General features: G+C 38.2%; 2 protein-coding genes and 2 long non-coding RNA genes across 6 annotated transcripts; 3 read left to right on the top strand and 1 right to left on the bottom strand.

Annotated features, from left to right (window-relative positions):
• Nucleotides 1–29,572: 29,572 nt before the first annotated feature.
• LOC129777410 (short coiled-coil protein B) lies at nt 29,573–31,167 on the top strand. Its single transcript, XM_055783659.1, has 2 exons — nt 29,573–29,794; nt 30,045–31,167. Exons 1-2 carry the CDS (start codon nt 29,728–29,730, stop codon nt 30,392–30,394), a joined length of 417 nt encoding a protein of 138 aa, XP_055639634.1. The 5' UTR covers nt 29,573–29,727; the 3' UTR covers nt 30,395–31,167.
• A 492-nt stretch (nt 31,168–31,659) lies between these two features.
• Nucleotides 31,660–64,084, top strand: LOC129775109 (zinc finger MYM-type protein 4). 2 transcript variants are annotated; one of them, XM_055779387.1, is made up of 8 exons: nt 31,660–31,792; nt 37,097–38,245; nt 44,871–48,524; nt 48,590–48,715; nt 48,777–48,898; nt 48,953–49,088; nt 49,156–49,255; nt 62,453–64,084. In XM_055779387.1, exons 2-8 carry the CDS (start codon nt 37,219–37,221, stop codon nt 62,625–62,627), a joined length of 5,340 nt encoding a protein of 1,779 aa, XP_055635362.1. In that variant the 5' UTR covers nt 31,660–31,792; nt 37,097–37,218; the 3' UTR covers nt 62,628–64,084. The 2 variants fall into 2 exon arrangements, with proteins under 2 accessions (XP_055635362.1, XP_055635361.1); XM_055779386.1 differs by lacking the exon at nt 31,660–31,792 and adding an exon at nt 36,377–36,601.
• Nucleotides 54,611–55,590, bottom strand: LOC129775112 (uncharacterized). Of its 2 annotated transcripts, none has more exons than XR_008742854.1 (3): nt 55,533–55,564; nt 55,067–55,494; nt 54,611–55,010 (listed from the first exon to the last, which is right to left on the bottom strand). It is a non-coding gene; the product is annotated as an uncharacterized LOC129775112 (long non-coding RNA). The 2 variants fall into 2 exon arrangements; XR_008742855.1 differs by having other exon boundaries at nt 54,612–55,010; nt 55,067–55,452; nt 55,533–55,590.
• A 3,985-nt stretch (nt 64,085–68,069) lies between the features above and the next one.
• Nucleotides 68,070–70,320, top strand: LOC129775111 (uncharacterized). The gene is made up of 3 exons (XR_008742853.1): nt 68,070–68,183; nt 68,249–68,329; nt 68,409–70,320. It is a non-coding gene; the product is annotated as an uncharacterized LOC129775111 (long non-coding RNA).
• The last annotated feature ends 1,769 nt before the right edge of the window (nt 70,321–72,089 follow it).

Genomic DNA, 72,089 nt, shown 5'->3' with positions numbered 1-72,089 from the left:
AATTGATTTTGTGTGAAAGAATTGAAACCTCATTATGAGCGTTTCGCATGTTCATGCACAGGTACACAAACTCAAAGCTCAAGTGAGAAATCCTCGTTCATTGTAATGCAATGAATTCTTCGTAGCAGCCCGAAGAAAAAGTATTTAGCAAGCATCCAAAGTTACAGATACTAACGATAATAATCACTACATTTGGTACTATTTTCTTACACGGATTTTACTGGTGAATTAAATAAAGAAAACATTTATCATTGTTGTATTTCATTAATAATCGATTGATTTAATTTTCTTTTCAATTATGTCTTAATCAATCTATAAACAACTTCAATTGGATTTTAAAATGGTAGTTCGAAATTAGTAAGTCGACAAGAGAGAAATTAATCCCAAAGAGCGCTACTGAATGATATTCGCATTAAAATAAATATGAGCACCGTTCACACTGAAGATTGAAAAACCTGGAGATGATCATGATCATTATCATTGAAAAGAACAATTTTTCGTAATAGGGCCCTCTGTTTCAAAATTTTCTACTATTCTATTCTCAATGTCTGGCAGAATTCTAAACATTAACTTCTGTTCTATAATTCCGTATCCTTGGTTGTGCTTGATATTTCTGTAAATAGTTTTATTCATCAACAAATTTTCCAATGTTCACTTGGCGTATCTGAAAAGCTCTCCTAAAAGTCAATTCCATATGCATGCATTATTTCATAAATTGACGATGAGATGATTGAAACTCCAAAGAATCAAAATTTCACGAAAATGTTCACAAAGTAATAAGCAAAGATTTGTCATTCTTGACACATTTATCTGTCATCGACAAACGCGACTATTTTTACGACCGTTTGAAATGCGACTGTTTCTAACCGTCGTGTCCAGTTAGGGAATAGACGCACAATACAATGCGAAAAATGTTTTTTGGAAATATGTAATTAGTTTCTGTACATCCTCTTTCAACGTTGTTCGTTGACACATTCAATTTTGTACCATTTGAGTAACTGAATGTTATGCCTGATATGTGAACTTCCCATCTTTCTGGCTACTAATACAATCAAAGTTTCACACAACCAAAACCCGTGAATCTTCCCACCTTCTATTCTTCCTATCTCGCGCATATACCGTTTGTCCAAAGCAAGGCGCCTCTATATATACCAGGTGAAACAATTATATGAAATGCACTTTCAGCCATACTGGAATTGCTGTCGGTATTGTTTACAAACAGCATCAGAACGCTGCCAGCTCTACGAACGCTTATTCGAACGATGCCTACTATGTTCGGCTTTCGCGAATTTATGTGAAAAAGAAGGGAAGATTTTGTAGAATTTCATTCTCATTTCCACTACTCTCGCATGTGAAAATGCAAAAATGGCGTATTCTAGCAATAACAAAACAAACTACCCCCGTTTCACAAACCGTAATCCCCTTCCTATTGAAGTGATGATGTTGCTTCACCTGTTATACATTGATATAAGCGCCTTGGTCCAGAGCGATTTATTTGAACGCACTATTTTCAGTCATAAGTACACACAGAAAAAGAAAAAGCACGATTTTAGACACCCCCTCTTCCTCCGTGGACAATATCTACACTCTCCTCCCTGTTGTCCACGTGAACATTTACCCATTTTTCGACAAAAAAATGTGAAAATAATTGAATTGTGCATAAATTCTATTTTAATTTTTTTCTTTTCTCTATTCTAGGGCTTGATATTGAAAGCCTTTACCTTTATAAATAGTAGAGGTTTGTTCTCAATTTGTTACTCAACATTCACCGTGAAATTATTTTTATCACTGTTTAGTTTCTCCCAATTCAATTAACATTATTTTTACGTTATGTTACGTTTTTTTATTCTTGATTCATTGAGACTTTCATCTATCCTCTCCTCTTCTGAGACTTCTAAGGCGGCTCGCACACCGGAGCAATGAGCAACTAGCAACTGTCAACATGCAATAAGCAATATTATCACCAATGGATTTTTCCATTTAATCTTTGTTGATCTCGCACACCGACGCAATACGATATCGCTGTCGCCTTTACAGAGCAACACATGTCGCTAGCAACACGGCGTGTCGGTTGAATAGCAACTTATCGCTCATATTTTGACAAGTTTCGTACATTAAGGCGATTGTTTGCATAATGTCAGGGGTTTTTATTGCTCTGGTATGCGAAGAACAACAAAATATGTTTCCTGTTGCATATTGTGTACTGCAGTTTGCTAGTTGCTTATTGCTGCGGTGTGCGAGCCGCCTAAGCTGGTTCGTGCCAGCAAAAACGGCCTAATAAGTGCCGCGAGGTGTGTTTAGAATGAACTTATTACCAACATTATTGATTTTACATACATTTACGGATCAACCATTTAAAATTTTTATATCACGAGAATTTCAACATATTAACACATGTCCGATTACCGAGACCCAAGGCCAATGGTGGCGAATTGCGGGGATGAAGAAACAAGCATCTTTGGATCCTTATTTTCAAATTATTAAAATACATGTTGACATCTTACAGAAAAGAAAGCAATGTAGCAGTTTATGAAGGGTTATCTTTAAGAATGACCACAAATGCTTCCCGCTGATCCCGTAAAAGTTCTGGAGGTTCCCGTATTTCAAGAAAACACAAACGATGTATTCTGCCAAATTGGGGATTTCGCACAGATCGCAAAGTGGATGAAAGAATATTCTGTTGAAGTTATGTGATATTTTACAGTGGTTGGTTCTTAGTCTGGACAGTATTCGCTGCTCCATCATCGCTTTCACGTCTTCGATCCTGGTTATGGAGCCAGTTCCTCCTCTGGTTGTCGTCCGCATAGGTGAAACACTAAGATGGAATCTTGAGGTACACCAGATTCTTCGTGGAGGCGAACTATTAGTTCGAAGGTACGCGAGATTTTTCACAAAGTGCAGCAGATTGCCATCTATCCCCCAGTCTGTCAATGTCCTCAAAACTAGTGGAATCCTGGTTCGGTTGTAGGTCTTCTCAATATTCAGGGCTACCATCTTCATCGGCTATCAATTCTTTCTAAATTCTTAAAACAAAATTCCCAATGCCACCAGACTCAAAGAATATCTTCCTCCAGGTGAAAATAGGCTTTGGGGAAAGCTAATAGAGGTTCATTCCGCATGCCCCAAATGATAATACTTTTCATCGCCCATCACGATTTGCTTAAAAACTGCGAGTTTTCGCTGCGTTTATAAAGCGAGTCGCTGATGGAGAGATGATCCATTCATTGAATTTTTCGGTCGAATACTGTAGAACCATACGTTGCTACGTTTTGCGCAACCAAAATAATATTTGTAATAAATCTGCTATTTCATGTATCATGCACTGAGGATTATTCTTGATCTGCGTCTCGATTTGATTATTTGATTCCACCAGCACCGTCACGTCAAATGCCAAACGAATGATTTATTTAATTTTATTCATGGTGTCGCCACCTACAACAATTTTAAATTGCAATGCCCTCTTTCAAATCAGCATGCCTAGAATCAGTTCTAAATTTTGAAAAATTCAATTAGAATCATTGAATTCAATTATTTAAATGCTTAAACCCCGTAGTCCGACCCTTATGCAACAATAATAATAAATAGAATAATTCTTTCAACTAGTCGCGAATGATTTCCACTCCGAAATTTGGAGCTAAGAGATATGTTGGCATAAAAGGTACAGTAAGTTACTTATAAAGCGATATGCTGAGGCACCACTCAGTGTAGCATTGGAGTCGGTTTTGGCCGGTAATTGGACATTTGCAACTGGTGGCGACTTTCAATGTGGGGCCATAATTTGGGCCCCGAACTCAATGTTTACAAAAATGTCCAACTAGAGGTAAAAATGTCTAATTAAATGTGTTGCATCACAGATCTGTTCAATTACCTTAATGTCGATGTAGATGTAAATTATTGTACAACCAAATCAAAACAAAAGCCGAGACACAAAGCCCAGACAAAAACCAAACGAGCCGTCCGTCTCCGTCAATTATTCTTTTCTACAAACCCTGCCGGTCGTTTTCGTTGAACGTATGCTGACGGGGCGTTACGTTGCTGGTGTATGTGAATGTTTTCATGAGAATTGCATTGTAGAATCATTGACGTATCGTGACGTGACGGGACGTGAACGTGACGTGTATGTTGTATGTGAATCGCACTTATATCGTCTGTGCACCCATGAAAAAAATGTTGTTCGTGCTCCATTTTCACAAAACTTGGGAGTTTTTACCTTGGTGATGTCTTCATTTTTTATTTTTCTCTCTCTCTCTCTCTGACTCATAACAAGTTTTTTTTTGTTACTAATATTACGTGTTTTGCTACTTTTTTTTTTAAAATACGTCAATAATACGTGAGATAGAGGAGTTAGTTAGTGAACCATTAACGTTAAAGGCTTTTCGGAATTGGCACCATGGATGTGTTATTTCTGTATTCATTTTTGAAACTGGTCTTTATACGGCGGCTCGACTAAGGCGGCTCGCACACCGGAGCAATGAGCAACTAGCAATTGTCAACATGCAATAAGCAATATTATCACCAATGGATTTTTCCATTTAATCTTTGTTGATCTCGCACACCGACGCAATACGATATCGCTGTCGCCTTTACAGAGCAACACATGTCGCTAGCAACACGGCGTGTCGGTTGAATAGCAACTTATCGCTCATATTTTGACAAGTTTCGTACATTAAGGCGATTGTTTGCATAATGTCAGGGGTTTTTATTGCTCTGGTATGCGAAGAACAACAAAATATGTTTCCTGTTGCATATTGTGTACTGCAGTTTGCTAGTTGCTTATTGCTGCGGTGTGCGAGCCGCCTAAGAAGGAATATATATATATATATATATATATATATATATATATATATATATATATATATATATATATATATATATATATATATATATATATATATATATATATATATATATATATATATATATATATATATATATATATATATATATATATATATATATATATGTATATTAGGGTGCCAATGAAAATGGTCATTTCAAATTTAAAAAAGTTAACCTATAAAAAAATGTTCACCAACTCGAAAAAAACACCATATGCAAAATGTCAGCTCAACCGGTTTTAAGGGAGAGTGGCGCAAAGCGGTCCAAGTTTGAGTTTTCTGAAAATCGGAAAATCACCCAAGAGGGGAGTACAGCAAATCGGGGTTTTGATTTTTTTTATGTCAAATGCCAAAATTGCATGAAACTTCGATTTTTTTTTGTCAAAAATCGGCACTCTGGGATAAGTTGCCAGATGATTTTTAAAAAAAGGCTATAAAAATATGAGAAAGTCTGTTAAAAATGTGGAAATGTCTATAAAAGCGTGCGGATCTGTAGAAATCTCTTTTAATGTTAATTTTTCCAGATTCATTGATACTTTGTACATCGCGATGCACGTGAGATTGTCTTTTGTATATTATTGTATATTTTGTATATGTACATCTTTTATATATACAGCCATTCCATGCCAAACCGATATAGTGGTTCTCAAATTTCAATGAAAAGTGGTAGTTTTGTTCTTTATCGCAAAACATTAAACCCTTTTTTTCGTTAGGGTGACCATTTCCATTGTAGGGTGGTCCAAAAAATAATTTTTCCCCAGTTTTTCCCAAAACTGACTTTTTTCAAAAAATCATAACTTTTGAATCACTGAACCGATTTAGATTATCGACATATCTAATTGAAGCCAATGACCTAGCTTTTCATTAAAATATAATATATTGAAATTGTAAGGAAAAAAAAGGATTTTGTTTTTGTAATTATCGATTGTATTTTTTTTATTATTTTGAATTAGAGGGCGCTATATATTTTTTATACTTTTCTTGAAGGCTGCGGATGTTATACATAACATATCTCGATTTCAGAGATGCTATTTTTTTCGTTATTGAGATATGATTTTTTAAAGTTAACCGGTGGTCCGAAAAATCATTTTTCCTCTTGAGAACCACTTTATTGGCATGAAACGGCTGACAGACCTGTAATGCGACACGTTTAATTGGACATTTTTATCTCTAATTGGACGTTTTTGTAAACATCAAGTTCGGGGCCTAAATTATGGTCCCAAATTGAAAGTCGCAACCAGGCGTCGACACTGTATCACTCTCATCGCCAATGTCTAATTACAAGTCAAAATCGCCTCCAATGCGACACTGAGTGGTGCCTCGGCATGTCGCATTAAATGTGAATAACTGTATATACACATACTAGCTCACCCGGCGAACTTCGTCCCGGGTCAGCTAGTAAAGGTAGTATATGTCATATCATTATTGTTTTGATATGAATTCTATAGAACGAATTTCGAAATTTTTCCTCATCATAACATTGTTCTGTGGGAAGAATACCACAAATACAATAAAATGAAGACAGCTCAAAAGGGACCTTTCCTTCATCGGATTTGCGGATAAGCAACACATTTAGCCTTCCATTTTTATTTGTATAGATAGATAAAAGATATAGGAATGCGTTGTATTGCCTGAAAATCCAGTTCCACTAACAGTGCGAGGTAGAAGGGATGCTCAAGGACTGGGATAAAACGGTCTCCGTTTTCGCTCGGATGTAGTAAATCTTAATATTACTCAAAGATGTGTGCTCCGCCGCAGTGCTACCCCTGTACGGAGTACTGCGCCGAAAAGTATGCACATCGCGCTGGTGTGATCGAAGAGCAGTATAAATTTCATGTCGTCTAAAGACGACGCTCGTACAAACAGCTCGTCACGCGGATGTCGTCAATAGACGACGCTCGTAACGAAAGGGTTAAGGCTTTGAGAATCAACTCATTGTCGTTTGCTCAAAGGATACCCCTCTAGGAGAGTAATTTTTAAGGAAATTAGCGACGCATATGTTGCACCGTACGTTTGCTAAAAAATGATTCGCTTGGCGGCGGCAGCGCTAATTCGGTTTACTTGGTTTGTCGTCGGCTGTTCTTGATATTCTCGGTAAATTGCAATCTGTTAAGTTTTACCAATCTCATCGATAGTTCTCATAAGTTCTCGACTCTGTTCCCTCACTGTCATGAAATTTTGAAGTATAGTATAGATACATTTAATTCAATTTTTCATTTATCGTGAAGAATCGTATTGTCTGTCTCGCCTGCAATGATTTCAGGGCAAATGAAATCATGAAAAACACTGACGTATACAATTTATTGTTACCAAACAAAACACCAACAGAATGCAAAAGATACTGAAGTACTGTCATCGGCCACTGAGCGATACTATGCTCACGACATCACTGCAATGCGACCTATTTTGCGCACGTAATCACTGTGGTGACACCGGCAGTTAGGCTCTAGTTTGCGCACATAACGACTGTGGTTACGCCGGACGACAAAGTGTTTATGAATTACTCAAAAAATAGGTCTAACGTCATGTGTATTCATATAAACTAAATATAAAAACTTTTTATGTATTAAAACTATGGGTAAATGTAATACGATGAGTCAAATATCTTTGATGTGATAAATAGAGTCTCTCATTTTTCAAAAACCTGTGAAATATTGTTATATCCAAAAAGTCTGCAACAAAAATAAAAAGTATTTCACAGATATGTCTGTAAATTTACTAACATATCTGTTAATCTGGCATCTCTGGTGGTCTGAGAATTTATTGCAAGAAATCGCTTGAAAAAACCCATAAATTTTCTTGAAAATGAAGTGGATTGAGTCCGCACCACTTAGGATACGATTAATCGCTCCAAATAATCGATTGATCGTCACACTGAGAGAAATAATTAGTTAGACTAATATTTCTCATTTGTTAGAAAGCCATCTGGAATCAAAAAAGTTTTCATTCCGCCTGAAAATCAATTATTATCTTTTACGCTCCTCTAAACTCGTAAACGAAGCTCATTCCGAATCGACTGCATTGAGCTTCTTTTAGGAGTTTAGGAGAGCGTCAAAGATAATGATTGATTTTTAGGATAAAACTGTAGCGGCCGTACGGTTTTTTTGATCTGGTTTTGGATCGATTAATCGACGTAAATTATTCGTTCGCTTAGATTATTGGTTGTGCAGTATTCGTTCGATTAATAATCGATTTCTGTAGGAAGTATTCGATTAATCGATTAATCGAACGATTATCGGGGATCACTAAATACGACACTGAGTGGTGCCTCGGCATGTCGCATTAAACGTAAATTTCTGTACACATTTGTCTCAAATTTTGACTAAATTTTGTCTGTCAAAAAGTGTCAAATATTTGACCTCCATTCAAGCAGTGTATGACCACTAGGGTGCCAATGAAAATGGTCATCTCGAGTTTCAAAATGTTACCCCCTAAAAAATGTCAAAAATCGGCACTCTGGGACTTAATTTTTTTTCTGCATGCGAAACGAAAAGTGTGGTTTAGGGTACGAATAGAAATAGTTATCCCGATTTTTCATTCGGAACTTGCTACGAAATGTTGATTTACACAATAATATACTCTATGCAAAATATTAGCTCATTCGAACTTCATTTACTGGTGTCACACACGTTAATATTTGAGTTTTTTTTTAAAACGAAAAATCAACGAAAATCGAGGTTTTGAAAAAAAAAATTGAATGCCAAATGTCTTAAAATCGCATTACTCGTCGAGATTTACAGTTATCTCGAATAAATTTTTTTGTCAAAAAAATGTTTTTTTTGCACTGGTCGTTTTTCCGGTTGAAAAATTGATTTAAAAAATTTTTTTTTATAGAACTATAAATCTTAATGTGTCACGCAATTTAAAAACATTTGGCATCAATTTTTATTTTGAAAAACCCCTATTTCCGCTGATTTTTCGGTTTTCAAAAAACTCAAATTTTAACGTCTGCTACACCAGTAAATGAAGTCCGAATGAGCTAATATTTTGCATAGAGTATATTATTGTGCAAATCAACATTTCGTAGCAAGTTCCGAATGAAAAATCGGGATAAATATTTCTATTGGTACCCTAAATGTGTAAGGTAAATATGTAAGGTAAGGCACTACAATATATTTTTTCGTTTTTAAGATATGATTTTCCAAAGTTAACCGATGGTTCGAAAAAACAAATTTTTCCATTACAAAATTTCATAACTTCTGAACTACTGGACCGATTCAGATGATCGATATATCATACTGAAGCTTATGAGTTAGTTTTCTTTGAAAAAAATATTACTTTTAGGAAAAATTTTGATTTTCGTTTTGGTAATTATTCATTGAGTCAGTTTTTCATAGTTTTCTCGGTTAAAAATAGAGGGCGCTATATGTTTTCAAAAAAATTAGTCAAAAATCGATTTTTCAGACAGAAAAAAAAACAAGTGCGAATAAAACTTTTTTTTTCTGACGGAAAAAAATTCGAGATAACTGTAAATCTCGAGCAGTAATGCAATTTAAAGACATTTGGCATCCAAATATTTTTTTGAAGCTAATATTTTGCATAGGGTATATTATCGTGCAAATCAATTTTCGCAGCAAGTTCCGAATGGAAAATGGAGAGAACTATTTTTATTGATACTCTTAACGTTTCGTATTCCGAAAAAAAAGTATCCCAGAGTGCCGATTTTTGACAAAAAAAAATCGAAGTTTCATGCAATTTTGGCATTTGACATAAAAAAAATCAAAACCCCGATTTGCTCTACTCCCCTCTTGGGTGATTTTCCGATTTTCAGAAAACTCAAACTTGGACCGCTTTGCGCCACTCTCCCTTAAAACCGGTTGAGCTGACATTTTGCATATGGTGTTTTTTTCGAGTTGGTGAACATTTTTTTATAGGTTAACTTTTTTAAATTTGAAATGACCATTTTCATTGGCACCCTAATATATATACGTGTATATATATAATATATAGTGTGACGATCAATCGATTATTTGGAGCGATTAATCGTATCCTAAGTGGTGCGGACTCAATCCACTTCATTTTCAAGAAAATTTATGGGTTTTTTCAAGCGATTTCTTGCAATACATTTTTGGATACAACAATATTTCACAGGTTTTTGAAAAATGAGAGACTCTATTTATCACATCAAAGATATTTGACTCATCGTATTACATTTACCCATAGTTTTAATACATAAAAAGTTTTTATATTTAGTTTATATGAATACACATGACGTTAGACCTATTTTTTGAGTAATTCATAAACACTTTGTCGTCCGGCGTAACCACAGTCGTTATGTGCGCAAACTAGAGCCTAACTGCCGGTGTCACCACAGTGATTACGTGCGCAAAATAGGTCGCATTGCAGTGATGTCGTGAGCATAGTATCGCTCAGTGGCCGATGACAGTACTTCAGTATCTTTTGCATTCTGTTGGTGTTTTGTTTGGTAACAATAAATTGTATACGTCAGTGTTTTTCATGATTTCATTTGCCCTGAAATCATTGCAGGCGAGACAGACAATACGATTCTTCACGATAAATGAAAAATTGAATTAAATGTATCTATACTATACTTCAAAATTTCATGACAGTGAGGGAACAGAGTCGAGAACTTATGAGAACTATCGATGAGATTGGTAAAACTTAACAGATTGTAATTTACCGAGAATATCAAGAACAGCCGACGACAAACCAAGTAAACCGAATTAGCGCTGCCGCCGCCAAGCGAATCATTTTTTAGCAAACGTACGGTGCAACATATGCGTCGCTAATTTCCTTAAAAATTACTCTCCTAGAGGGGTATCCTTTGAGCAAACGACAATGAGTTGATTCTCAAAGCCTTAACCCTTTCGTTACGAGCGTCGTCTATTGACGACATCCGCGTGACGAGCTGTGTGTACGAGCGTCGTCTTTAGACGACATGAAATTCATACTGCTCTTCGATCACACCAGCGCGATGTGCATACTTTTCGGCGCAGTACTCCGTACAGGGGTAGCACTGCGGCGGAGCACACATCTTTGAGTAATATTAAGATTGACTACATCCGAGCGAAAACGGAGACCGTTTTATCCCAGTCCTTGAGCATCCCTTCAACCTCGCACTGTTAGTGGAACTGGATTTTCAGGCAATACAACGCATTCCTATATCTTTTATCTATCTATACAAATAAAAATGGAAGGCTAAATGTGTTGCTTATCCGCAAATCCGATGAAGGAAAGGTCCCTTTTGAGCTGTCTTCATTTTATTGTATTTGTGGTATTCTTCCCACAGAACAATGTTATGATGAGGAAAAATTTCGAAATTCGTTCTATAGAATTCATATCAAAACAATAATGATATGACATATCCCAGCAAACATTAAATCGCATAACAAGCGTATATATAACATCATATGCCCTAAAATTTGGTTGGCATATAATGCGCCTAACTGGCATATGCATGCAAAAGTGGAGGCCATATACATACATGGCAAATGCTTACCGAATTTGTTTGGATGAATATGCAACTTTGACCGGCTGTAATAGCGACTTTTACCATACTCATATACGATTTATTACAGACATACAAAAAAAACAAATGGCGCAAAATACTTTCGTGAAATGTTTATTATAGCCTCACGAATCGCCATTTTTATATATGAGTATTTATGTTTGTAGAAATAATAATTGTTTGATTGACTTGTGTTGGGAGTGGAATATGAATGTTTAAAATGACACAGATTGATGTTTGGTGAAAACTGCTCCGATATGGGTTCGAACTCCGGTCGTCTGGATTATCATCCACCAGCTATCTCGCGCGGCTATCTGCAATTTAATTCAACAGCGGTTAAAACTTCCGAGTGCATCAGCATTTCATTGACATTTCAATATGATGTAATATGTCCTTTATTAGGATCTAATATGATTTACTGTTTCATGATTTTCTTCAGCATGCAACACGATTTTCTACAGTACTGAATCGATTTAAATTATACGCTTATACGACACACAAACTGCATCAGCGTAATATACGCATATGATGCGGATTAAATATATTTTACGACAATGTACATCATAAAATTGATGTTTATTATACCGATATGCGACTTAATTTGATAATGGTATATAAAATCGAGTTTTTACATTTTATGCGATTTCAAATATACACGATACATACTTTGATTGATATTATATGCGATTATGATTTATTCGGATTTCTTGTAAGACTTGGCACGTGCAAAATTATACGATTTAATGTTTGCTGGGATACTACATTTACTAGCTGACCCGGGACGAAGTTCGCCGGGTGAGCTAGTATGTGTATATACAGTTATTCACATTTAATGCGACATGCCGAGGCACCACTCAGTGTCGCATTGGAGGCGATTTTGACTTGTAATTAGACATTGGCGATGAGAGTGATACAGTGTCGACGCCTGGTTGCGACTTTCAATTTGGGACCATAATTTAGGCCCCGAACTTGATGTTTACAAAAACGTCCAATTAGAGATAAAAATGTCCAATTAAACGTGTCGCATTACAGGTCTGTCAGCCGTTTCATGCCAATAAAGTGGTTCTCAAGAGAAAAAATGATTTTTCGGACCACCGGTTAACTTTAAAAAATCATATCTCAATAACGAAAAAAATAGCATCTCTGAAATCGAGATATGTTATGTATAACATCCGCAGCCTTCAAGAAAAGTATAAAAAATATATAGCGCCCTCTAATTCAAAATAATAAAAAAAATACAATCGATAATTACAAAAACAAAATCCTTTTTTTTCCTTACAATTTCAATATATTATATTTTAATGAAAAGCTAGCTCATTGGCTTCAATTAGATATGTCGATAATCTAAATCGGTTCAGTGATTCAAAAGTTATGATTTTTTGAAAAAAGTCAGTTTTGGAAAAAACTGGGGAAAAATGATTTTTTGGACCACCCTAAAATGGAAATGGTCACCCTAACGAAAAAAAGGGTTTAATGTTTTGCGATAAAGAACAAAACTACCACTTTTCATTGAAATTTGAGAACCACTATATCGGTTTGGCATGGAATGGCTGTATATATAAAAGATGTACATATACAAAATATACAATAATATACAAAAGACAATCTCACGTGCATCGCGATGTACAAAGTATCAATGAATCTGGAAAAATTAACATTAAAAGAGATTTCTACAGATCCGCACGCTTTTATAGACATTTCCACATTTTTAACAGACTTTCTCATATTTTTACAGCCTTTTTTTAAAAATCATCTGGCAACTCTTCGTTCCACTTTTCATTGAATGTTTTCAAATCGCAGGAGTAAACATTTACGTGACTGTGACTTCGTTTGTTTTTATTTCGTTCGGAGAAATATTATTTCAGGGAAAATGGACATTAAAAATGCGTTGCTCAGTGAAAGGCTGCCCGAATACGAGTGAAAATGTTCGCGTTAGTTGTTATAGCTTCGGAAACGTATTTACAGACGCACTGGGTCGATTTTTGCGGAGACGACAAACTAGTTCCGAATAAGGATTCGCGTATCAGTGGAGTAAGTACGATGTTTGAATTATTGAAAACCAAAAGTGTAGCAAACCTTTCATACACATTTTCAGGATTATTTTGATAGCGTCTTAATGCAGTGGACTGTAAAAACTGCTACTTAATCCCGCTGCGAGATACCAAAGCAACCTTTATGCGGATTGCCCAGCGTGAGAACCCAAAATCCCCCCGTGGCCGCGATGCAGACTGCCTTCATTGCAGTGATGCAGCGGGGATTTTCCATTCGCATGGAACTTCACATCACTGTAGCAGATTGAGGGACTCGTTTCATCGGAGACAAAACACAACACACACTTAAACTACTATAACTATGTACATTGTATTTTACTTAATACTATAGAAATATACATGAAATTATACAAGCACTTAAATTTCTTCTTAAATTCTGCTTCAAATTTGCTGCTGTTGCGTACACTTTGTCTTTAATCGAACTGGTGTGCTGTCCTTGTACAGCCAAAACTATCATCCAATCCGTTGGCGGAGCATGTTCGATTCTTTTTGCAGGAGAGCTGTGGATTGCACTTTAGGGTCTGGCGTCGAGGGATTGCGTCGCATGCATCTGTTCTCACTTCAGTGCGCTTGCGACTGTACAATTTTGATAGAGACACATCGTTACATTTTAACCGGAAAAGAAACCTCGTGAGAAACCGTAATGCCTTCTCCACAATTAAGCCGGTAGTTGACTCAGAAGATTACGTCCATCATCAACAAGAAGCGCAGATTGCTTTACCGTTATATTCATAACCAGTACTAGCGGATCATAATTACGCGGATTTCATTCGGCCAGCTTCACTAGCAAAACTGTTTTCACCGACGTTAGAAAAAAAACGTCCCCAAAACATTTCACTTTTGCTATGTATGTACGTATCAAAATTCGCCAATGTCGAATTTCTTTCCCACATTTAAATCTTGGAATGAACTAAGCGTTATTTGTAGTTTGTTGATATTTGGTCAAGTTCTGATACCTTGCAATATGGGATTCTCTTTCAGAGATGCAATGGCCAATTAAACAATTGACGGAAAAATTAAGTTCGTTAATTTCATAAGTTTAATTATTTTTACATTTGATAACAATACCTTTTTATAGTGTTAATTATCATAAGAAAAATAACACTCCTGATCGTTGGATCTCTTTTGACATTTCAATTGGATCTTTTTTGACAGCCGTTTTGATTCAGTCCGCACTACCTAGATCGTATCGAATAACAAACTGCTGAAAAGTATTCGTTTAGTGGATGAATGATTAATTTCAAAATTCGGGAATCACTAGTCGTGTTGAAGGAGATCGTGACCTAGGAAATGCGGACTGAATCAAAACGGCTGTCAAAAAAGATTCAATTGAAATGTCAAGAGAGATCTAACGATCAGGAGTGTTATTTTTCTTATGATAATTAACACTATAAAAGAGGTATTGTTGTCAGGGGCAAAAATAATTCAAATAATAACATGAACGAACTACATTTTTACGTCAATTGTTTAATTAACCATTGCATCTCAGCCTTTCACTGAGCTACGCATTTTTAATGTCCTCTCTCTTTGACATAACGTTTTTCCCAACGAAATAAAAACAATCGAAGTCAGAGTCACGTAAATGTTTACTCCTGCGATTTGAAAATATTCGATAAAAAGTGGAAGGAAGAGATGCCAGATGATTTTTAAAAAAAATCTGTAAATCATGTGAATGTCTGTTAAAAATGTGGAAAAGTCTGTAAAAGTGTGCAGATCTGTAGAAATGTCTTTTAACGTTAATTTTCACATATTCATTAATACTTTGTACATCGTGATGCACGTAAGATTGTATTTTGAATATATACAGCCATTCCATGCCAAACCAATATAGTGGTTCTCAGATCTTCGTCAAAAGTGGTAATTTTGTTCTTTATCGCAAAACATTAGACTCGTATTTTTTTATTTTTTCATTGGGGTGCCCATTTCCATGTTAGCGTCATCCAAAAAATCATTTTTTTCCACTTTTTCCCAAAATGACTTTTTTCAAAAATTTATAACTTTCGAACCACTTAACCGATTTAGATGATCGACATATCAAATTGAAACCAATGAGCTTTAATTGAGAAATATTGAACTTGCAGATAATATGGATCCTATTTTCGTAATTATTGATTGTAGTAGTTTTTTAATGTTTTCATGGCATTGGACTAGGGGGTGCTATATTTTTTTATATTTTTTCTTGAAAGCTGAGAATTTTTTACATAAAATATCTCGATATCAGAGATGCTATTTTTTTAGTTTTTGAAATATGATTTTTCAAAACTAATCGATGGTTCGAAAGACAAATTTTCCCCATTTTTCCCACTACAAAAACATAACTCTTGAACTATTGGACCGATTCATATCATCGGCATATCAAATTGAAGCTTACGAGCTATTTTTCTTTGGAAAAATATTACTTTTGCGAAAAAATTGAATTCTTGTTTTTGTAATTATTGATTGAGTTATTTTTTCATAGTTTTCTCGTTTAAAGATGGGAGCGCTATATTTTTTTATATATTTTATGGAAAGCTGAGGATTATTTAACTAACATATCTCGATATCAGAGATGTTATAATTATCGTTTTTAAGTTATAAATTTGTAAATTTAAAATGTTTTAAGTCTTCGATCAATATTCATATGTGACTGAACTAGACCTATGCTACTAGAATCCTTCCCGCAAGTGTGATATTTTTTCAAATTTTGCATATTGGCTTCAATTTAATACATCGGTCATCAAAACCGGTTCAGTAGTTCAAATGTTATGATTTTTTTGCAGAAAGTTATTTTTGGACAAAGGGGGAAAAATGATCTTTCGAACCACCGGATAATTTTGAAACATCATCTAAAAAACTATCTATCTAAAAAAACAAAAAAAATAGCATCTCTGATATCGAGATATGTTCCCGGCCGATGCAAAGATTATTGCTACGTGTAATCGGTTCTCTACTTCATTAACACTAGAATTAATGAAAAATGTTTATATATACTTGTAACAATACAGATAGGAGTTTGGCTCCTTTAAACTTATGTAACCAAGCCTGTAAAAATAAACGATTTATTAAAAAAAAATCTGGATGTTATGTAAAAAATCCTCAGCTTTCAAGAAAAAACATAAAAATATAGCGCCCTCTAGTCCAAAGTCATAAAAAAATAAAAAACGATTACGATCAATAATTACTAAAATATAATTATTTATTTCGCAAGTTAAATATTTTTTAATAAAAGGCTAAGTCATTAGTTTCAATTTTGTATGTCGATCATCTAAATCGATTCAGTGATTCAAAAGTTATTCATTTTCATTTGTCATTTTTGGGAAAAAGTGGAAAAAATTGATTTTTCGGACCACTTAATAACTTATGTGTTGTAAGTGTGTTTAAATGTTTCAACGATCTACACATACATACATACACATACATACGCGTTGTTAATTTTTATCATCAGTATTTCTTCGTTGATATATTGGACATCCACCAAGGCTTGCGGTCTTGTCGTTGATGAAATTTATATGAAAATACAGTGTATATTTTCCATCCGCCATGCAAGGCTATACAAGTTTTAGATCCCCACACGGCCATGAACCATGTCTGTGGTAACAATATCGAACAGTAATCCATATTTCGTCATAAGTAGACCCGAAAGCGAATGTAAATTGTTGAGAATATAATGAACATTTTTATTCGATTTTGTTTTAATACTTAGAAGACATAGTCCTGACTTCTTCTTCTTCTTCAATGGCACTAACGTTCCTAGAGGAACTTCGCCGTCTCAACGTAGTATTACTTGCGTCATTTTTATTAGTACTTAGTTGAGATTTCTATGTCAAATAACACGCCTTGAATGCATTCTGAGTGGCAAGCTCTAGAATACGCGTGATCACAGTGCAAGTCGGAGGAAATTTCTTTGACGAAAAATTTCCCCGACCAGAACGGGAATCGAACCCGAACACCCGGCATGTTAGTTATGACGCTAACCACTCGGCCATGGGAGCATAGTCCTGACCCTACCCTTAGAAAAATCATCGGTCGAAAACTACTAAATACATTTGGTAATGCAAAATTAGTAGAATGTACAAATTTTTTGTACATATTGTCAACAAACCCGCATCCCTACCAGAGATTAGTATATTTTACTCGATAACATTAGTAAGCTTGGATATTGTCATATCTGAAAATTGGTGAGAAAAGCGCGTATTAACCATTTTCATTGTTCCCATAAGGCAATACGGAGGTATAATAAGGATATAATTCTGATACGTGCATTTTCGGCGAGAAAATGTAGCCGATATTGAGCTTCCGAATCATGGTTCTGCTTGACATATGTGTTTATTAGTACGGTCGAAAATGACTATAGATTGGTAGTATTTACCAAAAAATTCGTTATATTTACTAATTATTTCTCTCAGTGTAGCTTAACTATTTTTCAATAAATCTCCTTGCATTTCAGCAAAACAATCTTATCTAGAACAAAAAATAATTATCAGAGACAATTTTCGTTCAAGATTTTTCGTTACCAGCAGAGAATGCAATTTTTCATTAATTGTGAATAACCGTATCCTCTCTTTCGTCTGCAATGATGTTAGGGCAAAAGTCCTTATGTGTATGATTTCCAAACTTCATACACACCAGATGGGCCAACCAGAAAGACTGCCGGGCCGCAGGTTGAGTATCGCTGGTCTAACGTCATGTGTATTGATATAAACTAAATATAATAACTTTTCTGTATTAAAACTATGGAAAAATGTCATATGGTGAGTCAAATATCTTTGATGTTATGAATAGAGCCCTTTGAAAAAAACCTGTGAAATATTGTTATATCCAAAAAGTCTACAACAAAAACAAAAAGTGTTTTACAGATATGTCTGTAAATTTACAAACATAGTTGTTAATCTGGCATCTCTGGTGGTCTGAGAATTTATTGCAAGAAATCGCTTGAAAACATGCATGAATTTGCTTGAAAATGAAGTGGATTGAGTCCGCACCACTTGGATCATGACCTGTAATTGGACTTTGGCGATGAGAGTGGTACAGTGTCGACGTCTGGTGGCGACCTTCAATGTAGGGCCCCGAACTCGATGTTTATAAAAATCAAGACTAAATCAATCCTCGTTGGCGGCATTGAGCTTCGTATTACGAAATTGGAGAGTAGATATGACAATATAGGTTTGCAGAAAAAATGAACGTACTTTTAAAATTAAAATTATGAATGAATATTATTTTTACCAAACCAAATTAGTACTATATGTAAATGAAAATCACCTTTGCTTGCAAGTAGTGAAAAAATATCATACACAAATTGTGTCTAAAGATAATTATGTACTCTCACCATTGTAGAGTTTCAATTAGGGTCAGAACAACGTACTGGTAATGAGAGGGCTGACTCATTGGCAAATGTAGGTGCAATTGAAGGCGATAATTATCAGCGTCAAATCGCCTTCAATGAATTTTATTCTTTAGTCCGTAAAAATACCATCGTTAACTGGCAACGTAAGTGGAACGAAGATGAATTGGGTCGGTGGCTTCACTCGATTATCCCTAAGGTTAGCCTCAAACCATGGTTCAAAAGTCTGGACTTGAGTCGGGACTTTATTCGCACATTCTCTCGACTCATGTCCAATCACTGTTCGTTAGACGCGCTACTCTTTCGTTTTAATCTTGCCGATGGCAATATCTGTGCTGTGGCCAAGGTTACCACGACATCGAACACGTTGTTTGGTCGTGCGAGGTGTATCTTGTTGCCAGATCGAATTTAGAAAACTCTCTTCGGGCCAGAGAAAGACTGCCCAATGTGCCGGTGAGAGATGTGTTGGCTCGGTTAGACCTTGATTACATGTCCCAAATATACGTCTTCTTAAAAGTTATCGATCTTCGTGTGTGATTGTCCTTATATCCTTATATTTTCCTTTTCCTTTTCCTTCGCGAGAAATTAAATCCCTTCTTACTAACAATAGAATAAGGTGAAATGTAAATACATATTAGATATAAGATAGGCTTAAGAATTGAGTATGATGAATGTGAGTGTGAACATTGTCAACATATCCTTATATCCCTTCCTTTTCCTGAAAAAAATGGCACCCTTCTAAACTCGAGCAAACCGCGAGTAATCGGTTCTCTACTTCATTAACACTAGAATTAATGAAAAATGATTATATATACTTGTAACAATACAGATAGGAGTTTGGCTCCTTTAAACTTATGTAACTGAGCCTGTAAAAATAAACGATTTAATAAAAAAAAAGAACAACGTACTTCCTAGGTAGTGCGGACTGAATCAAAACGGCTGTCAAAAAAGATCCAATTGAAATGTCAAAAGAGATCCAACGATGAGGAGTGTTATTTTTCTTATGATAATCAACACTATAAAAGAGGTATTGTTGTCAAGGGCAAAAATAAGTAAAATTATAAAATGAACGAACTACATTTTTCCGTCAATTGTTTAATTAACCATTGCATCTATAAAAGACCATCTCAGCCTTTCACTGAGCAACGCATTTTTAATGTCCCCTCTCTTTGTCATAACGTTTTTCCGAACGTAATAAAAACAAACAAAGTCAGAGTCACGTAAATGTTTACTCCTGCGATTTGGAAATATTCGATAAAAAGTGGAAGGAAGAGCTGCCAGATGATTTTTAAAAAAAGTCTGTAAAAACATGTGAATGTCTGTTAAAAATGTGGAAAAGTCTGTAAAAGTGTGCAGATCTATAGAAATGTCTTTTAACGTTAATTTTCACTTATTCATTAATACTTTGTACATCACGATGCACGTAAGATTGTATTCTGTATATATATATATACAGCCATTCCATGCCAAACTAATATAGTGGTTCTCAGTTCTTCGTCAAAAGTGGTAATTTTGTTCTTTATCGCAAAACATTAAACTCGTATTTTTTTAATTTGTCATTAGGGTGCCCATTTCCATTTTAGGGTGATCCCAAAAATAATTTTTTCCACTTTTTCCCAAAATGACTTTTTTCAAAAATTTATAACTTTCGAACCACTCAACCGATTTAGATGATCGACATATCAAATTTAAGCCAATGAGCTTTAATTGAGAAATATTTAACTTGCATATAAAATGGATCCTATTTTTAATATGGATTGAAAGCTGAGAACTTTTGCATAAAATATCTCGATATCAGAGATGCTATTTTTTTCGTTTTTGAAATATGATTTTGCAAAACTAATCGATGGTTCGAAAAACAATTTTTCCCCATTTTTCCCACTACAAAAAGTCATAACTTTCGAACTATTGGACCGATTCATATCATCGACATATCAAATTGAAGCTTACGAGATATATTTTTTTTAAAAATATTACTTTTGCGAAAAAATTGAATTTTGTTTTTGTAATTATGGATTGAGTTAGTTTTTCATAGTTTTCTCGGTTAAAGATAGGAGCGCTATATTTTTTTATATTTTTTTATGGAAAGCTGAGGAGTATTTACATAACATATCTCGATATCAGAGATGCTATAATTATTGTTTTTAAGTTAGAATTTTGTAAATTTAACATGTTTCAAGTCTTCGATCAATATTCATATGTGACTAAACTAGACCTCCATTCGCTATCCAACTCTTGACGAGTAAAGTTCAGTGTCGGTATTGTGCGTTGCCACTTTTGCTATTGTGCTATTGGTACGAGTGAATCGTGTACGAGTGAAGGTCATTGCTGTCCGCTTTCGACCTGACCTTTTGTGAAGTGGAACGAAGGAACAAAGGAAGCAGCGCTCTTGCAGCGAGCCGGATTGCGGCTGTTGAACTGATTCGGCATAACGGGATCGCCATCGCGTGACTGTCGCAAACGGGATTCATCATCACGTGGCTGCGTAAGCTATTCTTGCGCTATTGTGTTGTCTCCGTAGCGCGTAGCCTTTGTCTCTCCCTGATTAGGGCAGTAGAGCGCATTATTGGAACAACTTATATATTAAGGTACACATATTTATTATTAATATTATTATTCAATTCATTTGTTCATTGTTTGATATTATTTTTGACAGACTTATCTCACTTCTTAACTAGGCGAACCTAGCCAGAATTTTCACCTGCCCCCGGGCTTCTGAATGCCAAAGGGGGACTAGGCTCTGCGGAATGCACGTATCTGCATTAGGATTGGGCGATCTTTATAAAAAGATCGATCTTATTGAATCGATTTTCCAAACAGCGTAGGGATCGATCCACTGATTAAATCAGTACCAAAGAATCGATCTTTGCTGAATCGATTTTTGAAAAATTAGAAGCTTGTTTCGATTTATATGCTTATCCTATATGAATACTGTCGTTTCTTTAAACAGGGAATACAAATTTCATATTTCTATTCAAATATCAAAAGCATTTCCTCTTGTTCCACAGCATGAAGGCCACAGCTACAGGGAATTCATCTTGCGCCGTCAGGTAGTTGTTTTATTTGATGAATTAATCGAAAAAGTATCATTAGAAATTGAACAACAGCCCAGAACTTAGCTAACAATGATCCCATAAAAGCCAATCGTGCCATACGATTCTCGATTTTGGCGCCAGATCTAAAAAACAACCTTTCGCCAGTAATTAATGTCAACATCAGGTTCATTGATCCTACGCGCAGCCTGTTACAGTTCATCCCCTATGTAGCTTCCATTAGTTCTGTCACTGTCAGCATTTGTACTGAAGTAAATCGTAGAAGAAGCGATCCAAATGCTGACATTATGTTTAAAAGAAATGTTAGCTGGCCTTTGGTGAGATAAAAAATCGATGAACACTGAAAAACAAATCTACAAAAAAGATCGAAAAGATCGAAAGCAGAAAATCGATTTTCTCGATTTTCTCGAGTACAAAAGATCGATCCAAAAAATCGGAAATCGGAATGGAAAAGATCGATTGTTTGAGAATCGATCCGGGATCGCCCAATCCTAATCTGCATGCTCGTGCTGTTTCAGTCCTGACCGAGAAATTGTCGGACAATCGCGCAGGTGCTAAGGATGACCGACTTTTGGATGCCGGCCAATTCCTTCTCCATGTTCAACACCTTTAGCGCTTCCAGAAGTGTCTTCGGGACAATTCCAGTTCCAGAGAGAACGACTGGAACAATTCTTGGGACCTCCCTTAGCCCCCACAGTTCCTTGAGCTCCACGGCCAATGGTCGGTACTTGCAGATTTTGCGACCGTGGGTCTCCTCCAGATTCTGGTTCAGTGGAATAGCGACATCGATGATTGTTTCCAGAGTTTATCCAGAAGATGCACCTGGAACTGGCCCTTGGGTTGTTTTCCTCCGGCCAAAACCGAAAGGAAAAAACCTTAACGTGATTCAGATCATGAAAGATCTGGCCAGATACACTTCTGTATCTGAAATTCGCAGGGTTAGACCGAACAAATTGCGAGTTGTCGTGAATGAACGGAAACACGCAAACGAGATTGTTGCTGATCAACATTTCACTCTCGAATATCGAACATTTATACCCTCCCATAACGTAGAAATTGAGGGGGTGATAACTGAAACGGGTCTGACGAGCGAACAAATAAAAGCAGAAGGAAAAGGCAAGTTCAAGAAGCTCCCCTCAATGGAAGTGAAAATCTTGGACTGTCGCCAACTCGGGAAACTTTCCCATGATGGGGACCAAACTAAATTTACGCCGTCCGACTCGTTTCGAGTCACCTTTGCTGGTGCCGCCCTCCCTGACTACGTTATGGTGGACAAATAAAGACTACCTGTGCGACTCTTCGTGCCAAAGCCCATGACTTGCAACAAATGCAAGTCAGTTGGTCACACTTCGGATTATTATGCCAACAAGGAGCGCTGTGCCACTTGCGGAGAGCAACATGAGGGGAAATCCTGCAGTGCGACTGAGCATAAATGTCCATATTGCGGGGGATCCCCACACGAGCTCTCAGTTTGTGAAAATTACAAGAGTCGCTGGGAGAAACAGAAGCGCTCTTTGAAGGAACGCTCGAAACGCACTTTTGCGGATATTTTAAAGGGCGCTTCTCCACTGGCCCAACAACAACAACCAATCAACACACAAAATGTCTTCGCCACGTTGCCCGTTGACGAAATAGAAGCGGACACAGCTAACGGGGGCACACCGTTCATTTTCCAAGGGAATCCCCGGCGCAAAAATGTGACCACTCCCAAAGTTCAAGGACAAGCCCCTCCGGTTATACCCCCTGTTAGCATGCCTAAAAAATCGAGTGCAGCGGATAAGCAAAATCAGGTTCCTCCTGGTTTCCGTGGGAACAATTCACCTTCGAATGGCCCAGCACTCGAGGGGACATCAAAAACCCCAACTTTCCCTGTTTTTCCGTCCAGTTCAACTTCCCAATCGGGATTTATAAAGTTGTCTGACCTTTTGGACCAAATCTTCAAGTGTTTTAATGTTTCCGACTCCATCAGAACCCTTGTCATCTCAATGCTTCCAGTATTAAAGACAATTTTGCAACAATTGATGCAAACATGGCCCCTCCTTGCAATGATTATCTCTCTTGATGTCTAATTCAAATAGAGAGGTCGGAGATATCACTGTTTTACAGTGGAATTGTCGTAGTCTTATCCCTAAATTGGATACATTCAAAATTTTAATTCATAACTACAATTGTGATGTTTTTGCTCTGTCCGAAACTTGGCTTTCTTCGCGAGATGATATCTCTTTCCACGATTTTAATATTATACGCTTGGACCGTGATGATAGATACGGAGGGGTGCTTTTGGGGATCAATAAGTGCCACTCATTTTTTAGAATTGACCTTCCACCTATTGGAGGGATCGAAGCTGTTGCTTGTCATGCAAACATCAGAGGCAAAGACCTCTGTATTGTCAGCTTGTATTGGCCTCCGAGAGCTGCGGTTAGCCGCAAACAACTTGATGACATGTGCTCACTCCTTCCTGAGCCACGATTGATCTTGGGAGACTTCAACTCTCACGGAACTGCCTGGGGGGAACAGTACGACGACAGTCGTTCATTGTTGATATATGACTTTTGTAACAGCTTCAATATGACCGTTTTGAACACTGGGGAAACAACACGTGTACCTAAACCTCCTGCTAACCCAAGTGCTCTTGACCTCTCGCTTTGCTCGAATTCACTATCGTTAGATTGCAAGTGGAATGTAATCCAGGACCCCAACGGTAGTGATCACTTGCCAATCAAAATTTCCATCACCATTGGGTCGAATTCTTCTGAATCTATAAACATGGCATATGACCTCACAAGACACATTGACTGGAAAAAATATGCGGACGCGATTGCTCTAGCCATCAATTCCAGAGATGGTTTACCTCCATTGGAGGAGTATAACTTCCTTTCTCGTTTGATATATGACAGCGCGGTTCGCGCTCAAACGAAACCCATCCCAGGTTCCACCATTTCCCGAAGGCGTCCCAATCTATGGTGGGATAGCCAATGTTCCAAGCTTTATGTAGAAAAATCGAATGCATTTAAAGCTTTTCGGAAACGTGGAACCCCTGAAAATTTTCAAACGTATTTAGCCCTTGAAGATCAATTTAAAAACTTAATCAAAGGGAAAAACGTGCTTATTGGCGAAATTTCGTGGGAGGTTTGTCACGAGAAAGGTCAATGAAAAAATTATGGAAAGTGGCTCGAAACATGAGAAATCGCTCTTCAACGAATGAAAGCGAAGAATATTCACATCGATGGATTTTTAATTTTGCACGGAAGGTTTGTCCTGATTCCGCTCCTGTGCAAAAAATTGTTCGAGATATACCACAAGATAGGTGCGATCTTGATTCCGAGTTTTCGATGGTAGAATTCTCTCTTGCTCTCCTTTCATGTAACAATTCTGCTCCGGGATCGGATAGAATTAAGTTCAACTTGCTGAAAAACCTCCCTGATGTGGCGAAACATCGCTTGTTGAATTTATTCAATCGGTTTCTGGAGAATAATATTGTTCCAGATGATTGGAGACAAGTACGAGTTATAGCTATTCAAAAACCCGGAAAACCCGCGTCCGACTTCAATTCGTACCGCCCAATAGCAATGATGTCTTGTATACGGAAATTGTTGGAGAAAGTGATCTTGTTTCGCCTTGATCGATGGGTTGAAACGAATGGCCTACTCTCAGATACACAATATGGGTTCCGCAGGGGCAAGGGGACGAATGATTGTCTTGCGTTGCTTTCTTCAGAAATTCAAATGGCTTACGCCGAAAAAAAACAAATGGCTTCAGTATTCTTGGACATAAAGGGGGCCTTCGATTCTGTTTCAATAGAGGTTTTGTCGGACAAATTACACTCTCGGGGTCTGCCGCCTCTATTGAATAATATGTTATATAACTTGCTTTGTGAGAAACATTTGAACTTTTCTCACGGAGATTCGGCAGTAAGTCGGGTCTCTTACATGGGCCTCCCCCAGGGCTCATGTTTAAGCCCCCTTTTGTACAACTTCTATGTAAGCGACATCGACAATTGTCTTACACAAAATTGCAGCCTAAGACAACTTGCAGATGATGGAGTGGTGTCTGTCGTAGGACCAAACGAATCCGACCTGCAAGGACCCTTACAAGATACTTTGAACAATTTTTCAACCTGGGCCATTGGGCTAGGGATCGAATTCTCCACGGAGAAAACAGAGATGGTGGTTTTTTCTAGGAAGCATAGACCAGCAAAACCAAAGCTTCAACTTTTGGGTAAACCGATCACTCATGCTATGTCATTCAAGTATCTTGGGGTCTGGTTCGACTCCAAATGTACTTGGGGGGCCCATATTAGGTATCTGAGTAAAAAATGCCAACAAAGAATAAACTTTCTCCGTACAATTACCGGCACCTGGTGGGGAGCCCACCCAGAAGATCTTATAATGTTGTATCGAACAACTATTCTCTCAGTGATGGAGTATGGCAGTTTCTGTTTTCAATCAGCTGCCAAAACACACCTCATTAAACTCGAGCGAATTCAGTATCTTTGTCTCCGTATTGCGTTGGGATGTATGCCCTCAACGCATACCATGAGTCTCGAGGTTTTGGCAGGCCTACTCCCACTAAAAGATCGCTTCAATTTATTATCTCTTCGGTTCTTCATCCGGTGTAAGGTCATGAACCCATTGGTGATCGGAAATTTTGAGCAGCTGATCGAGCTAAATTTTCACTCCGGATTCATGAGTTCATATCATGAATTCATCTCCATGCAGGTTGATCCTTCTTCGTATATTCCCAACCGTGTTTGTTTCCCTGACTACATCAATTCCTCTGTGCATTTTGATCTGTCCATGAAGCAAGATATCCATGGATATTCAGATTACCAACGATCGAGGATCGCTCCAACGATCTTCGATGAAAAGTATGGGGGTATCAATTGTGATAATATGTACTTTACTGATGGGTCCACTATAAACGAGTCCACAGGATTTGGAGTGTTCAACGAATTTTTTAGCACCTCACACAGTCTTCAGAATCCTTGCTCAGTGTATATTGCTGAATTGGCAGCAATTCATTGGGCGCTGGACAGCGTCGCCTCACGACCTGTTGAACACTATTACATTGTAACGGATAGTCTTAGCTCTGTCGAAGCTATCCGTTCAGTGAGGCCGGAAAAGCACTCGCCGTACTTCCTTGAGAGAATACGAGAAATTTTGAGTGCTTTATCCAGACGCTGTTATGTCATTACCTTTATCTGGGTCCCTTCACATTGCTCCATTCCGGGTAATGAGAGGGCTGACTCATTAGCAAAGGTAGGTGCAATTGAAGGCGATATTTATCAGCGTCAAATCGCCTTCAATGAATTTTATTCTTTAGTCCGCAAAAATACCATCGCTAACTGGCAACGCAAGTGGAATGAAGATGAATTGGGCCGGTGGTTTCACTCGATTATCCCTAAGGTTAGCCTCAAACCGTGGTTCAAAAGTCTGGACTTGAGTCGGGACTTTATTCGCACCTTCTCCCGACTCATGTCCAATCACTGTTCGTTAGATGCACTACTCTTCCGTTTCAATCTTGCCAGCAGCAATCTCTGCGTTTGTGGCCAAGGTTATCACGACATCGAGCACATTGTTTGGTCGTGCGAGGTGTATCTGGTCGCCAGATCGAATTTGAAAAACTCCCTTCGGGCCCGAGGAAGACAGCCCAATGTGCCGGTGAGAGATGTGTTGGCTCGGTTAGACCTTGATTACATGTCTCATATATATGTTTTCCTTAAAGCTGTAGATCTTCGTGTGTGATTGCCCCTACATCCTTATACCCTCCTTTCCTTCCTTTGCGGGTAATTCGTCCCCTTGCTATAAATAGTAGAATAAGTTGAAATGTAAATACACTATAGATATACGAATAGATTTATAAATTGAGTGTTCATCAACATTGTTACAATTTCCTTATATCCCATCCTTCTCCTAAAAATATGTCACCCTCCTAAACTCGAGTACACCGCGAGTAATCGGTTTTCCACCTTACTAACCATAGATGTAAGAAAATTGTTTATATATATAGTTTTAAAATTATATTTAAGAATTCGGCTCCTTCCCGCAAGTGTGAGTTTTGCTTATTGGCTTCAATTTAATATATCGATCATCTAAATCGGTTCAGTAGTTCAAATGTTATGATTTTTTGCAGAAAGTTATTTTTGGACAAATGGGGAAAAATGATTTTTTTTAAAATCATATCTAAAAAACGAAAAAATAGCAACCCTCATATCGAGATATGTTGTGTAAAAAATCCTCAGCTTTCAAGAAAAAATATAAAAATATATAGCGCCCTCTAGTCCAAAGTCATAAAAAAATAAAAAACGACTACAATCAATAATTACTAAAATATAATTATGTTTTTCGCAAGTTAAATATTTTTTTATAAAAGGCTAGGTCAATTTTATATGTCGATCATCTAAATCGATTCAGTGATTCAAATGTTATTAATTTTCATTTGTCATTTTTGAGAAAAAGTGGAAAAAAATGATTTTTCGGACCACTTAATAACTTATGTGCTGTAAGTGTGTTTAAATGTTTCAACGATCTACACATACATACACAAACATACGCGTTGTTAATTTTTATAAAACACAGTATTTCTCCGTTGATATATTGGACATCCACCAAGGCTTGCGGTCTTGTCGTTTTTATTTAAAAAAAATGCAGTGTATATTTTCCATCCGCCATGCAAGGCTATACAAGTTTTAGACCACCACACGGCCATGAACCATGTCTGTCGTAACAATATCGAACAGTAACCCATATTTCGTCATAAGCAGACCCGAAAGCAAATGTAAGTTGTTGAAAATTTTTATTCGATGTTGTTTAAATACATAGGTTGCATAGTCCTGACCCTAACTTCACTATTTTTCAATAAATCTCCTTGCATTTCAGCAAAACAATCTTGTCTAGAACAGAAAATAATTATCAGAGACAATTTTCGTTCAAGATTTTTCCTTACCTGCAGAGAATGCAATTGTTCATTATTTGTGAATAACCGTATCCTCTTTTTCGTCTGCAATGATGTCAAGGCAAAAGTACTTATGTGTATGAGTTCCAAACATCATACACACCAGATGGGCCAACAAGAAGGACTGCCGGGCCGCAGGTTGAGTATCGCTGGTCTAACGTCATGTGTATTGATATATACTAAATATAATAACTTTTCTGTATTAAAACTATGGAAAAATGTCATATGGTGAGTCAAATATTTTTGATGTGATGAATAGATGTGATGAATGTTTTACAGATATGTCTGTAAATTTACAAACATATTTGTAAATCTGGCATCTCTGGTGGTCTGAGAATTTATTGCAAGAAATCGCTTGAAAACATGCAAGAATTTGCTTGATAATGAAGTGGATTGAGTCCGCACCACTTAGCGTACTTCTAGTAGGTAAATGACGCCAAGAAAAAAAATCGTGCAAATTTTAGCAATTTAAAACTGCCTTAGGGTGGACTAATCTGATAGAGAATAGTTGGCCTCATACAAACCAATATCGTATCCAGATGTCGACACCATTCCGCCGCCAACGCGAATTAGCTAAATGTTGCGTTAAATGTAAATTACTGTACTACTTTATTTGTCACTCTTTCATTCTCCACCGTGGCGAACAATGTCAAACATCGAACATAAAATAAAAATACTGTTATATTAAATGTATGTCCGTCGTCGAGTGAAGCTTTCGACTTCTACCCATAACCCCCACCAGTAAAGGAGAATCAACCATTTTTATTCAATTTATTCGGTTCATTTTGCATTTTTAAATTATTTCTTTGCTTCAATTTTCACTAACACAAAATGATACGCTAGTAATCAATCCTGCAGCACTGCCGTTTGTTATTCTTTTATGCATCTCTGGTTAGCGCTGTCAATCGAGACTTTCAAACAGCCACACAGAGGAAAACGTCGATTTTTCAATAAATCTGTGTGCATTTTAAACTTTTCTCCGCGGAAAATCGGCTGCTGTTTGAGGGTGTGTTATTTTCTGTGCGATAACCACTAACTTCAAATGGATTCCTCGGCGATGTCCCTAAAGTCCACGGAAGATATCCCACTGGCGGACGACGATTTGGAAGGTGAGTCATGAAAACATATGTGTGAATGAAATTGATGGTTCAGGAGGAAAACTATCGATTATTTTTCGGGTTTCGCGGATTACAAAGTGTTTTATCGCTAGCCATGCGAAAATTATTTGAAACTCGTGAGGTGTCTGAATAAAAAAATGATTTTCTACATATTTATGTGAAGCTTCTCTTTGCTACACTGTCACAGACAATCACATACAGACACTGCAGAGCTTGAAACTAAAATGTTATTTCATTGCAGTGATTATCAATGACGACGAGAGCTCGAAGTATATGCAAAACGGGCGATCGCTCGATTCGATTGCGAGCTCCTACACCAACGGCAACTCGAGCCCACGGCATTTTCTCGAGAACGAATGTCCCGACGCGGACGAACAGGAGGAACGGGCGCGTCTTATAACGCAGGTTCTCGAGCTGCAGAACACGCTTGACGACCTTTCGCAGCGGGTCGATAGTGTGAAGGAGGAAAACCTGAAGCTTCGCTCGGAGAATCAGGTGCTCGGTCAGTACATCGAGAATCTGATGTCCGCTTCGTCGGTCTTTCAATCGACAACCCAAGGCCAGGCCTCCACCGCACCGAAAAAGAAGTAAAATGCTTTTCTTTTTGTGAGGATAGTTGGAACCTTCAAAAAGAAGGGGACATTTCGCAGACCAAAGAGGGAAGAATACCTTTCGCATGCAGTTTTTCTTTCGGCTTCCTCGCACCGAACAAACTAGACAAACGCTTTCCAGTTAAACCGTTTGATGAGATTTGCTTACAAACAATGAACAGAGACCGGTGCGACTCAAAGATAAAGCAGAACGGAAAGCCAACTGTACGCTACTGAGATTTGCACGTGATGAGTGTATAATGACACTACAGACATAAATAAGTCTTGATAGAATTTATTATTGATTTAGAGAGATAAAATTTATTTACTATTCATAAGTTTTGTATAAAATATGATATATAGCCATCACTGCTTTCTGGTCCGTTATATTCTCATTCTACGATTATAATTCTGTGTTTAGGAACTATTCCTCCTATGATCGAATATTGTGTATAGACATTTACGAGCACTTTGTATTTATGTATGTACTCTTAGGTTAACAGATTTCTCCGATCATAATTGTGCATTTGTTTTGTTCGTAGAACTTTGTAATATATTTTTTTAAAGTTTTATGTAACCTTGTGATCAAATTAGTATTCTCCTAATTGATATTTGTAAAAAATTCTCGCTTTTCCAAGCATGTCACTAATAATGGCATTTCCTAATAAGCTTACCTGCAGCGCACTGAAGAAAATATTTTCCTTCAGATATAGCCATATTTCTACAAATAATATCGCACATAATAAAAAAAAACGTTAAAACCATACAGTTGAAGTCTTATTGTTCTTTATTGAAAAATGATTCGTTCAAAACCACATCGCATGACAGCTTTCCCGGAAATGGTTATTCTGGAGCTATCTCAAATTACTGTAGTTTGAAATAATGACTATCAAAGATACTATTATTGCATTTTGTGGTCATTTATCAAACTCTTTAGAAAGAAGACAAACATATTTTGTAAAATAAGTAAAACTAAAAACTATTTTTTCTCACTGTGCCCATTATGAAGGGGAATGAGAGTATAAGAGACAGTATATCAAACTTTCACAAAAAATAGCCCATTCCACCAACTTTGTGTTTGTTTAAAACTCATTCAGTTGGATTATACTGCATGAAGGAATAATTTTACTCAAAGCATATAAATTTAAATATCCTCTTTAAGTCACCCTAGCGCGAAAAGCTTACCTTCCGCAGGAAAGCTTCGCCCGTGACGTTACATGGCATTTCGGCGCTCTCAACAACATCGCAGCACGATAGAGCGGCCGGCAAAGTTAGTGCAAGTGTGCAGCAGAAGAGTCGGTCCATAACTACGTCACCGGGGGCAATAAGTGCAAATTAGTGCGAACGATTTTGACAAAGTGAACCCAAAATAGTGGAGAAACATTCCGCAAAGGACCAGGTGAGTGGTGCTAGTGTTTTCCAGTGAAGTGCGGTGGTGCCTGTGAGCTAATTTGTGGCGATAAAAATCAGCTCCATTAGAAGGCGTCATTTTAGATGCAAACTTTGCTGTCGCTTCGGCTGCTCGCTGACCGGGCTAGGAGTATTTAGCTCATTGACAGCCGAGAGAAGCTTTCTCTTGATGCCGGTGTATGGGATTAAATTTTCTTGTTCGTATAGCAGAAATATGAACTGAACCGGGCTTGCCCAGAGCTGGGCTTGTTTGATAGTGAAAATGAGAACTTAATTTTGTCGAGGTTTGATTTTCGGAAATTTTGTGATTTTAGAGGTCTATATAATATATTATCTTATAGATTCGCTGAATTTGTTTCAGCTTCATTATTTCAAAACCATAATAACTCAATCCAGTGATATTCTTCGCGCCATAGTTAATAGATTTCTGAATAGTTTTCGTTGATAACAGCAAATTTTGACGCGACACTTCGATTTTGTTGAAACTTGGTACATATAATGGAAGTTACCTAAAATCACAATGTTCATTAGCATATGACCAATTTAAATTACGACAAGTTTTCGTAAACGGCGTGTTCAAAATAATTGATTATTTTTTCAAAAAGTTTTGACTCTAAATCCACATGTCTGATTAAACTAAGATGTTTGACAAAGTTGTTGGAAAAATTAATGAAATATTTGGAAAAAATAACATTTTAAATGCACTATCAAATGTTTTACTCAAAATATAGATTGAATATTAAAAACTTATATATCTCAAAACGAAACAATGTACCACCATCATCGCGAATGTCCTATTACAGGTCAAAATCACCTCTCATATGACACTGAGTGGTGCATCGGTATGTCGAATTGAAGGCAACTCTCTGTGGATAGTTTTGTAGGCTTTTGTTCGGATTTTTTACGACATGTGGCTACTTTCCAATAGTTGCGAATTGAAAGTAGAACAATCCGGGGCTCAACGTGTTAAGGAACTTCAAATAAAAAACAGCGCAAAAGGAAAGCAATGAAGATCGAATTGATACTTTGAAAAGTGATGGCTTAAGATAAGCTAGAATGAATGGAATTGACTTTTTAATGATGTTCAATTTTGTATTGTTTACATATTGCTGGTTTTTTATATTCACTGTTATCGCCATAGACGAATATTATGCCATTTTGTCTTAGGATTTAGCTGCACCATCTCAAATTGCAGTAAGATATTGTGGGTGTAGAGATTTTGTAGATTTTTTGTCGAAAAAGGAAGTGTTGTTTAAATTATAAAAACATATAAAAAAATGTAAAAAATTGCACTGATAAAAAGAACTCAAAAACTATTATTTTAAATTCTCAAGAAAAATTGTAAATAGCCCATATAATAACCGTCCTTGGAAGATGTGCACTTCTACGGGGAAAAACTCAACCAGTCATTCATATATCGGTGTCGAGGTTCACTAATTGGTTGGAATAATTTGGACGGCAACTCTCCTATTCCTTGCTGCGTACATCGGTTGGTTCTCTCAACATATAAATAAATAACACTCAATACCAAGCACTCTTCTCCATAAATATAGTACACAGTTCATGTTTTTCATATAACATCTCACAACATTTACAATTTATTTACAATACATTTATCGCACTACACTACATATATAAAAACAAACTGGGTAGGCAAAAAGATTCTGGGTACACGCTCAGCGGTTTGGGATACTTAGGTCCAACTAAACTACAATAATAGCTGCTCGTTTCAAAACATGTATGCCTCGCTCTTCGTTGACGGGAATGACGTAGTCTCTTCTTCTCTTCGCTTAGAATTTAATTTTATAGCGATCTCTTGTTTACACTCTTCTATTTTAACGGAATATCTTAATGCTTTTTCCAGACAACCGGAAGAACGGCACTTTTACAGAAAAGAGTTTTTTCAGCAACAACTTTGTTCTTTTGAAAAAAATATTGCTTATGTTTTACTCATAACATTTTTGTGTGTAAAATCTCGCGATTGACATGTTCTGCAAACTTTTTTCTATTTAGAAACATGTAAATACAAGTCGATTCCGAGAATTTACCCACAAAAATGTAAGTTTTTCAGGAGTCTTCATGCAAAAAAGCCATATAATTAAAAACCTATAACAGGCAGAAAGTGGACGTCTTTGACGAAAGGCCATATTTTAATTTTATCTTAAATTTTGCGGAACACACTATATTGCCATCTTAACTTTACACAAAATTAGGATTTGTTGTTATTTTTTCAAAGAAAACATGAAAAGTTGAAAACATTTTCTTTGTAGAAGTGCCCATCTTTTGATGTATGGATGACTTGTTGGTTACTGTATGGACTGTTCATATATATTTTTTTGAGAATTTCATGAGGTATGTTTTTGAGAAAAATGAATTTTATTTTTTTTCAGGGCAAATTTAATTTTTTTTATATTTTTAAAGAAAATATCCAAAGTTATTTTTTCCAAATGAACCTTTAAATCAATCCTCCTTCGATAAAAATTCTTATAGTTTTTTAGATATATATTTTGGAGAAAAAATAATTTAGTTTTTAATTTTTTTTTTCAATTTTAAGTATGTAAAGTTGCTTAAATGACCAATGCATTTAATTCCATAACATTGCACTGCAATCTGAGATGATGCTGCCAATTCGTAAGCGAGTGAAATTGGTCATATATAAAATACTAACTGACTCGGCGAACATTATTCTGCCATATAATATATTTCTAAAGAATATGTTGGTTGGTGAAAATAACGAATATATTTCAAGAGAGTTCGTATGTTATCGTTCCGATCTGTAAAATTGATCTAAATGATGATGCGGAATATACATTAGTGTACCTCTTATTTTCTAATTTTCATTTTTTATTTTAAACTAGCTGACCCGACGAACTTAGTCCCGCCCAAAATAGATTTTTTGATTTGAATACTTTCAAACATTCACGTTTTCTCACTAAGTGAACGCTAGTGAGTCCAATCACTGAACTCTTCATTGATTGATTACCCTTTGACCCTTTACAATTTCCTTTTACTATAAATTGTCTAGTACTTCTACAAAAAATCGTCCTTATAATATAAAATTATTTTCAGATAATTCTCGTTCAAGATTCTTCAAGCATTTGGAAATAACATGTTTCTCCGTTGCATGGAATACATGTTTGATACAGAGAATATTACAAAATAAAGACAGCTCAAATCGGACCATTCCTTCCTCGGGTTTAGGGCACACCAACACATTTGGCCTTCCATTTTTGTTTATATAGATAGTAGATATAGGAATGCGTTATTCCGTCTGAAAATCCTTTTCCATTTTCGAACAAAAATCAATTTCGTTAGCACCAACATCAAATGGACTAACAACGCTTAGCTAATTGTAGAACATATGGGAATTCAATTTTTCCGAATCTTCCGATTTTTCTCTCCGCTATGTTGATCTACGGGAAGAGACGAATACATCGAAATATAGATGTCTCAAATTGAGCCATTCCTTCCTCGGGTTTTGCGCTTACCAATAGATTTGGCCTTCCATTTTAATTTATAGAATATAAGATATGGAAACGCGTTATTTCGTCTGAAAATCCATTTCCACTTACAAACAAAGATCAATTTCGATAGCGCAAATATCGAATGGACTAACAACGCTTATTATGATGTAATTTTCGAGCATGTGGGAATTCAATTTTACGAATTTTCCTACCTTTCTTTAGGATTTTCCGATTTTTCTCTCCACTATATTGATCTACGGGAAGAGACGAATACAACAAAATACAGGAGGCTAAAATCGGACCATCCTTCTTAGGGGTTTCCGCTTACCAACAGATTTTGCCTTACATTTTTATTTATATAGATAATCTTTTTTTTTTTTGTATATAACGATATGCATAGACATTTTTTTGAAATTTTATAGCATCTCAAATATTTTCCAAAGTATTCTATCATTCTAATTTGGGCGAAGACAAATTCAATGATGTATAGACGACGCAGGTCTAATCAGACGTTCTCCTGTGATGATATTTTACACGTACGTGAGAAAATCCTTTTTTATATATAAAAATGAAGCATCTCTAATAAATATGAAGAGTATATAAAAAACAAAAGGATGGTGTTCAAGGCATGGCTGCATTTTCAACGTAGGACTACGCATTCCATTCGCCTGTATACCACGGATATTCTTTCTATCTTAGTTACTTTTACTAATCCTATCGATTCATGTTCATCCGAAGGAACGCATTTTTGCATTCGCAATCCGTTGGACTTAGACTTATTCTGATGTTTATTTTGCAAAACTCGAGTTCGATCAGATTGTGTATTCTAATCAAATTTCAAATCCGATCAGATTCCAGAATAAGACTGATTTTCTTAGAAATAAACAAAATTTTATTATTAACATCTAACATCTATTATTATTTGAACATACCAATGCCATCAACGCAAATAAAAAGCCATCAATTTTTTCTATCACTATAAGGAAATAAATATCCAAATACAGGACATAAAACATCCCCAGCCACAGGGTCGCGTGCGCTCGCATCAAGTTTCGTTTGCTCGCTTGCTCCCTCGGCTTCTTGCATCTTGCATCAGTAGACCGTCTGTCAATAGAGAGTGCCGGGCGGGCGCGGGGAAAAACAAAATGGTGTGCGCTTGTTTTTGACACAATGTTGCGCTAGAGGCTTCGCGGTACGTGAAAAGGCAAAATATTGCGGAAAAAACAATCTGCATCCGGGCCGAAGCGATCGCAGGCGCCAATTTGATTTCCCTACTGTTACCGGAATGTGAAGTCCGCCGGTGAGAAGTTGAATTTCGTGTGAAAAACGCGGAGGTAATTATGCCGATTGGAGACAATCGCGGAGTTTTTTTTCGCTTGTGTAAACCAGACTAGAAAAGAGGAAATGCAATTCGGAATGAGAATAGTGATGGCTTTTAGAGAAGGAAATTCATGTATTTTTGCAATGATTTCCGATGGGATTTGTGCAGCAAATGATGATTGTTACGCAAATATTTCAATTTTGCAGAAATGTTGTGGATTCACCAGGCGCGCTTTGCTGTATTTATTTTCCGGGTGTTGCTGTTTTGTGTTGGGTGTGCGCGCGTGAGGAGGAAAATTTGCCGCGGCTTTTTGTACAGTCGCAGTCCGACGAGTCCGCGTGTTTTTGTTGTATTGCATACCGAGGGGTCTGACTGTGTGATGTTTTGTGGTTCTGTTTATTGGGAGGCGGAATAATATGCAATGAGAATTTTTACAATTAAAGATAGAAGCAAAAAAATTTGTTTTTTTTTCTATTTCGCTCATTTTCTCTAACCTTTTTCTTTGTAGGCGCAAACGAAAACTTGTACGACGTGAAAAAATAAACTAATTGGACTACCTAAAGATAACGCAACAAATTCAAAAAAGCCCTACAACTTTAAAGGACAAACCTCACTTCGAAAGTTTTGAGGATGGATGAATTTAGCGATCAACCGCAACCGGTTGACGATGGTATTCCACAGTCCATTACCACGGGTGGCGAACCAGAGGACATCATACCGGCAGCCACAGAGGAGGAATTCCAGGAATCCACCTCCGTAGCGGAGATGGACGAAGTGGATGCACAAAGGCCTGTCTCTGTACCCACGGCTGGTGAAGAATCACTGGATGATCCAGCGGGCAGTAGTGATGTAGTGCGAGACGCGGTAGAAGAGCAATTGGAAGAACTTATGGAGGTAGATGAAAGTTCGACGGCGGTGGCCGAAGTGGAGAATAGCGAAGTGGATGAAGGGGGTGGTGATGTCCCATCTGTAGAAGAGCAGCAAGAAGAGGTCTTGGATATGCAGGAGGATTCTGCCATCGCTTCTGTGCCAGAAGAGCCCGGTAAGGATGATGGCGATAGCTTCATCCCATCATTGACAACGGTTGAAGAGAAAGGCGAAAGTCAGTGCAGCGAGCCGGAAGGTCCGGCTGATCCTGATGCCGGCGTTAAAGCTGCAATTGCTGATGTTGTTGAAGATGATGCTGTTGCTAAAGTTGTTGATGCTGAAACAGATCCAGCTGAAGTTAGTGCTGAAGCTGTCGCTGTATCTGAAAGTGCAAAGACTGTTGAATCTACGGCAGACAACGACGCTGTCGTATTGGATAAAACCAACGACAACGACTTGCTGGAAGACATCGAGATGACAAATGTGGACGAGAGTCGTCATCATGTTGATGAGGAAGAGGAGGGTGATCCTATGGATGAGACTGATAACGATAAATCGCACGATCGATCCACCACGTTGGACCCGTTTGATCAGGTAAAACACGCGGAATGTTCAAAGGATGAGTCTTTGATTCAGGCCAATATCAGCCATGCGACGGAAGGTGACATCTCTGTGGCTACCACTGCTGCTGATCTCGAAGACTCGGAACAACAAAACGAGACGGCCGCATCGGAGGAAGCAGTAATGGAGCCTGAGGGAGGAAATCAGGCTGATGAAACTGGTGCCGAAGGTAAGTATCGTGCATGAGACGAATTTCACACCAACTCGACCGGCCATTGGCATCACTATCTCAGAATACAGTGAAACTTTATGAGTGTACGATCGCGATAATCTGCACACTAAAACGTTACGAGTAGAACAGTAATAGTGATTTTTTAAAGAAAACATGAAAAAGTTGTTAGAAAGACTATTTCCCTGTAGAAGTACCCTTCTCACGATGTATAGGTGACTTGTTTGTAATTGTATGTACTACTAGCTGACCCGGCAAACTTCGTCCCGCCCAAAATTTGTTTTTATTGTTATCAATACCTTCAAACATTCACGTTTTCTTACTATGAGAAAGTTCATGGGTCCAATCGCAGAACTATTCATTGATAGATTTCCTATTCGACCCCGTTGAATTTACCTTTTACTATTAAATTCTTAGTGTTTCTACCAAAACTCATCATTATAATATCAGATTATTTTCAGACACAATTCTCGTTCAAGATTTTTCAACCACTTGCAAATAACATGTTTCTCCGTTACATGGAATAAATGTTTTATACTGAAAATATAATAGAATAAAGACAGCCCTAAATTGGACAATTCCTTCTTCGAGTTCTGCTCTTATCAACACACCCGGCGATCCTTTTTTTGGTATGGATAGAAGAAGATATAGGAGTGCGTTCCATTACATTAAAATCCATTTCCAGTTTCGAACAAAGATCAATTTCGCAAGCGCAAACATCTCATGGGCTAACAGCACTTGTCACTATGTAATTGTAGAACATATGGGAATTTAATTTTTCGAATTTTCCCTTTTTCCTTCAGAGTATTCCGAAAATTTTCAATTGTCATGTTTGGTTGAAATATGTATAATATTTTTATGGGACCCCCTCTTCATTCCAGAGGAGAGAGGGGTGTCATACCATTATAAAAACATTTCTCATACGCAAAAACCCTCACATCCCAATTTGTGCTTGATTAGTTCTCGAGTTATGCAATTGTGTTTCGTTTGTATGCCAACCCCCCTAAGGGAGGGGGAGGAGTGTATTCATTATAGAAAGGTTTCGTGCCCCGTAAAACATTCACATGGCAAATGTGGCTCCATTTGCTTGATTAGTTTTCGAGTTATGCAGAAATTTGTGTTCATTTGTATGACAGCCCACCCTTAGAGAGCGGGAGGAGTGTCTAACCACCATAGAAATATTTACTGCATCCTAAAATCTCCACATGCCAAATTTTATTTCGTTTGTTTGATTAATTCTCGAGTAATTCAGAAATTTGTGTTTCATTTGTATGGCAGCCCCCCATTAGAGAGGGGGGTGGAGTGTCTAACCACCATAGAAACATTTAATGTATTTATTGCATTTATTGCATTATTGTTTAACTACCAATTTGGTCCCTTAGAGAGGGGAGTGGAGAGTCCTACCATCATAGAAACATTTAATGTACTCTAAAACCTCCACATACCAAATTTGGTTTCATTTGCTCGAATAATTCTCTAGTAATGCAGAAATTTGTGTTTCATTTGTATGGCAACCCTCCCTTAGAAGGGGGGTGGAGAGTAACCAACATAGACACATTTATTGCACCCTTAAACCTCAATATGTCAAATTTGGTTTCATTTGCTTGATTAACTCTCGAGTAATGCAGAAATTTGTGTTTCATTTGTATGGCAGACCCCCCCCCCTAAGAAAGAGGGGAGGAGTATCTAACCATCGTAAAAAACATTTATTGCACCCAAAAACCTCCACATGCTAAATTTGGTTTCATTTGCTTTATTAATTTTTGAGTAATGCAGAAATTTGTGTTTCATTTGTATGGCAGCTCCCTCTTAGAGAGGGGGGGGGGGGGGGTGGAGAGTTTAACTACCATAGAAACATTTACTGCACCCTAGAACCTCACATGCCAAATGCCAAATTTGATTTCATTTGCTTGATTAATTCCCGAGTAATGTAGAAATTTGTGTTTCATTTGTATGGCAGCATATAAATTATATATTTCAGAGCAAAACTTAAATACCCCAAATCCCCAATACGCATTTTCGTAGCACTAAAAATTTCTGGAAATTCCAGATGATTAATGCTATCTCTAGCGTGAAACACAGTATCACAAATTCGTCGCTTGGCTGCAACCGATTCCTAACGCATATTTTAATAACGACATTCAGTGATAATGGAATGGAACCTCTCAATGCTGGCGTTTCACGCACAATGGAAAATATACAATCCCCAAGTACCTAAATCCACGAGCTTTTTTTTCCATTTTGAAAAAAAAATAAAGCTCAGAAACTATAAGACTCACAGAATTTTGATCAGAGAATGAAATATGCGGTACCACTCCGACGGAGCACACTGCCGTAGAATAAAAAATGTCAACGTAAAAGTGATACAAGATTGCCTTCATGTCATTGGACACGATCTACTGGATCTAATATATCAATCTCTACGAACTGGGCACGTGTCATAGGTCTGGAAGGAAGCCCTTGTGATTCCAATCCCCAAAGTTAATGGGACGGTGAAACCGCAGCTGATGGATTTTGTAGATAACAACAATTTGCTAATACCGGAACAGTCAGAATATCGAGAGGGATACTCTTGTGAAGCAAAATGGAAAAAGAATATCGAGGCGAAAGAGTTTGCGGTACTTCTGGATCTCAAACGCGCTTTTGAAACCATTTGTAGGCCCTCATTGTTACAAACATTGGAGCGCAATGGAATTGTACAAATGGTTCGAAAGCTATTTGTTCGACAGAACTCAAACGACTCGTTTAACTGATTCTTTTTCCGGTTCCATCGGCAACTCACTCGGTGTATCGCAGGGAAGTGTCTTAGGGCCCATTTGGTTTATTATATATACGGATGATCTGCGACGGGTTTTACGATATTGTGACATTAGTCTGTTCGGGGATGATACTGCCCTGTCCATCGCTGCTAAGGACATAAAAGAAACCGAGGAACACATACAAGAAGCATGTGTGTGAAGTTGCATTCTCTGGCTCAGTTTCTTCAGCAAACTCCAGTATTGATTATAATTTTGAAATATATGGTGAGACATTACAACGCGTAAAGATATAAATCATTGATCTCACTACATATAGACTTTTGCTCGTCGATCCTGTTACTTGCAAACAGTACACAGTTAACGAGATTGCAGCGTAAATAAGGTCATGCGTTTAATTTTAAGATGTAGTAGATACAGTTCCTCTAATTTGATGTTGGATGTGCTACAGCGGCTATCTGTGAAGCAAAGAATTTATTCCTTGACAAAGGTGTTCGTTCTCAAAATTTTAAACGGTATGCTGCCTCGATATTTGTGTGATCGAATTGAAAGTGGAAGTGATGTTTATAGATACAATGCTAGAAACGCGGATGATGCATGAACACTTAACTTTATATTCAGTAGGTCGCAGAACTCGTTGTTCTACAAAAAAAATCAATTCGATGCCCAGAGAAATAAAACGAGCGGCAACAATGGCAAAGTTTAAAAGAATGTGTATTTCCCACGTAAAATCTGTTTTGTAAACAGTTTTCGTATTTTTTTTTGTCAAATGATTTATTTATGTTTAATATTAATTGAAATTAGGAAATGTATCTACAGATATCTCAAACTCTGTTCGTACTGATGATGATGATGTTTTCTGATTGCATTGTAGATTGTTAAAAAAAAGAAACGTTGTCTACGAAAGTTTGAGCCCCGCGCGCGTTGGTTGGGCCTGGAATAATATTAATAATGAAAATGATTTTTTGTACCATCGCTAATTTTGAAAAATCATAACTCAAGAACGAGAAATAACGCCTCTCTGATTTTTGGATATGTTATGTAAAAAAAAACCTCAGATTCCAAGAAGAAATGTAAAAAATATATAGCGTCCTTGGTCCCGAGACCATGTAAACGATTACAAACAAATACAATCAATAATTCTGAAAACAAAATCCATTTGCAAGTGTCATATTTTTTCAAAGAAAATTGTCTTCTATTTTAAATGTTGATCATCGGAATCGGTCCAGTACTTCAAAAGTTATGAATTTTTGAAAAAAAGTCATTTTTGGAAAAAGGGTAAAAAATGTTGAATTTTCGTACCACCCTAAAATGGAAATGGACACCCTAATTTTTTTTTTTTTTTTATGTTTCAATGTCAAGTTTATTTGTTCGAAAATATTTACATATTTAGTTCACTTCTAAATAAAATTCTAAACTAGCAATGTCCATGGTTCCGCTATCCTCATCAATGAAATTAGCATATTGAACGAAGTTTCTCAATAATTCATTTCTTTTTGTATGATTGATATGTTGCAATGATGGTCTCAATAGGTCCTCACAAGATAGTTGTTGCCATCCCCCTAATGTTTCTGTCATTTTGCGCTGCATTCTTGCCCAAACTGCTGCAACTCGAGGGCACTCGCTCAATTTGTGCACTAACGTCTCCTCAACTGCCTGACAATGTACACAGCTGGCTCCATCTGCCCGCTGCATAGTGTGCATCAGTTTCCTGTGCTGTGTCTTCTCGTTCACTAGTAGGTATAATCCACTGCAATGTCTCGACGAGATTTTCCTGGATGCTATGTTGCGCCATATACGACGCCAATGGTGATTCGGATGTTTTCGTTCTATTCTCGGCTGTTCGGTCTGCTCGATAAAGAATCTATGGATGAGTTCATTAGAGATGTTTTGTTGGATCTGAGGTGGGAGAAGTGTGACATGTTGACGGATTTGTCTTAAACAGGGCAAATCTGCTGGGATACGAATTGTATTAGTGAGAAATGAGTTATAGAACGGCATGACATCCATCTCTCGCAGATGTCGGTTAATTAGCAGCGCTTTGCATTTGAGCGCTGGCAATTGTAATTTCAGTCCACCTTCTTCGATACTTCGCGCAAGCTGTTGCATCGGTACTCGTGCTGGAAATCCTCTCCATACGAACGACCCCATTGTTGCGGTAATTTTACCGATGTGTACAGTATACGGTGGGATTATCGATGCCACATACCACATCTTGGAAAGGATAAAATTATTCAAAAGCGTTATCTTCTGACATAGATTGAGGTTCCGTAGCGAATGAAGCCAAATTATTTGGGCTGTTTTGGAAACTAGCGCATCCCAGTTCAGTTTCACCATTTCTCTTATTGAGTTCGCAAAGACGATGCCGAGTATTTTAACCGTCTCACGTGTCTGAAGCCATGGTACTATACAACGATTCTCATCATATGCTCCAACATTAATTGAAATCGTCTTATGGCGATTCAGTTTCGCACCAGCAACTCTGAAACTAATGCAACAACAACTAATGAAAAATAGAAAAATACGGGTCTAATGTTTAGCGGTAAAGAAAAAGCTTACCACTTTGCACGGAAATCCGAGAACCACTATATCATTGTATGTTTTTTCGCAGCTTATATTCATGCTTGCACATCGTTCGTATCAGATTTATATATCTAAATCATGTAATTAATGGATCTCGATGACCTCAATTCTGATCATGGATTGTTCGATTCCCTGATGTTTGTTTGTCAACATGATTAATATGGTAACCGCTCAAGCAATGATAAATGCAACATCTACTGAAAATTCGATTTTTTTCATCCAAAAAGGTGATTTCTAAAACCGGCCAAACCTTGGTCATTTTTCGGACAAACCTGATCATAATTTCCGTTAGAAGAAAATCGCTAAGAGACTAAGAGACAGACAAAAATTTGAATAATTTGAACGCCTTATAATATTATTAGCAAACTAGAGACTTGGGGCTTTTCAACAAACCCAAACTCATGTTGATGATTACACGTGATTTTCATGAAGAAAAATCGATTTGCATTTACTAGTTGCGTGAAAACACCCTAAATCGGACAAACCAAAACAATTTACCCTACCTTGTTTATGCTCAATAAATTGAAAATAGGCGGAGCTTAAATTGCAATATTTTCTCTATCCACATTGTGTTCGTTTTATGAACAAAGCTGCATTTGCTATTTCTATTTCATAAAAATATGCCCTGTTTTCTGATTTGGCACCATTACTGAAAAACGTAGTCTTACATAAAACATAGATAATGATTTCTTAGATTTTCCCGAACTATTTTCCAAAATGGTTCAAAATAAAGTAACACCAACCGCGGACCAACCAGAAGAGTCTGACTTTTACTTCCATTTTCGGAATTTTCGGAAGAATGTCGGGAGTGAGAATTGAACAGAGAGATATTAATTTTCATTCATAATTTCTATTTGGAAGGAGTTCATGCTGTATGCAAACCCATTATTATCTTTGATGGTTCACTAACTTGTAAAACGTAGTTCGATGGCGTGCCGTTCATTTCGTTTTCACCGTGAAGTATGTACGGAAATAAGCCCCTTGTTCTTTTACGCGGTTTTTCAAACAAACGTGGCTTTTTCACGAGGTACGTATCTCTCGCGTAAAAAAAACCTGGGTGTAAAAAAAACATAGGAAAAAAAACTTTGGCCCTTTTCTCAAAATTAGTCTATTTTGTTTTGGAGATTACAAGTTTGCATTTGCAGTGGCTTAAATGAACAATGTCTTTACACCCACAACGTTTAACTGCAATCTGAGACTGTGCTGCCAACTCATAAGTTGGCATGAAACTCGTCATGAATCTTTTTTGGTGACCAAGGATAGTAATCCTCGATTCATTCTTTCAGATGGCGTCGATGAGTTGACGGAAGGTGTTGGGGTAGATGAGAACGTTTGTTTGCTGCCGGACGACGATCGGGAACCATCGGATGCCGACAAGGAGCAGGCTCGAGCCGTGCGTGATGCTGCGGAGGAAGCGGAAAAGGCGGAGAAGGCGGACAAAAGCCAAGAGGCAATGGAAACAAGCCAGGCGGAAGGTGAAGTTGTCGAAATTGATGCCGAGAATCAGCCAAACGACACGGTGAATGAGACTGATAAAGCTGAGAGTGAAACAACAACCACCGAGACAGGGTTGGAAACTGACCAGGAGAAATCGAAAGAGACACCTGCAGCAGAAGACGCTGCCACCGTTGCCACACCGGTAGAATCACAGTCGGCAGAGACACTAGCCGAAACTCGCCTGGAAGCGTCGATTGATCAAACGGAAGAGACAGAGCCGGACCAGGATCAGCGAACCGATGCTCCGCCACAGGTGAATGAAATCCGGGAAGTTCCGGAGCCGATGGAGCAAACATGTTTGAAATGCGATGCTTCGAAAGTTTGTGAATACAGTTTGATCCAGGAGGATGGGGAGGAAGCGCGATTTATCTGTTCCTTCGATTGTGTCCAGCTGATGAGGACCGAAAATCCGGGCAAGTTTACTTTGATACAGAAACGCGCCTCGATTGTGCAGATATTCGATTGCGAGGAAACCTGTATGCGATGCACGAAAAAGAAGAACTGTAAATATCGTTTCCAGTGTGGCAAAAGTGATGATAAGGAACAGTACAGGTACCTCTGTGACATGAAGTGCGTGGAGCATTTAACGACTATCAACGGCGAAAAGTATGTCCTGAAAAGGAAGCGCTATCTGATCGACGAAAAGACGGAGTCAGAGGACAAAAAATGCATCCAGTGCAATGAGGTTAAGAGCTGTAAATATGTTTTCTCCCAAGATGACGATGAACTTTTCATCTGCCACGAGGATTGTCTCAACCTGTTGATGACGGAGCACCAAGAGTTGTTCCGCTTGAAGCGCCGATCGGTTAGGGTTAGGGATCTACCGAAGAGAGTACCCAGTGAGACGGAACAGGTGCCGGAAGTGAGCAAGGTTGTGGCCCGAACCGAAGAGGAAGCTGAACACGCTCGATTGGATCGGGAGGCGAGTTTCATGAGGCGTTGTGCCCAATGCTTCCAAATAACGCCGTTGGTAGACAAGACGCTCCAGTGGGAGACGTTGGATTTTTGCAACGAGAAGTGCTTGGGCGTTTATCAGAACTCGGTGGGATCCAATTGTGCCATGTGCAGCAATCCCGTTTCGATAACAAGCTTGGGCAAATACTGCGTCCGGTTTGGTTTCGATGTGCGTCAGTTTTGTCGCTCAAGCTGTCTAGATCAGTACAAGAAAAAATTGAAAGTGTGCTCTTACTGTCAGAGAGATATTACGGTGGGAGAGCTCGGATTTCTGGCCCCCGTCGGTGATAAGGGCCTCTTTAAAGACTTCTGTACGCAAGCTTGTTTGAAGAAATACGAGGAAGTGCTGGATCCTAGAAAAAGACAGGTTCCACACACTTGCGCTGTTTGCAATCACGAGAAGATCACCAAGATAAACGTGCTGCTGGACAATCGGGAGCACTTTTTCTGCAGCACTCCGTGTTTCTCCGCGTTTAAATTCGTAAACAATGTTTGCCCCGATGAATGTGCCATGTGCAAAGTGTATTTCGAGCGAAAGTCAGCCGATTGTTACACAATCTTCGCACCGGATCGAAGTCCGGAAGGGGCGCCATTCTGCTCCAAAATATGCATGAATCTCTTCATAATCACCAACAGAAAGATTGTCTCGTGCAATTGGTGCAAAGTGAAAAAGTACAACTTCGATATGATTCAGAAGGCGACCGGAAACATGGCGATGTGTTCGCTAAACTGTTTGACGCTCTGCGAGGTGTCGGTGAATGCTCTATCGATGAAACAGATTCACTGTGACCATTGCAAGCAGCTCAAAACGCCCCAGTATCATTTGACAATGAGTGACGCCAGCGTACGTAATTTCTGTACCTATCAGTGTGTTATGTCCTTCCAAAGTCAGTTCAACAAGACTCCACTAACGATCGATTCTGAGGAGAGCAGAAACAGTCCGGTGCCGACTGGGCTGCCGAAACGGGTTAAAAAGACTGGCTCACTTCCTGCGGCTGCGATGGCGGCCGTAGCAGCTGCCTCGGCCCCACAGCCTTCGGTACAAACTATAGCTTCCCCTCAGGTGGTGCCGAAGAAGATGGGAAGACCCCCGCGAACAGCGGCAGCTGTGGCAAACGCTGTGATGTCTTCCGGTGACTTACCAGTAATTTCCTCGGTACAATCCCTCGCGCCTCCCACACCTAGCAACAGAACCACCCGATCGAAGGGTGGACGTCCGCAAAGTAGTGGAACTGCTTCGTCAACGATCTCCACGTCCACATCAACAGCCACAAGCGCGATGGGCCTGCCGGAATTGAGAGTATCCCTGGAACCGCTGAGCGTCCAGCTTGGATCTCCCATCCAAACGCGCTACGAAATACCGGAGCCACCGCCCCCGAGAGTCGAGCTGAAAACACAAATCGTAACGGTTCCCCCAATCCCACCACCAGTCGCAAACGCTGGCACCATGTGCAAACCGATCCAGCAATCGAAAGCCGTTAGCTGTAGGCCAGTCCAGTGTAACGTCGAGTGTCAGACCGAAGAGTGGCTCCAGAGGAAGATTGTCATCCCGATACCGGTGCCCATCTACGTACCAACGCCAATGCAGATGTACTCGTTGCCAGTGCCAATCCCGATTCCATTCCCGCTACCCATTCCCGTTCCGATCTTCATTCCTACCACCCGCAACTCAGCCAACGGTATCATGAAGGAAATCAAAAAGATTCAGGACAAAATGCCCACCGATCCGTACGAAGCGGAACTGCTCATGATGGCCGAGATGGTGGCCGGGGATAAGAAGAAAGACGACAGCGATTCCGACTCGGATGATGCAGGTGAGGATCAGTACACCACGACAGCGGCCACCGACGGCATAGAAAACAACACCACCTTCAACGAGGATCTTGTCCAAATGGCTCTTAAGATGGCATCAAACGACTTCGAGGACCCTCCGGTGGATTTGGAGTCCGCTATGCAGGCTAACACAATCGCTCAGCAACAGGCGGCAGCAGCGCATCACGGTTACACTCACGACGATGGTTCCCAGCAGCAGCAGCTCCACCATCACCAGCTGATGATGCTCGAGCAGCAACGACAGGCGACAGCGGCCACCACTATTGCTCAGCCCCCGGCTCAGCGCGGAGGACGCAAACGGGGCGCCGCTTCACCACGAGCGAACAACAACAATCGACAGCAAATTTCACCCAACAAGCGCATCAAGCGGGAACAGATCAACGAACCATCGCCCGAACCACCCCGGGAGCCGACCGAGAAACCGGACGCCAATATGTGTCTGAAGTACACGTTCGGGGTGAACGCCTGGAAGCAGTGGGTACTCACCAAGAATGCCGATCTCGAGAAAAGCACAATCAGGAGGAAACCGTTCAAATCGGAAATACTCCAGCTGACGGCGGATGAGCTTAACTACTCGCTGTGTTTGTTCGTGAAGGAGGTCCGGAAGCCGAACGGGACGGAGTATGCGCCCGATACAATATACTACCTGGTGTTAGGTGAGACTGTCTCGTATATTCTGTAGTTTGAATTGATGACTGATTGTATGATTTTCCGAATTCAGGTATTCAGCAGTATCTATTTGAGAACGGACGGATAGATAATATTTTCACCGATCCTTACTATGAGCGCTTTACCGACTGTCTCGACGAGGTGGCGAAGAAGTTCTCCGTTTTGTACAATGATTCACGTAAGTTGTCACATTCTTACATCCAGCTAAGGGGAAAAAACAATTCTCTCTTTTTCCTCAGAATATATCGTAACACGGGTGGAAGAGGAACATCTGTGGGAATGCAAACAGTTGGGAGCCCACTCGCCGCACGTTCTGCTCAGTACGCTGATGTTCTTCAACACGAAGCACTTCAATCTGACGGTAAGCGCAGATGAAAATGTTAATAGCCCCCGTAATCAATAATATTCGTTTCAGACGGTGGAGGAACACATGGAGCTGAGCTTCTCGCACATTATGAAACACTGGAAACGGAACCCGAATCAGGGTGGCGCCAAAATGCCCGGATCTAGGAACGTACTGCTGCGCTTCTATCCGCCACAGTCGTCACTTGGTAAGGGATAACATTTGACAAGGGCTTCGCAGATTCTAAAATTATTTTGGATTTATCATTTAAATAGCCGCTAACTCGAGGAAGAAGAAAGTCTACGAGCAACAGGAGAACGAGGAAAATCCGCTGAGGTGTCCGGTAAAGTTGTACGAGTTCTATCTGTCGAAATGGTAAGTGTTCATTTTAGATAATCTTTCGCCATTTGTAGCCGGTGATAAGCTGATTGGGGGATTTTATCAAGTCGGATTAATGCCCGGTCGCTCGACATCCTTCAAAACTTCCCTTTTTGTCGACTTCAAAGTCGCATACGATACGTTCAATCTACGAGAGCTATGGAGAATCTGGTCGAGCAAGGCTTTTTTCGACCATTGCTAAACTTATTGAGGCAACGACGAATAGTATGCGAATCTCAGACGATCTATTGAAATCGTGTGAAACTAGCAGGGGACTTCGACTAGGTGTTAAAGTTCTGCGAGTTTAAAATCGATACACTGTTTTGTCCAGTACAGCGCTCCTAGTGGTCCGTTCTGGAATCTTCGGCAGCAGTTTGCTTGTAAAGTGCAAAGTGCAATAATCATTCAAAAACTGCTGTTTCCTCATATTGCCCTTCGATGGAAGAAAAAAAAAGATAATTGATATCGCATAAACGTTATGAAATCCAACATGGCCGAGTACAACAATCGCAAAGAATTTTAAAATGACCAAAATCGTCTGTGCAATGTTAAAACGTTTCAAGGAATTTTTGTCTGTTTAACGGAAGTTCAATCAAAGTTTCGAAGCGATACGGTAAGACCGGAAACTGGGTCAGATCGTTATGAAAGCTTTCAACGCTAATCCAGGACCTTCGGTCGACAGTTTGAAATTTTCCTATTTGGGAAAATCTCTTGACCCTCCTGTACTCGTGCGAAAAATCGTAACTCGTGTAGTCACAGAATGTGCGAGTCTCTGTAATATTGATTTTGTTATTTTTTAGACGTTGCTGGATTTGTTTTCTCGAGCGCCAGAGTAGTAAACGCGGTGAGATCCTTTCTACCTTACAAATCTGCAGGTGACGAATTTCACGCCAACTCGTCTTAGCAGTGAGCAGCACCATTTCAGATTGTAGCCAAACGTTTTGGATGTGAAGATGTTGGTCATTTAAGCAACTTTGCATACTTGAAATATTCTAAAAACAATGAGGCTACTTTTTGGAAAGGGCCAAGAAATGTAGGAAATCGTTTAAATTTTCATAAAAAATATATAAAAAATAAAAAAAGCTAAGCTTGGAGGCTATCATTCACCTGGTACCTCTGAACCAATGTGTTCAGCCATAGGCTAAAAAAGTGCTCTTAATCTTAAAAGATGGAAAAAATACTAGACGGGGACCAAACTGGTCACTTGAGCATGCTGAATCTCTTACCCATTGTACCAGCCTCAGAGATGAACAGTGATTGGATGGAACCTAGGACTAATTATGACATTCCATACAGAGTGATCGAACATTCTCGTTAAGTATGGTATGAACGTGGTCCCAATGTTCGCAATGGTTCAATCATGTTCTACACTGATGGGTAGGAAATGGGAATCAGAACAGGTGCCGGAGTGCATGGTCCCAGAACAAAAATCTCTGTGGCTATGGGAAACTGGCCAACAGTTTTTCAGGCAGAAATAGCTGGAATAATAGAATGTTTAAATGTCTGCCTGAAAAGGAAACGAATGGGTTTTAATATTATGTATCTTCTTCAAGTTAATATTTTCAGTGTACTAGATTTAGAGCAAAATTTGTCTCGTAGAGAAATGTAAAATTTTTGGGTTCGTAAACATAACTAAGCCAAAGTGATCGAAGCGAACAAAAATTACTCGTTTCAAAATGCGCAATGTCACCCCTGGTCCCAGTCACCCCATGTTGGATCGTACAGTAGTGACTTACATCAAAGACACCGATCGGTATCAACGCGTGATTTGGCCAAAAAGTTTAAAACCAGCATTTGAATGATTTAAAAAATCAAGGCCAGGAACTCCATACAAAAAGCGGAAGGTGCCTAAGAAAACCGCAGAACAACAATCTCGAGCAAAAAAAGGGCACGAAAACCGTATTACCGGCTACTGGACTGCAGCAACCAGTGCATCCTGATGGACGATAAAACATACGTCAAACAGGATTCAAAAACGCTTCCAGGGCCGCAATTCTACATGAAATCGGTGGAGGAGAGAGGTAGACGATGCTGAATGCACGATTGCGTTGGGAAAATTTGAAGAGAAGATTCTAATATGGCAAGCTATTTGTACTTGTGGTCTGCGGTCTCCAATTTTCTTCATAAAAGGTACTATCAATGTTCAAATTTACAAAGATGAATGCAAATTTACAAAGATGGATTTGGCATCTGCACATTACGATAAGCCAGTATTACAGTGGCTGTCAGACAATAATATGCAATTCGCCGAGAAAAAACATCAATCCACCAAATTGTCCAGAGCTCCGACCGATTGAAAGTTACTGGGCGATTGTGAAAAGGATCTTCAAGAAGGAGGGAACAGTTTCCCAAACCATGGAGGAAGTCAGAAAAAAATGGACAGCAGTGTATTTTGTTCCTACCGACAAAGTGGTCTATTATTTTCCTAGCGACTCGGGATGCAAATGAGTAAAAAGGTATACAAAACACAGAGAACGTTTTGGATAATTTGGGGCGGTCAATGAGGTTTTTGGCCAGAAGATGTCGGTGTTCAACTTTCACTATGACTAGAACTATGACTCTAGAACGATACGCAACGATATTACAGAGACGGGTTGAGTTGCTCAAGATATGCTGGAGAAAAGCGAGCGGGATAACTTGCTTTCCAGTCTGGTAACCAGTGATAAGTCGAAAATTTCGATCTATATGCAGATAACTACATTGGAATAGATGTTTTACGACGAATAGCATTATTCAGCCTACAAAACTATAACAAAATAGTCACATTGATAGGGAAATGCTAGGTGGGTACTGTTTGCCCTGATGAAGTTGCTCTGTCGTTCTCCAGAATCACGAAAGTTCTTCGAGAAACTAAATGCATTGGACAAAGGCTTTACACCGCAGACCGAAATGTGTAGAAAAAAGGAGACAGCTTGATGAACGAACTCGAACTAAGGTGAAGGCACAATGATGAACATCTGAACAGCGCATAGACAGGAGACCAAGACGGCGTTGAAGAGGAATACATCGGGGCAGTGAACAACGATGATGTACAACCCCATACGATAAGTGAAGTTGAGGAGGTTAATCATCAACTGAAGTTGAAGCTGGTAAAGATGGCCGCATCGGAACTCTTCAAGGGAGGCCAGGAAAACTTATACGGTGAATGGGTTGATAGTCAGGAACTAGGACACAAATCAGCTACCTGATGAGAAGAATGGTGTGGATGGAGTGATCTAATCTAACTCATCTATAAAAAAAATGGTTCTGTCTGTTCTGTCTGCTCTTCAATGTGGCGCTGGGAAGTGTTATGCTAAGAGCGGGCTTCGATATGCGGAGTACGATTTTCAACAAGTCCAGTCAATTAATCTGTCTCGTCAATGCACAATGATCCAGGAAGGGCATTTGAGTGGAAATTAGCATCTAGAGCTCGACAGTTATTCTCTAGACAAAAACTGTCTTCAACAAATTTTTTACATAGGACAAAGCGCTCATTTTGATGTTGTCAAAAATAGGGTTACCAAAATTTTCGATGAAATAAAAAAATCTAACTATATATAGAGGTAAATATGGTTCGACAATGTTTTAGCCCCAATTATTTTAAGCAAATTTGTAGAACAAAGTTTTTTTCTATCTCTTGAAATAACCGATATAGCGCTTTTTTCAAAGTTGCGTTATGGTCACCATGGAAAAAAATGTTTTTTTGCTCTAATTTTTACATTTCAAATTTAAAATGCAAACTGTCTTCAGAACACTTTTAGAGTTTACTAAGATTATTACTTGCTACCGTGGCCGAGTGGTTAGCGTCACACCTATCATGCCGGAGGTTCGAGTTCGATTCCCGTTCTGGACAGAGGAATTTTTCGTCAAAGAAATTACCTCCGTCTTGCACTGTGCTCACGCGTATTCTAGAGCTTGCCACTCAGAATGCATTCAAGGCGTGTTATCCGGCATAGAAATCTCAACTAAATACTAGTAAAAATAACGCAAGTAATACTACGTTGAGACGGCGAAGTTCCTCTAGGAACGTCAGCACCATTTAAGAAGAAGATGATTATTACTTTGCGATGCAGAACTTATCAATATCTCAATTCTACTCAAAGTTATTGATATTTATTTCCACAAAATACGCTCTCTTCATTCGCTTGTCATTCTTTTTGGGGTAATCATAAAAAAATATTGTTGACGAACATACTACGAACAATGTAGGATTTCCAAAACTATGTTATTTTTTGTGTTTGAGTAAATTAAAATAGAAATCATGAGTTTTTGGGTGAAAATGCATCAATAACTTTAAGTAGAATGAAGATATTGACAAGTTCTGCATCGCAAAATATTTATCTTTATAAGCTCTAAAAGTAGTTTGAAGACAATTTTGATGTAGGATTTGTAATACAAAAGTTAGAAAAGGAAATACGTTCTTTCATGGTCTCCCTAATGAAACTTAGAATAAAAAGCGCTATATCGGATATTTTAAGAGATAGAATAAAACTTTGTTCTACAAATTTTGGTCACCCTATTTTTGACGACATGAAAATGAGCGTCCTATCTTATGTAACAACTTTGTCGAAGAAAATTTTTTTCAGGAGAATGAAGATCTTCCATAAAATTGATTTTAGCGCCTTCTATCTAAGTTAGGGTCACCATGAAAAAAACGGGTTTTTGCTACAACTTTTATATTTAAAACTCTACATAAAAATTGTCTTGGGACGACTTTTAAAGCTTATCATGACCAACATTTTGTGATGCAGAACTTGTCAATATCTTAATCCTACTCAAAGTTATTGATAGGGTTTCACCCAATAACTCATGATTCCAATTTTAGTTTACTCAAATACAAAAAATAACATAGTTTTTGAAACTCCACATTATGTAGAGTGAAGAACGTTCTTTCCAATGCCGTCAACAAACATTTTTTATGTTCGCCCCAAAAAGAGTGACAAGCGAATGAAGAGAGCGTATTTTTTGGAAAGGAATATCATAAACTTTGAGTAGAATTAAGATATTAACAAGTTCTGCATCGCAAAGTAATAGACTTAGTAAGCTCTAAAAGTGTTCTGAAGACAGTTTGCATTTAAAATTTGAAATATAAAAATTAGAAAAAAAACCGTTTCTTTCATGCCCACATTCCGTTTTGCCTGCCAAGATCGGGTCGATGAAATGTCAACAATCGACCTCAAATGCTGCCACCTTGCAATCGAGTTATCGACCTTTTATATGCATTCATCGAACAACTTGACGCCACTTTTTCGCCAACATGTGCAAGGCGTCGACCTGCTTGCAGCGCTGCTTTCAGCACTGCTTGCTGCTTGTTTGTATTGGTTTGTTATTGAAAATGAAAAGGAAATACATTGATCGATTTTAAACATTTTATTGAAAAAAAATAATAAAAATCCATGTATAATAAAAATAAGGTATATAATGGAATCGGTGCATCCGGGTTGTCTGGATTGACGATTCAAATCCGACTGAGTACATTGATGAATACCTCCTTGCCCTTGATGACACATATATGTGGCTGAGGAGGATTCTTCAATGTGCGTGAAGCACGGGATCTCCGATGGGGAAAATTGTTTGAAATACTATCGATGGCCAGGTCCTGCTGCGGTTGCTGTTGATGCTGTTCCCCGGAATAGCACCCTGGACTTAAAGGATACTGCTGCGGGAAAGCTGATGCTGTTGGCTGGTGTGACAGAAGTGGAAATAAGCAATGTGGTGATAAGGAAAATCATCTTTCTCATTCGCCGATTGATTGAGTCGTATGTATTCATAGCTGAAACAAAATAAAATGATTAGTAAGTGAAAAGCAGAAATGAATTCCCTACTCACCAGTTGTATGATCCGGATAAAAATGCGAACATTAAAATATCATGCGAATACGTTCGCTTACCTCGCCTATTTTCATTCTACTATACAACGGAATCAGTGCATTCGGGTTCCTCCGGGGTGGTAATTCAGCTGAGCAAGTTGATAAATACCTCCTTGTCGTTGTCTGAAGAGGATTTTTGAATGTGCGCGAAGCACGGAACCTCTAATGGGGAAAGTTCTTCGCAATACCATACCATGGTCAAATTCTGCTGCTGCTACTGTTGATGCTGTCCCCCGGCATTGCCAACAGGGGTTGGAGGTTACTGATGCAGGAAAACGGATGTTGTTGGCTGCTGTGATAGAAGTGGAAATCCGCACTGTGGTGATGGGAGAAATCATTTTTCTCACTTACCGATTGATGGAAGCAAACGAGTCGAATGTATTCATAGCTGATAAGACAAAAGCCGAAAATATATTTCATACTCACCAGTTGTATGATCCATTTGTTTTTGTTTGAGATGACAGTTTAGCGGAGTGGAAAAAAGAACCATCAGTGATGCCATTTGGTTTGTTTAATTATTCAGTATTTTCGACTAACGAACTATCCGCGTTGACGATATTGGGGAATAGGCATGACAGTATGGATTTGCAGAAGGAATGAATACACTTTTAAAATGAAAATTATGAATGAACATGATTTTTCCTTAATCAAATTAGTACTCTATGTAAGTGAAAATCACTATTGCCTGCAAGTGGTGAAAAAACGTCATAAAAAATATGTTTTGAGATAATTTTATATTATAATGATAAGTTTTTTTGAGAATATCTGAACGTCTATAGAAAATAATTCAAATTAGGGTCATGACAACGTACTTTAAGTAGAAAAATTATGCCAAGAAAAAAATTTCATACAAATTTTAGCAAATATAAACTGATTCGGGCCGACTAATATGATAGAGAATAGTTTGCCTCATACAAACTAATGCCGTATTCAGATGTCGATACCTAATCGTCGTCATCGTGAATAGGTAACAGCGTTACGGTCGTTGTTAGGTCGATGTTTTTTTCGTCGATTGGATTGTGGGTGGTGACCCTAATGCAGTTTAGAAAAAAAGCGCTTTATCGGTTATTTCAAGAGATAGAAAAAAAATTGTTCTAAAATTTTTTTTAATAACTTGGGCTATAACATTGTCGAACTATGTTTACCTCTGTATATAAAGATGAGAAAGATAGATTTTCTATTTCATCGTAAATTTTGGTCATCCTATTTTTGATAACATCAAAATAAGCGCTCTATCATATGCAACAACTTTGTCGAAGACAGCTTTTGTCTAGATAATAACTGTCGAGCTCTAAATGCTAATTTCCACTTAAATGCACCTCCTGTACCATTGTGCGATAGCGTGAACATAATCGAAAGAACACATGCGTCGGTAGCGAACTGGTATAACCAACTGATACACGTAACATGGCTGATTGGACGTGGGATCAATGTTTCTGAGACTAAATATATGCTAGCAGGAGCAGCTGATCGTAACAGAATTCTTCTTGGTAGTGATATTGTAATCGACGGCGACGAACTCGCAATGGTCGACAAGTTTATCTACATCTACATCAACATCAATTACAGCCGTGAAATTCGAAAACGTATGTCCAACAAACTCCGACGAAGCATGGAAGATGCTCGAAAAGGACTCGCAAACACTTGGTGCCTTCGAACGGTGTACAGGAACATGGAGTATGCAGAGGAAGTATGATGAACCACCAACTGCCGCAACTTTGAGGCGAACGGCATCCAGAAAGTCGAAAGGCTGGACGAATGTGACGAGCCAAGCATGTTGCAAGAATGTGTGCCGGCAGCCTCACAAAGATGGGATTCGCATCGAATCCGGCGGGAGCAAGAAAAAGAGAAACCCAGTCAAAGAGTGAAAAACGTTGGGGGTTGGAGAACTGCAACCATGGACCAGATTTGTTGGACCAATATTGTGAATAAGAACAAATTTGTCTTCTAAAATATACACCCCTATTCTGTATTTCGATCGATTCGAAATATTTCGAACGAGTTGATAAAATTCCATTCTGTATTTCGTTCGAGTAGTTTTTGCATTTCGTTCGATCTGTTTCTCTTCGAACATCAAATGGGCAAAACGTTCGAAATAAGGAACGCAAAATTATAACTCGAACGAAATAACGGTTCCGAACGAAATGGAAATCCGTCGGAATACAGAATAGGGCTGATAGTATCACTTGAAGAGTTGCTAAAACTTATATTATAGACCCATTAAAAAATAATAATTGTATTGATATCAACACAATTTTATTTTATTGATTCATAACATGAAACGCTATGACTCAGGAATAACGTTTTATTGAGTGGTTTTTATAGCTGTTTCGATGATGTTGTCTGGCATCAGTGTCGAAAAATAACGATGCTTCTAGCAATACAAACAAAACCATTGCGGAAAATTGAAAAATGAAAACTTAACTATCAGAGCAAAACCTTGAGTTTTTCGACATTTTTCACTATACAGTGCGGGGGCAGATGAAAATTTAATATCTTGTGAGTAATCGATTAGAGTTTTGATTGATACTATTTGATGGGAAGTGTGCAAAAACGATCATTTTCATCACATTGTTTCACAAAATTATTGATTTTCGGGGTAAGGGTGAGGGAGGGAGATGAAAGAAATGAGCGCCATTGTGGTAGCCATTTGTAGCAGCCATTTGCGGCTTCCTTCCAAGCCTTTGTAGTAGTATAGGTAAAACCACGTGTAAAAATGGGGTAATAGTGTTTGTGAGAGAAGAGCAATTTGTTTCGCTTGTTTTGATCTTTGTACGTAAATAGATCAATTCTCGCGTAACTTTTGAAAAGGTCCTATGTAACAAATGTAAACAAATCGGATGGATGCACGCCATTAGTCTTTAATCATTGAATGCATTACAAAAACAATCGTTCACGTATCTATTTTCTTCATCATTTTATCGCCGATACAAAAAATATCCAATGTACAGATTCGGATTTTAAGCAACCGGCTGTTACTTCGGACGCCACTTTCCTCCGATGCCCGAAACGTCCGAAGTAACAAAGCAGTCAAAACAACACGAAGTCGTACTTCGGTCGTTTTGAGTTTTTGTTTCTTATGGGCACCTTACACGATCAACCGGATTGACAATAAGTGTCTTCAATATCGTGACAGCTAGGCTTTCAACATCTGATCTAACCTCAATCAATATTTTTCCACCTTACATGGTCAATATCGCCCTCAACCCGAGACAACGAAAATATCCGCGATGGCTAGTGGCGACATTCGATTTTGGGATCCAAACTATTCTCTATCAGATTAGAAGGCTAAAAGGCAATTTTCAATTGGTAAAATTTGAATGAAAATATCTACTTGGTATTATTTAATTAGTTGAAGCGCGTAGTCCTAACCTTAACTTAACCTACTTCCTCTGAATTTTCAGATATTCCTACTAAAATGTATTATTATAATATAACGTCAATTTCAGACATAATTTTTGTATGGGATTTTCTCACCACTTGCAGAAAAAAAGTGATTTGCATTCACATAGAATACTAATTTGATTCGTAAAAGTTAATTTTCATTCATAATTTACACTTTAGAATTCGGTTTTTCTTCTCAAAAATACATCATAATACTCGTTTCACAAATACAGACTGTTCCTTTCAGTTTCAGAGATGCCAGATTATTTTAGTTTGCGAAAATATATGCAAGTTATTTTATCTGCAAGCAAATGTTTTTATTCCATAAATGAGACTATGACAGTAGAACCCCGATTATCCGCGAGCGGGTGATTTACATTATTTAGCCACTGGTGTACACGACCTTATAGATGGATAGTTGATTGATTTCTGTATTGATAGAACATAGTTTTTATGTTGAAACATCTCTTTTCGTGTTTGCATTTTTTTGTCCTTTAATGGGTCATCCGCGATTTTCGTTAATCGCGGTGAGTTTGCCCGACTATTCCGCGGATAATCGGGATTCTACTGTAGCTTGAATTAACACATGATGTTTATTCATCTGTGATTTTCCCAGATCTTCTCATTCTCCAAATTTTATAGCGGAGTGTGAAGAAACACACAACCCGCTCACTAGCGTAAAGAATGACCGAGTTCAACGTTAAAAAAATCCTAAAACGTTGTTAAGTTTCATCCACCCTCTCACCATCACATTGTCAGTTTACTTTGAAGATTTGATTTGTATCGTGAAAAGTACCGTATTTTGCTATTCAAAGTATCGGTTTTCCAAACCAAATGCTTCCATTTATGATTCCTACAATTTCAGTAGTTTATAAATTTTAAATGCAATCGCAAAAAAGACTAACAAAAATTAAATGTGCGCTTGCATATCTGGCAACTCAGTCTGGAAGTCCGTGAGGTAAAACGTCAACATCATGCATCTATATGAAATGTCACGATATTGATGCTCGAAAATCAGAAAATCCGGATTTCTGCGTCGTCGGCCATGTTCAGCTGTCATTATGCTCTCAAATGTCATCATATTGTCAATAAAGTTGACCGTGTAAGGTCCGCTTTACAGTAGTTGTTATCGATTTCAGTTCAATTCAACGGGTGATAACAATAATAATCTGTCTTTGGAACGAAATGCTGATTTTTGGATTGTTGTTTAGTAGTTAGTTTCAAATTCTTATCGTGCAACGTAATATGTCCAATGTGCAAACGTCCAGTGTAACATTTTTCGCTTCTTGGCTTCAACTTTAAACTCAAATCACGGAACAACAGCTACGATTGGTTTTGGAGAGCTATTCTTGATCGCTAGTGGTGAGAGGAGCGATAAAGATCGATAACTTTTAAGACAATTCGCGGAATAATGTTTGGGTCTTCAACTTCGTTTTTCTCGAGTTGACGAAAATGTTACATTGGAAAGTTTCAAAAGTTACGCGAGAATTCACTTATCAGACTGTGTGGCGCTCCACTGACACGAGTTTTAGAATACATTTGAAAAAAAAAATTCAATACTTTAATTAAATGTATGAACAATTGCAAATATAAATATATATAGAAGGTGTACACAAACGAATTGGGGCTCTTTTGTTATCAACAAGTTCTTCCGCACAGTAACTCGATATTGATAATTCATCAATATTTTCCTTCGTTGATCGTATTGTTTTCACATATTCACGTTGAAGAGCCTTAACCCTTCTCTTCGTTGGCCGAGGCATTTTGATTGAATGTAATACTTTTCCGTTCACTATTTTTGAATAGGCATAGGCAGCCGTGGCAGTGTTCCGAGCTCTGCAATACAATTTTCTTAACCAGCGTTCAAATTTCTTAAACTTACATTATAGACCCATTAAACGTAAAAATAATAATTGTATTGATATCAACACAATTTTATTTTATTGACTTTCATGACATGAAACGCTATGACTCAGGAATAACATTTTATTGAGTGGGTTTTATAGCTGTTTCGATGATGTTGTCTGGCATCAGTGTCGAAAAAATAACGATGTTTCTACCAATACAAACAAAACCATTGCGGAAAACTGAAAAATAAAAAGTTAACCTTCAGAGCACTAGCTCGAGTTTTTAAACATTGCGACGGCAGATGAAAATTTAATATTTGGCGAGTAATCGATTAGATTTTGTTCAATATTACTTAGTGGGAAGGGTGTGCAAACGATCATTTTCATCACACTGTTTCGCAAAATTATTGATTTTCGGGCGAGGGGTAAGGGAGGGAGATGCAAGAAATGAGCGCCATTGTGGCAGCCATTTGTGGCTAGCTTCCACCTTCACCTTAATGCATTGTAGTACATTGTTCTTTCGTTATCAGTAAAATCGGTTCTGTCTGGTCAAATAAATGAACTCGTGTAAAATTTGCGGTTTATTCGCGATACTCGTGAATAGAAAGCTCATGATTATTATTGCAAAAAACAGGTTCGCAGGTAAATAGTCGCTACATTGGTTTGCGCATTTGGTGTTCATGAATAGAAAACAGATATTAAAGGGTGTGTCACATCAAATTGCATCACGGAAAAAACGCTGTAGAAATTCGCCCAGTAGACCGATCCTTTTGAAAATTTTAGACAGTAAAATAAAAGCTATTAAACAACTTTTGGCATTTTCTTTTTATTCATACTTCGAGCCCAAGCCCGTATGCTCGCACCTTCCTCTTTACCCCGTCCATAAGGTTCTGTACAACGTCAGGTTGTAGTTTTTTTTTGAACAGAAATCCATTTTCTCTTGAGGTCCGCCTCCGATTTGACAACTTTTGGGTTCTTCCGGGGGGCCTGCTTCATAATCGCCCAATATTTCTCTATTGGGCGAAGCTCCGGCGCATTGGGCGGGTTCATTTCCTTTGGCACGAAGGTGACCCCGTTGGCTTCGTACCACTCCAACACGTCCTTTGAATAGTGGCACGAAGCGGGATCCGGCCAGAAGATGGTCGGGCCCTCGTGCTGCTTCAGTAGTGGTAGTAAGCGCTTCTGTAGGCACTCCTTAAGGTAAACCTGCCCGTTTACCGTGCCGGTCATCACGAAGGGGGCGCTCCGCTTTCCGCAAGAGCAGATCGTTTGCCACACCATGTACTTTTTGGCAAACTTGGATAGTTTCTGCTTGCGAATCTCCTCCGGAACGCTGAATTTGTCCTCTGCGGAGAAGAACAATAGGCCCGGCAGCTGACGAAAGTCCGCTTTGACGTAGGTTTCGTCGTCCATTACCAGGCAATGCGGCTTCGTCAGCATTTCGGTGTACAGCTTCCGGGCTCGCGTCTTCCCCACTATGTTTTGCCTTTCGTCGCGGTTAGGAGCCTTCTGAACCTTGTATGTACGCAGGCCCTCCCGCTGCTTGGTCCGCTGGACGAATGAACTTGACAAATTCAGCTTATTGGCGACATCCCGGACCGAACTTCTCGGATCACGTCTAAACTGCTTAACTACGCGCTTGTGATCTTTTTCACTGACGGAGCATCCATTTTTACCGTTCTTCACCTTCCGGTCGATGGTAAGGTTCTCGAAGTATCGTTTTAGTACTCTGCTGACCGTGGATTGGACGATTCCCAGCATCTTACCGATGTCCCGATGTGACAACTCCGGATTCTCGAAATGAGTGCACAGGATTAATTCACGATGCTCTTTTTCGTTCGACGACATTTTTCCAAATTTACGAAAAATTGACAGTGAAGCATGGCCAACGTGATCTATACACTCTTATCTGATTATAAGCGAAAGCTGAAGATATAATTCCTAAAAATTAAATTTCTACAGCGTTTTTTCCGTGATGCAATTTGATGTGACACACCCTTTAGATAAAATGCTCATGAATTTCCCCAATCGGCTGCGACAAGTGTTAAAAAAAACAGCTAAAAAATGTCCACCCATTTTTCTTATTGTGTGTTACCTTCTCTCTTCTCCTTTCAGTCCGGAAAGCGTGAAAACGCGCAACGACGTGTTCTACCTGCAGCCGGAACGGTCCTGCGTGCCTGATTCACCCGTCTGGTACTCGACGCAAGCACTCAGCAAAGACTCCCTCAGCAAAATGTTGCACCGGGTTAAGATGGTCAAGGAAATAAACATTGCCCTGCTCACCAGCTAATGAAACGAGACCCAAGATGACGAGGATAACACTATCAGCAATATCAGCACCACCAACACTAACAACACCAACAACAGTACCAATCCCATCAATTCCACCACGGCGGCCAATTTCTGCTCGATGAATCACGTGGCCAACGCACTCAGCTCGCTTCCTTTCCGGAGCTTTCAATCATCACTCCAGCAGTTCCAGCAGAATCAAAACGCCGGACTACAGCCGGGCATTAATGGTGGCTGCAGCTCGCAAACATTATCGAATACAGGTAACTCATCATCTTCTTCTTCCGCCATGGTGAACTCCGGGGCGGGTCAGCAACAACCGGCTAGCTTTATGGCCAACAACACAACCCATCCACCACCACCCCCAGATTACGATTACTACTATAATGATTACTATCGCCGCTGGAGTGGCATTATGAATTTCTACAAGTAAGCAAGCAAAAGACAGCTGGAGGAAAGCGTGGAGAAAAAGGCGTTCCATTGTGTTGGGGGTAAAAAGTTAACTCTCGTCAACATTGGAAACACAAAAAAAAAAGGAAAAAGGACGCCATCGAGACGTGGCTAAAATTGGAAAAAATATAGTTTCCCTCTGGAAGATTCTAATTTGTGCAAAGCACCAAAATTTAAGGAACTTCCTCTGCTACAAAGAAAAGCCGTGTTTTTTTTTATTATTCCTCTGATATATATATTTTTGTTGCTTATTGAACTTAAGTCAGACTTTCAGACCGCGCATAGATTTTATCTACTCCCAATGTGAACCACGCGAAGAAATGAATTTTTGTGTGTCTGCTTCTTGAAGTACCATTTAAGTTCTTTAGTTTTCATTTATCTCTTCATTATAATAGGTACTGATGAGTGCGAAAAGGATAAAAACATTTCGAGGATTGGAATGAGCGATAGGTAATAATATGCTAGGATTGTGTAAATATATACTAAAATGCTTAATAGTCACAACTACTTTCTGTTGTTAAGGTATGAAGGAAGAAAAAACTAAGAAAAAAAACGTATATGAAGGATACACACAAGTCACAAGTTGTGAAAACAATAAAAGCACAGTTATTTTTTTTAAACCAAGAATAACGAAACGTGAAGATATACTACACTCCGTAGGGATTTGTATTTGCTTAATAAAACAAAGCTCCCACACATTTTATTGTTAAGAATAGAACCCGTTGGATGGACATCAATTGGACTTTGTGTTCAGGTTAGAGATATCTTTGTTCTAAAAATTTCATCCCCCTTCACCAATCGTATTGAGAATTGGTCAGTATATTGTTGAAACTATCTTATACATAGCAGAAGTGAATGAAAATCAAGCAAGGAGAATCCTAATACAAATATCAGATAGCAGTGCTGTTTCGGTTACGAGCATATAAGCAGATATTTTTTGTGTAAAATAGTGTCAAACTATTGGTCAAAGAGCATAAAGATTCAAAATAAAAATTTGAACAATCCCAACGCCTGGGTCACTTCCGTACCGGCTGTGATAAAATCACAATCCATATATACATACGAATGGATTTCTGTCTGTCTGTCTGTCTGATTCCTATGGAGTTGGAAATTACTGAAAGTACGTTAGGAGAACGACTACTAAGTATACTGGGGCTGATTCTCCAGCGCGAATGGAATGTGACAACAATGAACTCCTCAAAGTCACATGACCCAGGTCACCGTATCGCCGAAGGCGATTGCCCTGACGTGAGAGGTTCATTTTGGAGTAAAATACTCAATGAATTACAAATGGTGCAGTGTTCATTGAAATATATGTCAAAGCTTGTGTTTTTTGCAAAGGCTCTATGTATTCAATGTGTTTCATGAATATATATTTCTTTTATTTTAAAAATTTTCATTCCTTGTTACAAATATGTACAGGAAATAATTTCGTTCATCTTTATAAATGTTTTCCCCTTATTATAATTGATGAAAAATAATATCACTGAGATAAGAAAACATATAAAAATATATTTTCAAATCTGTTTTTGCATAGTCCCTTTGCATTAATATGAGTGTATGTTATTTCAATTGTTTTGATTTCGTATCCGTGTTTTGATTCCGCATTCGTGCTTTGACTTAGTGTCCGGTGCTGATTCCGTAAAAGGTTGACTATTCTTTATAAGATTGCAGTGAACATTAATTTTATAGTCTCCTCACATAAAAGCCATCAAGGTAAGATATATTTATTGTCACCTTTAAACTATTTCCAAAAGCTAAATTTTATCCATAGACAATGAGCCGATAAAAATGATAAACCTGTCAAGGATCTTGTAATTCTACTGTACGAAACTGCACTGTTATTGTCTGGATTCTCACTGGATGAGTCAGGTGGGCACGCATCTCGCATCTATCTTATGGTCCAGCTGGGTCTTAGAATCGATAAGGACGAAGCTATGAGCACAGATGATACTCCAGCCGCAACTACTGGTGAAGATGTTCCTCCACTAGAGGATGACACCGAGGATGCCCCACACATGGAAGAAGTTGATTAAACATATACGATTTTTAACTACTTAAGTAGCTTTTTTTAATTTTTGAAAGTCTGATTAGTGTTTTTGGAGTAAGGAAACGGTATGCTGAATTGAGTTTCTCGTATCAGTTAGGGTCAACTATTTTAAATTTACATTTTAATTTTGTACCGCGTTATAGCGGCTGCAGAAGATGTATATTCTTGTCATTCGTAATAGCATACCAAGTACTTTAACCGACTACTTGTTAATAATAAATATAAATTATTTAAAAAAGCACAGGATTGCATTCGAAACTGCCTGTTTTTGTCCGAACATTTTCACAATGTAGATGATGACTACATCTTTGAATCTGGAGCAGCAATTGCCCGTTTGGAACTACGAATGATTAGAGATCGTTCAAATCCTTTGGAAACGCCTAATCCTATTTTTGGCTACCATCGCTGGTACTAGTCGATAACAAATGAGGATACGACTTCAAAAGTCACAAAATGGAATGTTTTTCCACTGCAATCGCCCACGAGAATTGAGTGAGTGTTCATGAGAGTTCATTCAAGGTAAAAATCTCACCACAGTCGCCTTCGGAAATTGAGTGAGGAAATTTTTCCGAGCTGTCACTTCTCATTCGCGCATCAGAATCAGCCCCACTGTTGCAGCGCTGTTTTGCGAGGACAATCAATGATACGAGGAGGCGATCTGGCGAAGTGGTAACATCCGTACCTCTCACGCTAAAGGTCACGAGTTCAATTCTCACTCCCGACATTCTTCCAAAAATGGATCTAAAGTGACGAACCAGCCAAATGTGTTGAAAGTTACTGTAATACAGACAAAAAAAAAATCAATGATACCAGATGTAGCGTTGCCTGAACGGTCTTGGCTTTCTTTCATACAACTAAAACTCGACCAATCCTGTTAGGGTGCAACTCTCGACTCTTTATTTTTCCGAAATTAATTCTACAAGCTAATTCTTCTACCTTCAAATTTCTGGGGAGGCGCTTGGAGTTACCCTGCTATATCTGCCGATAAATAATTATGCGCCGTGTAATCAAAAAATGTCCCGTGTGTGTTGAACTGCCACGAACCGAGTGGAAACTTGAGATTTGTTTCACTCGCACAAAAATAACAAAATTGATGTCAGATAAAAAAAAGTAGACTCGGTAACAACATAAGTTGAACAGAAATGTAATTAGAGAAGTGTTCGATTTTCGACAAGGGTAATGCACTTTTGGAACTTGACGACAAAGCGAAGTGTGCTTTAATGAAATATGAAGAATGGTTTGGCGAGGTATTCTCCAAGCATCTCTACATACATATATGGAGGAATGAGGGCCGCTTGTGCTCCCGTGGCCGAGTGGTTAGCGTCACAACTAACATGCCGCGTGTTCGGGTTCGATTCCCGTTCAGGTCGGGGGAATTTTTCGTCAAAGAAATTGCCTCCGACTTGTACTGTGGTCACGCGTATCCTAGAGCTTGCCACTCAGAATACATTCAAGGCGTGTTATTTGGCATAGAAATCTCAACTAAGTATTAATAAAAATGACGCAAGTAATGCTACGTTGAGACGGCGAAGTTCCTCTAGGAACGTTAGTGCCAATGAAGAAGAAGAAGAAGGGTTCGCTTCACAGATGAATCGGCGCTTTGCACTTTGCAGTTGGTTCAGTGAGCAAACTTTACATCATTTTCTCATGAATAAATAGACATAAAATTCAGTAAATATAAAGAATTATTAATAATTCTTAATACAAATAACAACAACACTACTTTCTATTGAAATATTAGTCATTCTTATAACAAGTTGGTTCATGTTAGCCGGCACTGTGGATCTTCCGCAAAGGATAGAACATTTTTCCATGCTAACTGTAAAATTGAAACCTCTTAGGAATTGTTGATTTCAAAGCTTGATCAAGAGGTACCTCATTCATAGTTCTATCACAAGTCTGAGATTGCACGACTTGAGAGCCTTTCGGATTGTGCAGATGAAAAAGACTCGGAGGAGCTGAGCTTAACACCAACTTTATTATTAAAATATACGGTTTATATACGGTATGTATATACAAAGGCTTCGAGTCAGTCCATGGTAAGAAAGATGTTTGCGATTGCATTCCATCTGTCTTTCATCTAACAAATATAACTGAGCGATAATACGACGAAGCGATAACACCACGGTTCGCCCATACGAATAGATTATGCACGAGAGCATTTACGTTATCGCTTACATTGCGACGCATGCATCTGCTCTGTTCAAATGCATTCGTGCCGTAAACATTTTTTGTTCCGGCATTCTACTAACAATCTCATTTGAGATTGTTTGTCCCGTGAAATTCTTATCTGAATCTTACAGTTCACGTAATACAACTTATACAGTATCGTGAAAATTTCAAATAAAAACTTTTGTTAAACCTACATTTTTGTTCCTGTAAAAGGTTCAATCCAGTGTTTTTTTCCTACATCACAATGTGTGTTCTTTTATCGCTGTATCACTGTAGAAAAGTTTTCATATTTCTTCATTTTATAAGATTTATTTTTTTGTAAGAATATGTGAGGTTATGTATTTTCCGCACATAGTTGCTTTAAACCGAATTTGTTTCTCAATAAAGTTATACAAAATTGAATTAAACCGATAGTAATATTTCGAACGACTTGACAAAAATCCCATTCCGAATTCCGATTGAATTGTTTTTGTATTTCGTTCGATCTGTTTCTCTTCGAACATTAAATGGGCAAAACGTTCGAAATAGGGAATGTGAAATTATAACTCGAATGAAACAACGGTTTCGAACGAAATGAAAATCCGTCGGAATGCAAAATAGAGCTGATAGATTTTGTATTCTGAATCCGTCGAGCGACTCGATTTAAGCGGCGCTCGAGGATTAAAGATAATCGCCCAAAAATGTTTTGAAAAAAGGACAGATTTAGGCAAGGGGGTTGAGCGTAACACTACGTAGTATTATCATCGTTAATAATTACGTATATCCGGTCTTTTTAATCATTGTACTGATCTGAGGATTGAAAGCAATATTCTTCCATTTCAACTTGGCCCGTGGAAGAGACAGCAGTGTGCAATTCCGTTCGTTAAATCTCGAGTATTCTAAAAGGTAGTTGATACTTTTCTACACCATAGTTAGTGTAACACATATGTGTTTTTTCTTTGTTTCTTTAGTGAGCACACTTAGCTCAATTTAAATTCAAGATTTTAAATTCCTAATTATCCCTCCAGTGGATTGAGCAAAAATATTTGGAGGTAAGCATTGGCAGGTTTTAGGCAAAATGTGACTAGATTATAAATGGCTTGTGTGTGCCCTTTTTTGTGTCGTTTCTAGGTAGCTCCACTTCTGACCCCACGACTTCGTTGGAATTGGCCCTCTCCGTCAACACGAGGGCCCCATCAATTCTCGCGCTCCCGGCGGCTCATCATCCAGCGGAAGTTCATCGTTCGTTTTATCATCCCTTATTTAACCAGATACACACTACAACTTGGCGCAGCTTTGTCGACACCACACCGAATGGGTTATTTGAACTGATTAAGAACTGAAGATTACCTACGAATTAGAAAATCATTGTGATTCATGTGAAATTGACGTTAATTTTGTAAAGGAGTAAGAGTTTTTCCATCTGATTCTATAGTTATGAAACACTGGAATTTCAGTTTTCTGAATGTTTCGCGCCTGGACACAACAATAAAGTTTAAATGGCCAGTTTTATAAATGAAGATAGCTATTATCCCCTATACCAGGGGCGGCCAAACTTTTGTGCATTACGGGCGACTAATTGTTTAAATGTTATGCGGGCGCTACACGATTCGTCCAACGTTTCACTCGAACGTTGGACTCAAACATTTGACTCGATGAATCGACAACACGGTGAAGTGAATGTTCGATTCAATGCAATCGGTCCAAAAAATCGGCGAGTATTTGGATCGAATGTTTATTGTTTTTATTTATCATCAAAAACGTTAGGAAACTGGATGACGATGCGAGTATTGAAATTGCTGCCGTAGTAATTGTACTAATATCGGGCTGTAAATTAGAAATGCTCGAATGCATTTCATATAGCGAATTCCTTTTTAAAACTGAGTCAGTGCCAAACTGACTCTGTAATAAAAAAACGTTTTCAGTTTCACGAATGCGGTGATTTGTTGGTGTGCGTTATATAGTCTGATTTGTTTATATTTACGACGGTAAATGTACAGTGTCGACGTCTGGTGGTGATATTAGTGCTTGGGAGGTAAGTTGTTCTCCATCAGATCAGAAGGGCCAAGTGCAGTGTAAACATATAAAAGTTTGAATGAAAATTTCTACTTAATATTGTTTGATTACCTAACACATGTAGTTCTGACACTCACTTAACCATTTGTCGATGCATTTCCTGTTTGTTCCACAAATAATTACTATTATAATATAAAACCATCATTAGACACAGTTTTCGTTCAATATTCTGCGATATCGGAAAAAAACTTTTATTTAATCACATAAAATAAATATTCGATACGTTAAAGTAAATTTTCATTCATATTTTTGATTTTGAAATGTATTCCACCTGAATATCCATCATTATTTTCACCTCCCTACTCTACTCTTCAAAATCAGAATCCGAATTGGATTACGATTCCAATAATACAAAAGCAAAAGCAGCAGGTTTTCCATTTTCATAGTCTTTATTTTTAGATTTTCCAAAACAATATTCGGAACTTGACAGTTCAGTATAGTTGTATTGGTGAGCCCGAGTGCCAACCCGTGAAACATCTCAGTGCGAAACTAACAGCTTTCGGGGCGAACTAGTGCGACACTGAGTGCGAAACTGAGTGAATAAAAAAACGTTTTGACAGCAGTTAGTGCGGCACTGGGGTTGAAACTGAACAAAAACGAATTTGCTAATAGTCCTTCATCTAAAACTTGTAAACAAACCAATCTGTCAAAGGTAGATTCGGACGAATCGTGTAGCGCTGTATCGAATGTCATCGAGTGTCGAATCAACGAATGACAAAAATCCTTTGACTCGTGCCACTCGCGTTGGAAGGTAATCCACAACGAACGGATTACCTTCCAACGCGAATATTCGACACTCGACATTGGAGGTTCGTAGCTCGTCAGTCGACTACACGATGCGTCGAATCATCGAGCGTCCAGCATTCGAGGGTGTTCGTAGCATCGTGTAGCGCTGGCTTTAGGATGCGATCCAACGTCGAATGTATCAAAAATACATTAAAAATTGAATAAATAAATAAAACAAAGTTTTAACCCTCCTGTACTAGCGCGCAAAATCATATCTCGTATACCCGCGCATGTTGTCCCAGACTCTGGGTGACACTGTAGTTTTCCTATTGTGTATTTTTAGGCGTTATTGGTGTTTATTCAAAGTAAAAAAATATATAGTTTAATAAAAACTCCAGAATTTATTTTTCTTCAACTTCATTTAGTTTCAATAGTCATTTAATTCAACCTCCTTAGAACAATATTATTGGCTATCGGTCCTTGTGACCGTATGCTCGAGTATAAGAGGGTTAATTAGAGGAAAATCGATGGTCATACTATTCAATATATATTTAATATAGTATTCAATAATAAATTATTCTATAAAATGGAAAAATATCGGTTACCAACTAATTGATAAGTGATACTTTATTTTCTGAAAAGTCTCATCAATCAATATCGTTGTTTTTTTTTTAAAGGAAATTGTCATTTATCAACATACAAAGCATTTATTTTTAATTTCTCATTAACACATAATAAATCATATATTTTTTCAATTAAGTTAAAACTCATAACATCAATTCATTAACACTATTACTTTTATTATAATTTTTTTAACCGACCGATTACGCTTTGTTTCGTATACCAGGTCAGTTTTAGAGAACAATCTTTCACTGTAAACACTACTGCAATGAACCCTGCCAATTGGGGGTACTGTTTAGAGTTTGATGACCACCAAATGTAAGGAATGTGATTCTGATCGATACGAAATGTTTTCGCATGACAATCGATTTCGTTAGTAATGTATTTTTTTTAATGGAAACTGGCTATTGTTTTCATTTGCTACTTCGTTGAAACTGTCCCAAAAGGTATCATGAGCATCGCGTTTAATGTTTAATACAGTTTCGTCTCTTTTGCTTCGTTTAATTTGATTTGTGGAGAAGTAAGTGTGCTCTCTTCTCAGATTATAATTTTTTTAAAAATCTTGAATGAAAATAAATGATTTATGGTCTTTGCTTATATTAATTCGTAGCACTTACTCTTACTCGACTAGTATTAAAATTATTTTAATACATTCACAAGAGTTTCAGTATTTTAAGAGAAAATCCTTAACAGAAAAAAATCTGTTCAATATTCCTTGCAGAAAACTTAATACTTTATTAGGGAATTCATTCATTCTAAACGGAAAACTTAATCATAGTTCATTATTTTTGTGTAAAAATGCGTTTATTACTCCCTAAAATGTGAACCACGCTTCATGCACACATGCAGTTTCCTCCAGTTTCACATCTGCAAATAAAGAGCCGAATATTCAACCATCCGGCCATGGAGCAAACCGGATATCCAGTATCCGTTTTCCGGCCAAACAACTATCCGTTTCATCGCTAACAAGAACTGTCTATCGAGAATATTGGTCCTTATTATGTAAATTGAATCGAACGGTCAATTCGATCCGTATAACTATCACACCGAACCAATTTTCGTATTTTGTAAATCGACAGAATCGATCGAATCGAGTTCTTTCTCGGCGAATTACAACGTTTTCGAAATGTTTCCTTAAGCAAAAACTAATAAAGGGTGTGTCACATCAAATTGCATCACGGAAAAAACGCTGTAGAAATTTAATTTTTAGGAATTATATCTTCAGCTTTCGCTTATAATCAGATAAGAGTGTATAGATCACGTTGGCCATGCTTCACTGTCAATTTTTCGTAAATTTGGAAAAATGTCGTCGAACGAAAAAGAGCGTCGTGAATTAATCCTGTGCACTCATTTCGAGAATCCGGAGTTGTCACATCGGGACATCGGTAA

Source organism: Toxorhynchites rutilus, chromosome 3, assembly GCF_029784135.1.
Source record: "Toxorhynchites rutilus septentrionalis strain SRP chromosome 3, ASM2978413v1, whole genome shotgun sequence".
Lineage (NCBI taxonomy): Eukaryota > Metazoa > Arthropoda > Insecta > Diptera > Culicidae > Toxorhynchites > Toxorhynchites rutilus.
Note: the sequence above shows the minus strand (reverse complement) of the source record. Positions and strands in the feature narration are given on the sequence as shown.

Bases quoted from the DNA above. Each gene is read 5' to 3' on its own strand.
- LOC129777410 (XM_055783659.1), top strand. From the start codon at position 29,728: ATGGATTCCTCGGCGATGTCCCTAAAGTCCACGGAAGATATCCCACTG. The intron at 29,795-30,044 runs GTGAGTCATGAA...ATTTCATTGCAG, and splicing joins GGCGGACGACGATTTGGAAG to TGATTATCAATGACGACGAG.
- LOC129775109 (XM_055779387.1), top strand. From the start codon at position 37,219: ATGGATGAATTTAGCGATCAACCGCAACCGGTTGACGATGGTATTCCA. The intron at 48,525-48,589 runs GTGAGACTGTCT...TTCCGAATTCAG, and splicing joins AATATACTACCTGGTGTTAG to GTATTCAGCAGTATCTATTT. The intron at 49,256-62,452 runs GTAAGTGTTCAT...TTCTCCTTTCAG, and splicing joins GAGTTCTATCTGTCGAAATG to TCCGGAAAGCGTGAAAACGC.